The 60,948-nt window shown below is 63.6% G+C and overlaps 2 protein-coding genes across 4 annotated transcripts; both read right to left on the bottom strand.

The window, feature by feature from the left end:
- Positions 1-215: 215 nt before the first annotated feature.
- Positions 216-28,130, bottom strand: SAMM50 (SAMM50 sorting and assembly machinery component). Of its 2 annotated transcripts, XM_070053023.1 has the most exons (16): positions 27,917-28,117; positions 25,816-25,926; positions 24,964-25,065; positions 23,351-23,438; positions 19,214-19,320; positions 18,225-18,355; positions 17,944-18,031; positions 14,758-14,886; positions 14,347-14,418; positions 13,003-13,089; positions 10,184-10,254; positions 7,888-7,955; positions 3,946-4,092; positions 3,259-3,400; positions 1,241-1,399; positions 216-371 (listed from the first exon to the last, which is right to left on the bottom strand). In XM_070053023.1, the coding sequence occupies exons 1-15, from the start codon at positions 27,935-27,937 to the stop codon at positions 1,252-1,254; spliced, it is 1,512 nt and encodes a 503-aa protein (XP_069909124.1). In that variant the 5' UTR covers positions 27,938-28,117; the 3' UTR covers positions 216-371; positions 1,241-1,251. The 2 variants fall into 2 exon arrangements, with proteins under 2 accessions (XP_069909124.1, XP_069909125.1); XM_070053024.1 differs by lacking the exon at positions 1,241-1,399 and having other exon boundaries at positions 27,917-28,130.
- Positions 28,131-31,335: 3,205 nt separating this feature from the next.
- Positions 31,336-46,362, bottom strand: LOC138844455 (1-acylglycerol-3-phosphate O-acyltransferase PNPLA3-like). Of its 2 annotated transcripts, none has more exons than XM_070053026.1 (9): positions 46,095-46,362; positions 42,926-43,158; positions 41,257-41,322; positions 38,534-38,743; positions 37,884-37,944; positions 36,241-36,441; positions 35,253-35,385; positions 33,315-33,419; positions 31,336-32,125 (listed from the first exon to the last, which is right to left on the bottom strand). In XM_070053026.1, the coding sequence occupies exons 1-9, from the start codon at positions 46,279-46,281 to the stop codon at positions 32,074-32,076; spliced, it is 1,248 nt and encodes a 415-aa protein (XP_069909127.1). In that variant the 5' UTR covers positions 46,282-46,362; the 3' UTR covers positions 31,336-32,073. The 2 variants fall into 2 exon arrangements, with proteins under 2 accessions (XP_069909127.1, XP_069909126.1); XM_070053025.1 differs by lacking the exon at positions 46,095-46,362 and adding an exon at positions 45,148-45,959.
- Between the last annotated feature and the right edge of the window lie 14,586 nt (positions 46,363-60,948).

Below are 60,948 nucleotides of genomic sequence, written 5' to 3'. Positions count from 1 at the left end.
GGGAGGGGAGGGCACGTCAGACCCACGCAGGACCGGGGAGGGGAGGGCGGGTCAGACCCTCGCAGGACCGGGGAGGGGAGGGTGGATCAGACCCACGCAGGACCGGGGAGGGGAGAGCGGGTCAGACACACACAGGACCAGGGAGGGGAGGGCGGGTCAGACCCACGCGGGACCAGGGAGGGGAGGGCGGGTCAGACCCACACGGCATCTGAGCGTTTGTGTGAAGAATTTATTGACGCGGTTGCCACAGGGCTGTAGTCCGAGGGCCGCCCCGCGGTTACTCCGAGAAGGTCTGGGCCCGGGGCTGCTCCCGCGGGGGCGCCGGCTACAGGAACCTTATCCCGGCTCCAAACTGGACACCATCGCAGATCCTGGAAAAGAGGGGGAGAGGGCAGGGAGCACGCTGGGACCAGTTCCCGCAATCCGTGTTCCGCCCCGTGCGGCTTGCTCACCGGCAATACAGATGTTATCTACTTGGTTAAAAAGAAGGGGGGGGCGCGAGTCACAGCCTGCGGCCCGCCCCCACCCCGCCCGCGGCTCTGCCAGTGCAGGAGCCTGCTCTCGGGGGCACAGCCCCGCGCCGGCCCTGCCACCCGCAGCTGCGTTAAGGCTCGGCCTCGCAGAATGAGGACACGGAGACACAGCGCCCCCTACAGGCTCTTCTCACCGCCGGCACGGCAGATGGGGGGAGGGGCGGGGGGGGTGCTGGTCCAGACCCCAGGAGGGCCCCAGGGCTCAGGAAGAGGCTGGGCCTGGCCACCCCGCAGACAGGAGAGGGCCTGGGCTCTGACATCGTGAGGGGGACGCTCCACGGGTGGGGTGGGGTCTGCGGACAGACCACTGCGCCCGTTTTACCCGTGTTCAAGACACAGACTCACGGGTGCTGGGGAGCCGGGGCCCTCAGCCAACCCAGCAGCGGTGCTGACATCGGCAGCCTGCAGGACCCACGGTGACCCACACTGACGACCTCGGGGCAAGACCCCAGAAGCAAACTGTCATTTTCAGGTTTAACACACAGGAGGGGCAAAGCGGAAACTGAGTCCGCCCTCCCAGGCACACTGACACCTGGTGGCCACAGGCAGTACTGCACAGGGCCGGAGGCCGGAAGGCGCAGGACCGTCCGCCCCCGCCAGTGGGGTCCCAGGGGCGGGTCCAAAGTGCAGCCAGAAGAGTGGGACTCTCTGGAACCCAGGACAACCACGGCGCGAGGGGCCCCGGCTCCAAGGCCCTCGGCACGTACACGCCTCCCGTTCAAGCAGGATGGCCAAGCAGCTCTGGCGGGACGCACGCTTCCCAGAGGCAACACCAGAGCGCTTCGCCGCAGCTGGGCAGGCGCAGGATGTCTGCCGAGTCCTCTGAGCACGCCTTGCTCCAGAAACCAGGACACATGCTCGCCTCCCTGCACGGCAGACGGGGTGGTGGGAGCCACACGGGGACCCCGAGAAGGGCTGCCCGTGTGGGCGCAGCTGCAGCAGCCGCGGGACAAACCACGGCCCGGCACACGCCCGGCAGAGCCGAGGGCAGCCACACCTCAACGCCGCGGAGGGCTGCTGTCGCTACCGCCCCCTCTGGACAGGGACGCGGAGGCCCGCAGAGGTGGATGTCTCCCCGGGTGACGCGGCTGGGCTCCGCGGCACACGCCTGCAGTCCTGTGACTACGCCCTGGTCAGCTCTGCCATGCGTGGCGGGCAGCCGGGGTGTGGGGAGGGGCCCGTGGGGCCCGGGAGCCCCTGCAGTGTGCAGGCAGGGCAGCGGCGAGCAGGGGCGGGGTCCCCGCAGGGCTGGGGGCCGGGAGCGCCCGGCGGTGAAGCCCAGGAGCTGGCGCACGCGGCTGCTCTCCCAGCAGCGCCGCCCCGCCTCACGCGAGTGTCAGACCGGCAGAGCCCACTGCGGCGTCACGTGTGAGACAGGGCTGACTCAGCACACGCTGGCGGCCACACGGACGTGGACGCGACAGGAGGGAGGCAGCACAGCCGGGAGTGCAGCAAGGAAGGCTCGCCTGACCCGCAGGCTCACGGCCAGGACCGCGCGTGTCTCCCGGAGCGCCCGCGACGGGACCTCACCCACAGTGCACTGGAGTTTGGGGGCGGGGCTCCAGCACAGGCCCCAGGGTGGGGCTGGACCCCACCTGAGACTGGTTTGCTCTAGTCCTCTGCCCTGCCAGGACCAGTGAGACCACGTCAGGACACCCACGGGCCGGGAGGAGACCTAACACTGCGGCCACGCTGGGCGGCTCGTCCAGCCTCCTGCCGACAGCAGCAGCCGGCCCGGGGAGTTGTGTGCAGGTGCCCCGAGCTGCCTGACACACCGTGAGGACGCACGTCTGCGCTCCTTAGAACTCACGCGTGCAGCGTGCTGGCCGCTGGACCAGACGGGACTGACTGCGAGCTCTGACCGCAGTCGCCCTCTACAGCCACGGCTCCCAGCCATCAATTCAACAACCACACGGACCGAGGAAAACTCCGTTAGTTCCCCACACCCCGTGCACCGAGTACAGCGCCGCCTCCACGGGAGGCAATGACGTGCCCGCACCACACCGGGCACCAGCGACCGAGAGGGGCTGAGAGCGGGGGCAGACGCCCCGGGACCCAGAGTGGGTCCCTCTCCCTCTCCCTGGGACCCCGGGACCCAGAGCGGGGGCAGACGTCCCGGGACCCAGAGCGGGGGGCAGACGGTCCCGGGACCCAGAACGGGGGGTAGACGTCCCGGGACCCAGAGTGGGTCCCTCTCCCTCTCCCTCTCCCTGGAACCCCGGGACCCAGAGTGGGGGCAGACGCCCCGGGACCCAGAGCTGGGGGCAGACAGCCCCGGGACGCAGGGCGGGGGCAGACGTCCCGGGACCCAGAGTGGGGGCAGACAGCCCCGGGACCCAGAGCGGGGGGCAGATGCCCGTGGCTGGCCTCCGGACCTGAGCGGGTGTGGATTTCAGTACCTCGCGGGGTCCTGGAACCCACCCCCAGGAGCCCAGGGACGACTGGTTAGCACATCTTTTCCCAACGAAGCGAGGGGAGGAGAGCCGGGCGGCGGGGCCGCCTGCAGCGAGGCCCGGCAGAGCTCTCCGTGGCTGGGCAGCTCCAGCGTTGGGGCTGCGGTGTCAGTCAGAGACAGCGCCTCCCGCCAGCGGCTCGCGAACGCCCCGCTGACCCCATCCCGACCCTAGGGGCTCCGCCCCCTGGGGGACAGCAAGGCTCAGGGTGAGAGGGAGGCGACCGAGCAAGTCCAAAGCGGAGGCGGCGTCGGGCGCGGCCCAGCACGCACCTGTCCCCTCTCTGCACGCCCATGGGGATGCAGTAGTTCAGCTCCAGCCGCGCGATGTTGCCCAGCCGAAGCACGATGCCCGCCCCGTAGGACCAGCGGATGCACTCGGCCAGCTTCCGGATGTGGGCTCTGGGCCCCTCCCCTGAGGAGAGAAGAGCAGGTGTCACCAGCGCCGCCTGCCCGCCCGCCCGCCACAGCCGCTGCAGGAGGTCAGGGGCCCCGCCCGCCCCCTGGGCCCGGCACGTCCCACCACCTGGGAAGCTGGGCTCCACGCTGGCTCAGGGCTGTGTCAGAAGGCCTGGCACCTCCGCCTGGGGCAGCTGTGAGCCCCCCCACCCCACGGAGCCCCCAGTGGCCACAATGAGGGGACAGAGCGCTCGCTGGTGCCCCAAGGCTATGTGTGTGGGTTGCAGTCCCCACCAGGAGGGGTGAGGAGGCGGGCGCTTCCTACTACAGCGCCGAGAACCGGGGCCTCTGGGAGGGACTAGGGCTGGACAAAGCCATCAGCGTGGCGCCCAGGGCTGGTCCGGGGGTTTCACAAACGGCAAGTGAGACCAGAAGCAAGGGCCACGCACACGTGTGCTCCCTGCCTCACGTGGTGCCACCTGACGTCTGCCAGCCAGACGCCGTCACCAGACACGGCCCAGCGACACCGCCCGCCCGGCCCTACGCCGCCCGCCCCCTTACCGTAGTTGAGGTTGCAGAGGTTCCCTGCGTTGAGGAAAAAGTGGGTTCTGAAGAGTTCCCCGAAGCCGCCCTGGCCGGGCCGGAAGGGCAGTGGCGTGTACAGGTGCAGGCCGCCGGCCCAGTACGCCTCGCCCCCCAGGTAGTCGCCTGTCGGAGCAAGAAGACAAGAGGCCCCGATGCACCGCGGGCCAGAGGGCCGCGCCCAGCCCCGGCCCAGCCCAGCCCCGGCCCAGCCTAGCCCCGGGAGCTGTGGACCTTGCGCGGGACCAGCCTTCTCCCCGTGTGACCCTGATGCAACCGAGGAGTGCGCGGCGGGCAGGGCGCAGCGCGGCTCAGGAAGGACAGACGGACCCCATCTGTGCGGGTCACCGGGCCACGCCCACCTGGCCCGAGAGCAGTGTTTCGGCTAGCGCTCAAGGCCACGATGCAGGCACAAAAGCGGAGGTGTGCCTGCCATCTCTGCAGCCGCACAGCGCGACGGCCAGCGCGGCACCCCACACCGCGGCCTGTGCCACGGAGAGCACACGCCCCACTCCTGAGAACGCTCCTACCCACTCCACTTCAACCGAGAGCAGCCGCACACGAACACCAACCCGCACGCTGGGACCGTCTTCAAAACACCATTTAGCAAGCGCCTCAGTGCCCTTTGGCACAGGCGCCAGGCCTGACACCTCCAGGAGCAGCCTCCGCGGCTCCTCGCTCCGGGACGAGTAACAGACGGACGTGGTTCCGGGACACCGCCCTCGCTCCCGGACGCTGCCCCTTCTGATGCAGGGGCACAGCCCGGCGCAGCTCTACCGGCCTCGGGCTTGCCTCTGTGCTGTGGGAATTCCTCATGTCAGAGAGACAGAGACGGTGACGGGTCACCCCCAGATGCTCGCAAGGGCTGGGGCTGAAGCCAGCGGCCAGGAGCTCAACCCAGGCTCCCAGTGAATTCAGCCGACCCTACAGCTCCCAGCTCCTGCGCTGCTGGCAGCTGGGTCAGGAGCCGGAGCTGAGAGTCCAGGGACCGCGGGCGGCAGAGCTGTCACCCCGCGCCCAGTGCCTTCCCGTTTTGTTTCTCTAGAAGCACTCTCACCGCAGGGGAGAGAATCGCGTCGTGCGGATGAGCCACGCGCAGCGCCGTGGGCGATGCACCAGAGCAGCACTCGGTGCAGCGGCGAGACAGCACAGACGCCGGACAGGGGCGCACACGGCCACCCAGGTGCCGGTCCCCATCAAGTTCCAGACCAGGCTGGCGGGAGCAGGACCGGGACAGCGTCCAGAGGACAAAGCCCGAGTGCTCCGAGTGCCGGCGCCCGTGCTGCGGCGCGGCAGGCTGAGCGGCCGCCAGCCCACAACACCGGCGGCCAGTTCTCCAAGTGCTGGCTGCGGCCCCGGCTGCTCCCTGCCCAGGCACCTGGGAAAGCAGCAGCAGACGGCCCACGAGCTCGGATCCCTAACCCCAGCATGGGAGAGCCGGGCGAGTCCTGGCTCCCGGCTTCCACTGTGGCCATCTGAGGAGTGCGCCGGCAGATGGAAGCCCTCTCTCCCCCCGTCTGTAACCCTTGCCTACACATGAACAAATACTCTTAAAGAGAAGAGCCCTCGTGTATCACACACAACAGGGGCCTCCGAAGCTTCTGACTGCGGGGAAGGAGCCGGCCTGACCGGGCTGTGTGCCCTGCTCCGAGGAGGTCCAGAAAGGGCAGGGGACGGGACAGTGAGGTCAGCGGCCGGCAGAGGCACCAGGGATGGCTAAGCGGAGTGGAGCGGATCTGCGGGCAGTGAGGCACCTCTGTGTGCTATCCTGAGAATCCTTCAGGGTTTGTGGAAAATGGGATTTTTTTAAACAGAAATAGTTTGAAATCCATGTATGCGGCGTCCTCAGAGTTCTCGGGGCCGAGTGCTGGGCAGGGCAGTGGGGACGGCCGGGACACCTGCAGGCCGCAGCACAGGGCAGCCTGCGAGTCCGCGCCCCTCAGGTTCCTGCGTCGGCTGATGCAGCCCCTGGGGGCAGCAGGGAGGGCCCAGCACGGGGTCCCTGCACCACACAGGAGACCCCGGCGAGTCCTGGGCTCCCGGCTTCCGTCTGGCTCAGCCACGCTGGGGCGTGAGCCAGTGGATGAGTGTGCTTTGTCTCAGTCTCTCTCTACCTTCCAAATAAACAGGATAAATAAAAATTTAATAATAAAGTTCATGAAAAATGCTTATTATGAAAAAAACCACACACGGATTTCAGAATGTGCCGCACCAAAATAACTCCGCCCCCAGCACTTCTGAGGCGCCCTCAGTGGCAAGAGCATTGTGCCCCCCGCCGCCCACAGAGCGCGCACACACAGGGCCCCTGGGGAGAGCCGCGGACTGGGGCTCCCACGGCGCCGAGTGCACGCGCTTCCCACGCTGTCACGGGCGCTGTGCAGGGTGCCCGACAACTGCCAGCGCCAATCAGTGGATGTAAAGTGCTTTAGAAACAGAGTGTCTTACGGTGTCAGTAACATGACACGTGCGGCCATTGAAAATGATAAAGTGAAAGAAACACTTAGGATTTATGCCAGTGAAACTCGGCGAGGTGCCGCGTGAGACGGGACTGGGCGGCACAGCGCCCTCTCTGGTGGGCGCCTGCAGGGCACTGCCTTCTCCAGTTCTGACAGACGTTCTGTGCCTGCTGCACGCTGATCTGTGTTGAGCTAATTCCATTGCTGTCAAATATGCATGCTACTGTTGTCAGATTTAAACCAGCAAACACATGGTTTTAAAACTTAGGTGTGGGGCCAGCGCTGTGGCGCAGCGGGTAAGGCTGCCGCCTGTGGTGCCGGCACCCTGTATGGGCGCTGGTTCAAGTCCCGGCTGCTCCACTTCCAGCTCTCTGCTATGGCCTAGGAAAGCAGTAGAAGATGGCCCAAGTGCTTAAGCCCCTGAAGCCACATGGGAGGCCCGGAAGAAGCTCCTGGCTCCTGGCTTAGGATGGGTCCAGCTCCAGCTGTTGCAGCCACTTGGGGAGGAAACCAGCAGATGGAAGAACCACCACTACCACCACCCCCCCCCCCCGCCGCCGCCTCTCCTCTCTCTGTGTAACTCTTTCAAATAAATACATAAATCTTTAGAAAATGAAGTTAGATGTGGAGGCCTGCGCTGGGGCACAGGGGGTTAAGCCGCTGCCTACAGCACCCACATCCCACACGGGCTGCTCCATTTCCGATCCAGCTCCCTGCTGATGGCCTGGGATAACAGCAGAGGCTGGCCCAAGTGCTTGTGCCCCTGCACCCCTGTAGGAGTTCCCGATGAAGCTCCTAGTTCTAGTTCTGGCCTGGCCCAGTCCTGGCCACTGTGGCCAACTGGGGAGTGAACCAGCAGATGGAAGTAACTCAAACAAACTGTAACTCTTTCAAACAAATTAATCAATCCTGAACAAAAACACAAGGGAAACCTGGCCATGACCCCGAGGACCCAGACCTGGCTGTGACCCCGAGGACCCAGACCCAGCCCCTGGGTAATGGACAGACCTGACCGTGACCCCAAGGACCCAGACCCGGCCCTGCTGAGGACAGACCTGGCTGTGACCGGATAATGGACAGACTTGGCCGTGACCCCGAGAACCTAGACCCAGCCCCTGGGTGAGGACAGCCCTGGCCGTGACCCCGAGGACCCGGGCCCGGCCCTGCTGAGGACTGACCTGGCCGTGACCCCGAGGACCTAGACCCAGCCCCCGGGTGAGGACAGCCCTGGCTGTGACCCCGAGGACCCGGGCCCGGCCCTGCTGAGGACTGACCTGGCCGTGACCCCGAGGACCTAGACCCAGCCCCTGGGTGAGGACAGCCCTGGCCGTGACCCCGAGGACCTAGACCCAGCCCCTGGGTGAGGACCGACCTGGCCGTGACCCCGAGGACCCGGGCCCGGCCCTGCTGAGGACTGACCTGGCCGTGACCCCGAGGACCCGGGCCGGCCCTGCTGAGGACTGACCTTCGCTCTGTGGGCCGATGCTGTGCATGCTGAACCCGCGGACGCTCGTCGGTCCCCCGAGGTAGAACCTGCGACAGAACGGCAGGTGTCAGACAGCTCACCGCAAGTTCTCACGTCTGGGCTGGATGGCGGCAGCGCCAGTTAGTCACACACGACCACGGGGAACTCCATAAAACCCAGCCTTTGAGTCCAAACTCCTTAACGGGTGCCCAGAGCTTTGGTGCTGCAGGTGACGGCAGACCCGGGGGGGGGGGGGGGGGGGCTGTCCACTCCAGGGCAGGAGCTGCTCCTTGAAAATCGGCGGCTCACACCGCAGCACGAAGTTCAAGGCCGGATGCAGGATGAACCGGGCCGTCCCAACGTGGCAGGAGCAGGGGAACAGCACCAGAAGCAAACAGACCGACGGGAACCACTGCTGCTCTAACTTTTTTGCATTACTGTAATTAGGTTGTAATTTTCAAAAGGTTTTGGTTTCTACTGCTTCCTCCTGTGTTTCCTGAGGCACCGGGACGACCACACTCCTTCGCTGCCCCCAAGTACAGGAAAAGCACAAGGTGAGAACGGCTCAGACGTCCCTTCACTAGGACGCCGGCCAGCGCTCCACTGCGCAGCCCCGGGAAGGAGTTACAACGAGGAGAGAAGCCTGCAGCACCTGCCGGGCTGTGGGGGCCCTGCTGACCGGGAGCGGCGGGGGCTGGGCACGGCACAGAGGGACGGGGAGCCGCTCCTGGTCACCCCACAGCAGCAGCGCCGAGTTCACTCGCTGGGCACCTGAACGTGGAAGTGTACGACGGGCTCTCAGACCTTGAGATCTCTGAGCAGAGCCTTCCTGAATTCCCCTTTGATATCAGAAACAAACAGGAAGCGCCCTTGTCTTCAAAATGACAAGCCTTCACATTCTTGGCAAGAACTCAAACGACGCAGGCAGCACCCAACCCGCCCAGGGCGGTGAGCCCAGCGTGACCTGCGCCCGGCCGGGGCGGCACCTCGGCGGCGGGGCCCGAGCGCAGCACAGCGCTCAGCGTGCGGACACCCGGCTCGTTAGTTCTGCTCATCACTCCTCCTTCAGGTGCTTCTGCTGGAACTTAATCACTTCCCGGCCGGGGGCTGTGGAAGGCACCGCTACATTTTTTGCTATTAATCACATTCCTATGATGGACATCCTCGTACATAAATGTCTGCATTTATTACTTCTGTAAATTAGACTGGCTGAGGGGAAACTGTTCGGTCCCAGAGCTTATAAATTTAAAATTGTTACACTTTGAAACTGTCACCCAAAAAGGCTGAACCAGTCGAAGCTAAAACAGGAGCGGAGCTAACAGCCAGCGCAGGGTGGGAGAGGAGCCGCCAGCCCCAGGACGGCACCTGCATTTCCAAGCAACAAGCATAACCTCCCGCCCGCCAGCGGCTGCCGCCTCCCGGCTTTGCCAGGCTGTGCGCCCGGTAACCACAACCAGGACTCCCTCCCAGGAAAGCAAAAGGAGCGAAGTCTCCACAAAGTTATTCTCGAGTGCTACTTCTGAACCCTGAGACTCCCTGAGAAGCAGCTGGACGGCAGGCCGGCAGGTCCCGCGCACGCAGGCAACGAGACGTCAGCGGCTGCCGACGAAGGACGCAGGACCTGGGGCATGTGAGGGTCCCTCCAGCTTCCTGAGAAGCACACAGAACGGCACCGCGCAGCACACGGCCACAGCGGCACCCGTACAGGCATGCGCACGGCTGCACCGGCACCCAGCGGCCCCAGCGCCCACTACTCAGCACCCAGTAGGACCGAGTGCACCTCCTTAAATGTGTCTGTGTTTGCAATGTGTATCGACTGTATTCTTTCATAAGCAAAAGGGAGCAACACAAGCTTTTCAGTATAATAAAGCTAACAGAAAGCACAACAAATAGGAAAGACGAGAGCTTGGGTATTCTGAAATTAGCTTAAACATAAAAACTAACATTTGAAATACTGCCCCCCTCAATAAGCATACTTGTTTAAAACATCTTGTAAGAGGGGCTGGCGCTGTGGCACCCATCACCCCGCATCCCACATGGGCACCGGTTCAAGTCCCGGCTGCTCCACTCCAGATCCAGCTCCTGCAAATGTGCGCGGGAGCGCGGCGGAGGACGGCGCTTACACGGGAGACCCAGAGTCTGGGCTCCTGGCTTCCGCCCAGACCAGCCTGGCTGTTGCTGCCATCTGGGGAGTGAGTCAGCAGACAGAAAATCTGTGTCTCTGTAACTCTTTAAATAAATAATAATAATAACAACAATAAGCCAGGTGCAGCTCACCCCGCTCGCTGGCACTCACCTGTCAGCGATGCTGGACGGCTTATCCCCGATGGGCACCAGCATCCCCCCCCACAGAGACGCCGAGACGACCTGCGCAGACGCAAACACACAGCTGTTTCCACTGCCTTCGTCCGCGGAGAAGAGGGGCCGCGCGCCGGTGCCCGCGGCCCGCACGGCCGCCTCGGTGCCAGGGCCCGGGGGCGCGGCTTGCGCGGCTGAAGGACGGCACTGTCTGGTGCTGCGTGGAGGCCTTTCCCCGAGCCCTGCCCCCCTAGATCCTGGGAGCGTCTGCCGGCCCCCCTAGATCCTGGGGCGTCTCTGTGGCCCCCAACCCGGCCCCCCTAGATCCCGGGAGCGTCTCTGTGGCCCCCAGCCCGGCCCCCCTAGATCCTGGGAGCATCTGCCGGCCCCCCTAGATCCTGGGGCGTCTCTGTGGCCCCCAGCCCCACCCCCTAGATCCCGGGAGCGTCTCTGTGGCCCCCAGCCCCGCCCCCTAGACCCCGCGCTCCTCCAGAGCAGGAAGTGTGCTCATTCACTGGCAGTCGCGGCACAGCCGGCTGCCGTGCACGGGCTGGGTGGGCGGGCAGAGAGGTGGCAGGTGGATGGCTGGCGGGAAGACAGAGCAAACACAAGGCAAGCACAGGCTGCATGCGCACGGCCGAGGAGCCTCCCTCCATCTGGGTGCTCCGAAAAGGCCTGCGGGAGGGAGGCTGTGCCAGTCTTAAAGGAGGGAGTGGGGGACAAGAGAACAGCTGAGACGAGGAAGCCACAGCCGGCAGAGGGCGGCGTGAGGGCCCGGCACCGCTCAGCCTGCAGCTAGTGAGGAGAGGGCGACAGCTCCGCCCGCGGGCGCTCCCCCTGCAGGCAGGGGCGGCTAGCGAGGAGAGAGGGCTACAGTTCCGCCTGCGGGAGCTCCCCCTGCAGGCAGGGGCGGCTAGCGAGGAGAGAGAGGGCGACAGCTCCGCCCGCGGGCGCTCCCCCTGCAGGCAGGGGCGGCTAGCGAGGAGAGAGAGGGCGACAGCTCCGCCCGCGGGCGCTCCCCCTGCAGGCAGGGGCGGCTAGCGAGGAGAGAGAGGGCGACAGCTCCGCCCGCGGGCGCTCCCCCTGCAGGCAGGGGCGGCTAGCGAGGTGAGAGAGGGCTACAGTTCCGCCTGCGGGAGCTCCCCCTGCAGGCAGGGGCGGCTAGCGAGGGGAGAGAGGGCGACAGCTCCGCCCGCGGGAGCTCCCCCTGCAGGCAGGGGCGGCTAGTGAGGAGAGAGGGCGACAGCTCCGCCCGCGGGAGCTCCCCCTGCAGGCAGGGCCTGACAGGCTCCCAGGGTTTCAGAGGACCCACCTGCCTGCAGTGAGCAGGAGGAGGGCCAGGGGGCAGCAGCGAGCAGGGACAGCAGGGGCTGGGGCGTCGCTGTGCAAGCCGGGGTCCGGGGCCCAGGCAGGGAGGTTTCAGCACGCCGGCTGCTTCAGTCCTGCACAGGCCGGGGCCGAGGCATCCGGAACACTCGATCTGGGGCTGGGCAGTCGGGCGAGCTCCGGGGGCACGGTGGACAGAGGCAGCTGTGGCCACAGTCGGGAGGCCTCCTCAGGACGGGCCGCAGAAGTGGAGAACCAGGGGAACCCGGGGGAACCCAGGCCCTCGGGGCAGCGAAGGCCCAGGAGAGAGACTGAAGGCGGGGAGAACGCAGCCAGGCAGGGCCACAGAAACCGAGAAGGCAGAGCTCGCAGCTGGGCAGCGAGCGGGGCAGCCTGGGGACGGACGACGCGGAAGGGGAGGCAGGCAGCAGGCGCCAGGGGGCGCTGGACCAAGGACTGAACGGGGCAGTAGCGAGCTGTGCTCAAATAAACCGTCTGAGACTGGGGTGCGGGCCACTTCACTAACACTTGCAGCCGGGGCCAGCATCCCATAATACTACACCAGTTCAAGACCTGTCTGCTCCGCTTCCCACCCAGCTTGCCAAGGCGCCTGGGAAAGCAGCGGAGGATGGGCCAATGACTTGGGCCCCTGCCACCCACGGGGGAGACCCGGATGGAGTTCCAGGCTCCTGCCTGTCCCCTGGCCCTGGCCCGGCCCCAGCCACTGCAGCCATTAAAGAATTGTCTGTGTCTCTTCCTCTCTCTAACTCTGCTTTTCACGTAAATAAGTTTCAAAAAAAAAGAAAAAGAAAGAAAGAAAAAGAAAGGAAGGAAGGAAGGAAGGAAGGAAGGAAGAAAGAGAGAGAGAAAGAGAGAGAGAAAGAGAGAGAGAGAGAGAGAGAGAGAGAAGAGAGAGAGAGAGAGAGAGAGAGAGAGAGAAAGAGAGAAAGAGAGAAAGAGAGAAAGAGAGAAAGAGAGAAAGAGAGAAAGAGAGAAAGAGAGAAAGAAAGAAAGAAAGAAAGAAAGAAAGAAAGAAAGAAAGAAAGAAAGAAAGAAAGAAAGAAAGAAATCCCCCGCCCCTCGCTGGCAGGCAGCAGGTGAAGGGCCCAGCCGGGCACTAGAGGACTTGAGGGTCAGCTGGGGCCCTCCCAGCCGGGGCTCCGCCAGCTGCACCACCGCCAGCCCTGATGCCTCGTGTCCTGGGAGGACGAGGGGCCAAGCAGCCTGGATCAGAGGAGAGACCGTCTGCGGAGGCACTGAGCACGCGGACAGAGCAGAGCCGGGGCGAGGGGCACGCCTGTGTCCAGGGGCCATACGCGGCGGCTGGCGTGAGACTCCCACACAGCAACAGCCGCTCGTGCCCGGACTGGGGGGCGTGACCCCTCCTGCTTGTGCACCGCCATGCCGGGCGCCCGCGTGTGCGCCGGGATCTGGGACCTGAGATCAGACGGGCACGCGGCAGCAGCAGCAGCGCCAGCGCCAGGCACTCACCGAGTCGAACACGAGCTGTCTATTCAGCTGCAACTCGAAGTCCTCCTTCAGGAAGCTCACGTCCCCTCCCGTGTAGCCGGCCAGCTCCTGCGGGTGAGGGGCCTCCAGTCAAGGGGGCAAGACAAGCGGCCAGGGACCCCGAGTCCTGTCCAGGGACCCCGAGTCCTACCACTGACTCGTGCTTTGACACACTGCCTTCTAGACGCTGGGTCCTACCCGCGGTGGACAGCACTGGGCCTCACCGCACACCACTGCCCCGCATGGCAGGGCCCGCTCCGTGGTGGACAGCACTGGGCCTGACCACATACCGCACACCACAGCCCCGCATGGCAGGGCCTGCTCCATGGTGGACAGCACTGGGCCTGACCACACACTGCACACCACAGCCCCGCATGGCAGGGCCTGCTCCATGGTGGACAGCACTGGGCCTGACTGCACACCGCACACCACAGCCCCGCACGGCAGGGCCCGCTCCGCGGTGGACAGCACTGGGCCTGACCACACACCACAGCCCCACGCGGCAGGGCCTGCTCCGTGGTGGACAGCACTGGGCCTGACCGCACACCGCACACCACAGCCCCGTGCGGCAGGGCCCGCTCTGTGGTGGACAGCACTGGGCCTGACTGCACACCGCACACCACAGCCCCGCACGGCAGGGCCTGCTCCGCGGTGGATAGCCCTGGGCCTGACCACACACCGCACACCACAGCCCCGCACGGCAGGGCCTGTTCGAGGTGATTGGCCGGGAGGCCCCGTCGGCGCCTGGGCTGAGGACCCAGGCAAGCTTTCACAGCGAGTCCATCCGCATCTCATTTCCAGTTGCTCCTCTACACCGTGCCCAGGTCCCCGGGCTCCTGCCCCGCACGACGGCCAGGGCCAGGGCCAGGGCCAGGGCAGCGCCCACCGGGCTTGCGACAGGGAACGCTGCTCTGCCTGGCCTCGGCCGAGGGAGTGGGTGAACGGGAGAGGGCACGTCTGTCTAGGGCGGGCACCAGGCACACGGCACAGGCTCCCCTCTCCGCCACCACAGCTGGCAGCAACGTGCCGGCCGTCAGCTGACCCCACAGCTGACCAAGGACACCCCCCACTCCGACTCCCGGCTCTCCTGGCCGTGACCAGCCCAGGGTCCCCAGCGCCGCGCCCACCCGGGTTCCGTGACGCCACCAGGCAGCTGTGAGAAGCAGGATGTGAGCCCGGGCTAGGAGGCCCAGCCAGCAACTTCACACTAAGGGAGTGAACGATCCACGCGACGTGACCACTCCGTGACCCCCGGCCCCAGCCTCAGCACCTGTGGAGGGCTTGCCCCCAGGCCCACCAGCCGCAGAGGTCAGAGGTGAAGGCTACCTGGTTCACTTTGAGCAGGGCGCCGCGTCTTGGTAAGATGGACGAGCTCCGGGAGTCGATGACCATTGTGTGCTGAAAGAGACGGGCGCGGGGTGTCCCTTCAAACAGCGCCGCCTGGGCACTGCGGGCGTGGCCCGGGCCAGGGCCGCCACAGTGGGAACCGCTTCACCCTTCACAGCCCGGGGGAGGGCGGCACCGGCACTTCTCTCACACAGGACAGCGACACCCAAGACCAAGCCTTTGGGCTTCTGCAGGACGACCGAGCCCCCTCCTCCCGTGGGCGCTGACCGTGCCCCGGCGCCCGGCCGCCCGCGCTCTCCCGCGTCTCCTCAGCCTCACACGGGGGCAGGCTGCTTCCCCAGGACAGCCTGGCTCTCCGGCAGCTGCAGGCAGAACCCACAAAGCCCTCACCGACAGGGACGACTTCAGCGAGTGTCCACTCTCCTTCCGCACCGCAAACGACGCCGTCCTCGAGAGGCAGCCCAGCTCGCGCCACACGCCCTCCCACTTGACGGTGTGGCTGGTCTTCCACACGGGGAACTGCAGAGGCAGGCGCACGCGTGGGGACGTCGGCACAGCCCACGGTCCCCAGGGCTGCTTTCTAGGATCTGCTTATTTGGGGCCAGTGCTGGGGCACAGCGGGTTAAAGCCCTGGCCTGCAGCATCCGCATCCCATATGGGCACCGGTTACAGTCCCGGCTGCTCCACTTCCGATCCGGCTCTCTGCTGTGGCCTGGGAGAGCAGCAGAAGACGGCCCAGGTCCTCGGGCCCCTGCACCCACGTGGGAGACCCAGAGGAAGCTCCTGGCTTCGGATCAGCTCAGCTTTAGCCACTGCAGCCGTTTGGGGAGTGAACCAGCAGATGGAAGACCCTTTTCTCTCTCTGGCTGTACCTCTCATTGTAACTTCCCTTCAAATAAATAAAATAAATGTTTTTCTTTTTTTAATAAAAAAGCTCTACTTATTTATCTGAAAGGCAGTTGCACATGTGGGTTGGGGAGAGGGGAGCAGAGGGGAAGCGAGAGAGCCCTTCCATCCACTGGGTCACTCCCCAAAATGACCACAATGGCCAGGGCTGGGCCAGGCTAAAGCCAGAAGCCCAGAGCCCCATCCAGATCTCCCGTGTGGGTGCAGGGCCCAAGCACTTGAGCCGTCCTCTGCCGCTTTCCCAGGTGCATTAGCAGGGAGCGGGATCAGAAGTGGAGCAGCCGGGACTCGAACCTGCACTCCCATGGGAAGCTGGCATCACCACACTGGCCCCACCAGCCACGTTCTGGAGTGAGGCATCACCGAGCAGCTAGGTAGGTACCTAAGATGATGCATTTGTGAACGATGGCAGGGTAAAGGAAGCGGGACGGGCGGGGTGGAGGGTGAGGCGGAGGGCAGAGGGCAGAGGGCGGAGGGCAGAGGGCAGAGGGTGGAGGGCAGGGTGGAGGGTGGGGTGGAGGGCGGAGGGCGGGGCGGAGGGCAGAGGGCAGAGGGCAGAGGCTGTGAGCTGAGTCGGGGACTTCCCAGGCCGCCCACGGGGAGCCATCTGGAGGCCGCACCCCGTCTCTGGACAGCCTGTGGTGGCTCTGGGAAGCACTCAGGCCTTCACTCCCGCAGGGAAGCCGGGCAGCGCGGCAGCTCCACGCGCCCCGGAGGGCGCCCCTCCCTGGCATTCTCGGGAGCCCTCCGGCCACGAGGGGTGGGGAGGCCCCGTGGGCACCCACACGGCACCAGGGCCGCGGGGATGTGGGGTCCTCACTCTCCCTCACCGCAGGGCGGCTCTCCACAAGGACACCGGTGCCCTCTGCACCTGGCCGTCACGTCGGCCCACAGCACGGCTCCCTGAGGCAGCCCTCCCCTCTGTGGCCTGAGGACACGCAGGAGCCCAACCCATCCCTCTCCCCCTCCGCTCAGCGCCCTCGACCTCGGGCTGCCAGGGCCTCTGCCCCACGGCCCGCGGTCCTGCCAAGGCCCCTGGCCCAGCAGCTCGGCACTCAGCCTTCACCTCTGCAACCCCGTGTGCATAAACAGATTCCGCTATTCCAGGAACCTGCTCTTTTAAAAAAGCTTAGAAAAGCAGCTGGTGGGAGACCAGGAGGAAGCACCAGGCTCCTGGCTTCGCATCCACCACAGCACCGGCCATAGCAGTCATTTTGGGGGTGAACCAACAGAAGGAAGACCTTTCTCTCTGTCTCTCTCTCACTGTCTAACTCTGCCTGTCAAAAAAATAAAAATAAAAAATTTAAAAACTAAAATTTAAAAAGCTTAGAAAAAAGACAAGGGCGGGGGACACCAGAGAGAGGTGGGAGGAATCTCCCGGTGCCCCTGCACGCTGGCCTCGCTCCAGCCCGGGGAGGGGCAGCGTCTGTCCAGGCATCCTGGCATCCCGCCACAGGCCCACCTGGGCTCTGCCACAGCAGGTGGTGAGGCGCGTTCTTCCAGCGAGGAAAGACTGCCACTTGGTGGAGAGAGCTGGAAGTGCAGCCGCTCACGGCCCTTAACCCGTCTGCCCTGGGCTTTCCTGACCTTGGTCTGCAAGGACTGAACCCGGGCAGCTCCTCTGTCATGAGCTTGCACCGCGCCAGGCTCTGTCAGGGGCGGAGCCGCTGGTCTGAGTCTCCACACAGCCCCACGAGGCCCTGCTCGCATCCCCCTCAACTCACACAGCTCAGGAGATCCGCAAGGGCCAGGGCTGGCAGGGCCTGGGGGAGCAGCGGGGCGGCCTGTCCCCGGGTCCAGGAGGGAGAAGGCACCAGAAGCTTCCTGGGCCCGGCCCCAGCGGCTCTGATTCGGGCAGCTCAAGGAGGCCCCGCGTGTGCATTGTTTCTCCTGCAGGCCTCACTTACTCAAAGGCAGAGGAGAGACAGGGAGAAAGACTTGCCAGCCACCGGCTCACTCCCCAGATGGCCGCAACGGCCAGGCCAAAGCCAGGAGCCAGGCGCTTCATGCCAGTCTCCCATGCCCACGTGGGTGCAGGGCCCAAGCACTTGGGCCATCCTCTGCTGCTGCCCCAGGCGCATTAGCAGGGAGCTGGATTGGAAGTGGAGCAGCCGGGACCCGAACCGGCGCCCACGTGGGATGCGGCACTGTTGGCAGAGGCTGATCCCGCTGTGCCACTGCGGCAGCCAGAGAGCTCATGTGTACAAGTCACAGGTGAGGCCGACGCTGCTGTCTGAGCACACGTGGGGGCGCAGAGCTCCAGGCGCTCCCTCCTCAACAACCCTAAACGGGAGGGGAGGGGCAGGGAGAGCGCAGAGCAAGGGAGAGGCCCGCAGCCGAACCCTGAGAGGACACTGATCCCCGGCTGCCCTTAGCCACGTCGGTCGAGGTGCTGTTCAAGTGACAGGACGGTGACACCGTCTGAGCCTGAGGCACGTGGGCTGGCATCGGGCTGTGCGGAAGGACAAACACGGACAGGCACAGGGCGGACGACGCCAGCGTGGACGCCCGGCAGCCTGCACCCGGCTGCAGAGGGGGCGCCCAGCCAGGGGCGGCTGCTGGGAGGGCAAAGGGCTTGGGCTCTCCCACCCCCTCCCGCTCACTCTGGAGCCAGGAGCAGGCGCTTTGCTTGCGCCCACGTCCACAGAGCGCGGCCGAAAGCCCACTCACGCTGTACTCGGCGGAGGCTCCTCTGTCCGTCTCCCGCAGCGAGCTCCAGGGGAACTGCCCGGTGACTTTATACAAGTTCACAGAGAAGCTAGGAGGCAACGGAGAGAGGGTCACAGGCTGAACAGAGCGAAGTCACAGCTGTACATGAGGGCCTGGCCGGGAGCAGAGCCCAGCAGGCGGCGCTGCGGGAGCGGGGGCGGAGCCGGCAGGTGCCCCGCACAGCAGGCCGGCTCCTGAACCCCTCCACGCGCCAGGGTACTCGGGTCTGCTGGGCTCCCTACTTTCTGTCGAAGTTTCCAGGCTGTGGTTTGAAGAAGGACAGGCCGTATGAAGTTTCCTTTGTTCCGTAGGAAAACTGGAACGTCACCTTTTCCGCACGCCCTAGGAGATTCGGGAGCTTAAGGCCAAGAACCTAGGAAGAAGAAAAAACCCCAGTGGCCCGACTGCAGGAAGGGCGCGGCTCTCCACCTCGGGGCAGCCGGAGACTCCGTGACCCAGTACCGACTGCAGCCCAGAGAGCCGCCCCTCCTGCTCACAGCGCCTCCCCTCCTGGCACGCCCGTGCGAGCACACGCCCCCTACACACGGAGCCGACCGGTGCCAGCCACACGCAGACCCTGCCAACTGGGCCGCTCTAGGCAGTGAGCCCTGCAGCCCTGCAGGAAGGGACCCGAGCGAGAGGTTCCCCGCTACTCCAACCACTGACGCTAAATAACGCATCAGACCCGCAACAACCCTAACTCCAGCAGGCTCGAGACACGGTGCCGGGACGGGAAGTTCTGAGGCTGCCTCAGCTCCCAGGACGCAGGGCGCCACCTGCGGGCCCAGCGCAGGGAGTCACCTGCAGGCCCGGCACACAGCGCCACCTGCAGGCCCAACGTGGAGCACCACATACAGGCCCAGCACACAGCGCCACCTGCGGGTCCAGCACACAGCGCCACCTACAGGCCCAGCGCACAGCGCCACCTGCAGGCCCAGCACACAGTGCCACCTACAGGCCCAAAGTGGAGCACCACATACAGGCCCAGAGCACAGCGCCACCTGCGGGCCCAGCACACAGCGCCACCTGCAGGCCCAGCCAGCACACAGCGCCACCTGCAGGCCCAGCACACAGCGCCACCTGCAGGCCCAGCGCAGGGCGCCACCTGCAGGCCCAGCACACAGCGCCACCTGCAGGCCCAGAGCACAGCGCCACCTGCAGGCCCAGCACACAGCGCCACCTGCAGGCCCAGCGCAGGGCGCCACCTGCAGGAGGGCAGAGCAGTCCGTACCATGCTGCCTTCGTTGTTCCCCACCATGGTGTTGTAGCTGCCCGTCAGCCTCCTTAACTCGGTCACCTCGAAGGTGACGTCCAAGCCGTTGGGAAGGGCGTCATCGCCTACGTGAACAGAAAAAGGGAAGCAGTGAGACAGCCAGAACGTCTCCTACTGGTCCCGCTGTGGAAGCGGAAAAATCAAACAAGGTTCACTCTCTCTGCAGGCTTCTCTGGAGGATGCACCGTCCCCCACAGAATCAGAACACACCCCCACCCTCAGCCTCCTTCTACCCCCTCAGAACCCCCCAGAATCAGAGCACCCCCCAGAATCAGAGCACCCCCAGAATCAGAGCTCCCCCCAGAATCAGAGCACCCCCAGAATCAGAGCACCCCCAGAATCAGAGCTCCCCCCCAGAATCAGAGCACCCCCAGAATCAGAGCACCCCCAGAATCAGAGCACCCTCCAGAATCGGAGCACCCCCCCAGAATCGGAGCACCCCCAGAATCAGAGCACCCTCCAGAATTGGAGCACCCCCCCAGAATCAGAGCACCCCCCCAGAATCAGAGCACCCCCAGAATCAGAGCACCCCCAGAATCAGAGCACCCTCCAGAATCGGAGCACCCCCCCAGAATCGGAGCACCCCCCCAGAATCAGAGCACCCCCAGAATCAGAGCTCCCCCCAGAATCAGAGCACCCCCCCAGAATCAGAGCACCCCCAGAATCAGAGCACCCCCAGAATCAGAGCTCCCCCCAGAATCAGAGCACCCTCCAGAATCGGAGCTCCCCCCAGAATCAGAGCTCCCCCCAGAATCAGAGCACCCTCCACACTCAAACAGCCTCCTTCTACCCCTCTCAGAACCCCCCCAGAATCAGAGCACCCCCAGAATCAGAGCACCCTCCACACTCAAACAGCCTCCTTCTATCCCCCCAGAATCGGAGCACCCCCCCCAGAATCGGAGCACCCCCCCCAGCAGCCCCTCTGGCTTCCACGCAGTGTCTGTGAGCAGCTCTGTGCACAGGGTGCGAGGTCTATAACAGCCTGTATGTGCACACGCCAGCTACGAGGAGGAGGCTGTGCACACTTGCCAGGCGCGGGGTGGTTCCGAGTCGTGTTCTGAACGGTTACTACTTGAAAGGCGCATAAGGGGAAGGGGACCACCTCCCACTGCAGGGAGCCGGAAGGGAAGCAGCGCAGCCAGGACTGGAACGGGCGCCTCTGGTAACGAGTCCCGGTGTCCCGGGGCACCTCCACCTGCTGGCCACAACACCGGCCTCTTGACTGACTTCAGATGCAGCATCGGTGGCCGGCGCTGTGGCAGCGGGTTACGCTGACGCCTGCAGGGCCAGCGTCCCACATGGGCATTCCCGGCTGCTCCACTCCCGATCCAGCTCCCTGCTAACGACCTAGGAAAGCGGTGGAGGACGCCCACGTGCCTGGGCCCCTGCACCCACGTGGGAGCCCTGGAGGAAGCTCCCGGCTGTGGCTGGCCCAGCCCTGGCCCTTGCAGTCACTGGGGAGTGAACAAGCTATGGAAGACCTCTACCCCCCCCCCCCAGTGTTAGGTGTGCAGAACGCAAAGGCAGAGAGCAAGGGGAGCTCCCATGAGGCTCTCCCTCCCCACCCCGACTGTTCCTCACGTGCTGTTAACCCCTCACATTCTGCCCCACATCTGCTCAGCCATGAACCAAAATCGCAGCTTCCTGCTCACGCGAGCCCCCGGCTTCCAGGGGCCGCTCTCGGCACGGACGGCGCAGACGGGACAGCACCCGGGCAGCACACGCAAGCTCGCTCCGTGAAGCCCTTCTAGGAGATTCCGAGGTGCGGCCGGCGTGGAGCCACTGCCGAGGCGGAGCAGCTGAGCTCGTCCACGGCCCTGTCTGCGACCGGGAGAGCAGAGCGAGAACCAAATGCCACCAGCAAACGCCGCGGCGAGAAGCACCGGAGTGGCTCAGGCCTGGGCGCAGGATTGCACCCGGGGCGGGACTCACGCCTCGCCACGCCTCGCTTCCGCCAGCTGAAAACGCTGTAGAAACGACGGCGGTGCTGCCTCGGCAGGCGTCTGAGGGGTAAGGCCGGGCACGCTCACTGCGGTGCCACTCAGGTGCGGGCCCTCCTGCTCCCCAGGGTGCGGCGCCCCCCCACCTCTGCTCCCCTTTGCCAGCCAGCGGGGCCCAGGCTGAGCCACACAGCAGATTCACCGGCAGGGCCCCGACGCCCAAGTCCGTGCCCCAGGCTCCCAGCGGGCGCCGCGCTGCCGGTCGGGACCACACTGAGAACTGGTCTGCTCCTCCTGATCCCTCACTGTAACCGAGGTGGCCTCCAGCCTCCCCGGCACGTGCATGGTCACGTGACAGGTCCCGGCCAATGGGGTGAGGGAGTGCTGAGCACAACACCCGGGACAGGTGGCCGCAGGGTGCTGTGCCCTGTCCATCTTCCTGCCCCCCCCCCCCATCGCCCCGAGGCTGGAGCAAGGCCGCGCGCTCAGCCATCGGGGACCCGGGGAAGACAAAGGGCGGACACCCAGGCAAAACCACGCCATCGGGGTGACCTCAGGGACGCAGCTACCCCGTAGCCCCAGCTCACGAGCTGCGCGCTGCCCCCTGGGCCTCGGCTGCGGGCGCGTGGCTCTTCCTTCCTGTCTCCTTCCCACAGCGCCCTGGCTGTCTGCACGCGCCTTCAGCGCTTCACCTGGTCTTCTCAAAGCAGCGCCCAGCCGAACCCTGCAGAGCTGCACCCCGCCTCGTCTGTCTGCGCCCCTCATCACCTCCTCCCTGACCTCGCGTCCCTCCCTCACCCCTGCACCTGCAGCGCTGCCCCAGCCCACAAGCCACTCTGCGGCCCTGGGCCTGGTAAGCGCCAGCCCTCCCCGCTCCCACACCAACCCAGGCGCAGCTCACAGGTCAGCCCTCCGGGAAAATCCCCCTGCTCCCGTTCTCTGCCCAGCCAGGAGGCCCATCCCCCCTCAGCTCCTTTTAACAGGGGAGGTGACCACTCCCTTCTACCCCCACCCGGACGCTCCCCTCAAAGCACTGGGCCTGGCTTGCAGCTGCAGCTCCCCTGCTGTCCGCACAGGGTCAGGTATACAGCAGGTGCTCACTAATGACCGAATGAACACTGACCAGTCAGGGGACGTGTCCGTGTCACTCAGCGCACGAGAACGTGAACACAAGCCAAGACAGGACTCTTGATTCCCTTCTTTCAAGCCACACTTTTTAAACATTTTATTTATTTAATTTTTATTTATTTATTTATTTTAAGATTTTGTTTTATTTTCTTAAAAGATTTTTATTTATTTGAGAGATAGAGTTAGAGAGAGAAAAGTCCTATCCTTCCACTGGTTCACTCCCCAAATGGCCACAACGGCCAGAGCTGGGCAGATCTGAAGCCAGGAGCCAGGAGCTTCTTCCAGTCTCCCACATGGGTGCAGGGACCCAAACACTGGGGCCATCTCTACCACCTTCCCCGGCCACAGCAGAGGGCTGGGTCAGGAAAGGAGCAGCTGGGACTCGACCCGGTGCCCATATGGGATGCCGGCACTGCAGGCGGAGGCCAGCCCACTACGCCCCAGCACCGCCCAGGCCACACATCTAGACGGTGTCTAGCGAGACCCTGTGCAGCGCCGGATTGGCACGGTTGAGTGCGGCCTGGCTCCCTCCACGAGGGCCTCTCTGGGCAGCACAGTGCGGTCAGGGGCTTGCACACCAGCACCCGCCCCGGGTCCTGGCGCAGCCGTTTGGCACAGAGGTTAGCACACTGCTTCGGACGCCACATCCCACACAGAGCGCCCGGCTCGGCTCCTGCTCCTGATGCCAGTTCCTGCGGATGCTCCCTGGGGGGCAGCAGGTGATGGCTCAACGCGGGGGTCCCTGCCACCCACAGAGCTTCCGGCTTCAGCCAGCCCAGCCCGGGACGTCGGGGGCATTTGGGGGTGTCCCTGCCACCCACAGAGCTTCCGGCTTCAGCCAGCCCAGCCCGGGACGTCAGGGGCGTTTGGGGGTGTCTCCCTCTCACTCTTCCCAATAAACAGTCAAAAGATAAGGAGTCCAGGTCCCTCCCCGAGACCTGGTCACCAAGCCCGTGCGCCGGATGCACCGTCAGGGCTGGGACCGGGAGGACGGACGGAGGACTCGCGGACCGCCGCACACACATACCTTGACACGTGTCAATCAAAACATCCACCTGCCGAAAAATCCCCAGGCGGAGCAGCTTCTCGCGGGCTTCGTGTGATTTCCGCATCACCTGAGGGGGAGGGAAGCAGACGCTGCGTCTTCCTACGACACAGCACACAGACGGGGCCCAGTGACCAGGCGGGTGGTCACCGCTCGGCACCAAGCCGCTGACCAGAGGCTGCAGCAGCCAGGCCGGCTGTGGAGCGAGCGGGAGCCCCACGGGGACGACCACGCGCCTCCTGAGAAGCGCGACACCGACCCGGGCACGAGGGCCGCACGGGCACGGCCCTCACTGCAGGGGGCGCCGACAGCGGCGACGGCGGTGCCACGGAGCGGGGCCGTGAGCTCGCCTCGCTGCGTCCCTGCCCCGTCCCACTGTCCCTACCCACGGTTCCCCTTTGTTCCTCTCCTCACTGCCAGCGGCGGTCCTCTCTGAGGGCAGGGGGAGGGAGGGGGAGGCCTGTGTGACGGGGCAGTGTAGTCTCCCTGCGGGGACACAGGACCAGACCTCCCCAGGGGGTCAGTGCGTGGGTGCGGCCCAGGCTGTGAGGCTGGAGAGGAAGACAGACGCAGGGCCAGAGGACGCTGTCGCCGACCATAGCAGTCACAAGAGACAGCTGTCAGAACCTGAGCTCTGGGCCGAGCCGGGGGCCGGAGGTCAGCGCCATCAGAGCAGCCCCGCGTCACACGAGGAGAGGCCAGCGCAGACGTCCACGCAGGGCACCTCACAGACGTGACGGAGGCCCACACAGCAGGGCGAGCACAGCTGGCACAGGGGCGCACGCTGCTGCACAGAGCCCCGCGATCCGCACCAGGGAGGACGCAGCGGGAGAGCCCCGAGGATGGGGTCAGTGTCTCCAGGCCGTGCCTGTCCATGCGCGCAGCCTCTGGACGGAGGCGGGGACACCCGCAGCCCTGCCCCCTGCACTGGACGGGCGCCGGCCGCAGGAGGACAGGCGCACCCTCAATCCCAGTAAACTCTGTGGCATTTGAGTGTTCCTGCTTTTCCCACATTAATCTTATAAAAATACAGAGTTCGAGTGGGATGGTCAGAGTGCCCAAGCCGCTCCAAGGACAAATCACCAAGCGCAGGAAGAGCCAGCGTGGGCCCGGCCACAGGATTGCTGGCAACCTCCACCTAGGCCCGCTCAGCAGGTCAGAGGTCAGAGGGACCAGAGAGGAGAGGAGAAAGGGAAGAAAACGGGGGAGGGACAGAGGCGGGCCCCACCCAAAGGGTCCAGGGAGTCAGAAAGAACACAGGAGGACGCCAGCACCGTGGCCCAGTGGGTAAGGCTGCTGTCTGTGACGCCAGCATCCCATACGGGCACCCGTTCATGTCCTGGCTGCTCCACTTCCCATCCAGCTCCCTGCTAAAGCACCTGGGAAAGCAGTGGAAGACGCCCAAGTGTGTGGGCCCCTGCACCCACGTGGGAGCCCTGGAAGAAGCTCCTGGCTCCCGGCTTCTGTCTGGCCTGGCTCCAGCCACTGCAGCCACTTGGGGACTGAACCAGCAGATGGAAGATCTCTGTCTTTCTCACTCTGTAATGCTGCCTTTCAAATAAAATAAGTAAATCTTTAAAAAAAATCATACTTACTTCAATAAGGTTTTTAGCCTTAAAAACATCTCCAATTTCACAAATGATGATATCGTCCTTCGTCCTCCCAAGTCCATCAAAATGAACGTGTTGCACCACCACCTATGCGACACGAGGACAGCGATTACCATGACCGGCTCAAGCCGAGACGGGGCCGCGCCCCTGGGACAGCGTCGGAAGCGACTTCCCGGGCTTTCTCGCGTCTGACAACCCCACCTCCTACTCTGCACCTCATTCTCCGCTTTCAGACTTTCTCAGAAGCCTGGCCCTTGGACTCACGCCTTCCTAGCCCACACGTTCTTGTAGATCTACCAGGTCTCCCCAGCCAGGCGGCCGGGACGGCCCAGGCGGCCACACAGGCTCCCTGAGCAGCAAGCAGGCCGCAGGTGGCCGCCGGCCGGGACCCCGGAGTCAGCGGCCGTCAGCCGGCTCGAGGTCGCGGGTGCATGTCCCACAGCACGGTGCCCGCCGACTGCAGGACGCCCCTGCTCTCCGGAAGTAAGCTCCTCGCCAGTGGAGAGGCGTGTGCCCCACGTCTCAAGGGCAGACGTTGAGGAGGAGTTTCCTGTGAGACCCAGGGGCTTTCCCCAGGAGCAGAGGTCAGAAACACAATCGTAAGCATTTTCGTTTGTCCTCGAACGCTTCTGGGTTTTGTAATGACACAAACACGACAACGGATCTGCCTGAGCGCTCGCCAAGGCGGGGCCTCTCTGGAACTAGACGCGGCACCGGCACCGTGGGGACAAACGCTCGGCTGCAAGGACACCGTGACAGGTGTGCTCACGCCCCAGCGGCTGACGGAGTGAGCGCTCCCAGGGAGGCCCACAGCGAGCCCTGCAACAGAAAACTCACGTCTTTGTTCTCAAGGATTTCCTGTTTGGCTTCAGGTTCAACCTCAACGAATTCCGCTTCTTCTCCTAGTGCTCCAAAATCCGGCCCACTGGACGGGAGGGGCTCCAAACTCTGGGGGGGGGGGGGAAGCAGAGGTCAGGGAGCAGGAACCAGCCAGCCAGTCAGCCAGCCAACCAGCCAGCCAGCCAGGTAACCAGCCAGCCAGCCAGCCAACCAGGTAACCAGCCAGCCAACCAGGTAACCAGCCAGCCAGCCAGCCAACCAGGTAACCAGCCAACCAGGTAACCAGCCTACCAACCAACCAGCCAGCCAACTAGCCAGCCAACTAGCCAGCCAGCCACCCAGCCAACCAGGTAACCAGCCAGCCAACCAGGTAACCAGCCAGCCAGCCAGCCAACCAGGTAACCAGCCAACCAGGTAACCAGCCTACCAACCAACCAGCCAGCCAACTAGCCAGCCAGCCAGCCAACCAGCATACCAGGTAACCAGCCTACCAACCAGCCAACTAGCCAGCCAGCCAGGCAACCAGGTAACCAGCCAACCAGCCAACCAGGTAACCAGCCAACCAGCCAGCCAACCAACCAACCAACCAACCAACCAGCTAGCCAACCAACCAATCAGCCAATCAGCTTGCTTTCCTGTTGTTATGCACAGTATCCTAATTTTTAGAACTAAAATTCGTATTAGGGTAGCTATAGGGGCCAGCGCTGTGGTGTAATGGGTAAAGCCACCACCTGCAGTGCTGGCATCCCATCTGGGTGCTGGTTTGAGTCCTGGCTGCTCCACTTCCAATCCAGCTCCCTGCTATGGCCTGGGAAAGCAGTGGAAGATGGCCCAAGTGCTTGGGCCCCTGCACCCACGTGGGAGACCCGGAGGAAGCTCCTGGCTCCTGGCTTCAGATCGGCACAGCTCCAGCCGTTGCGGACAAATGGGGAGTGAACCAGCGGATGGAAGACTCTCTCTCTCTCTCTCTCTCTGTAACTCTACCTCTCAAATAAATAAATAAAATCGCTGGTGTGGGTGGGGGCATGCCAGGCACACAGTAGGCCATCAGCTGAGCACACGCACGTTCACTTCAAGACGCCACCAGGGACGCAAACTGCGCAAGACGCGGCGTCCACTGTAACGCCCAGGACTCAGAACCTGACAGCCCGAGACGAAACCGCAAAGGGAGCTGAGAAGAGGCAGAAAGCGTGGGCCGCAGCCACAGGCCAGGGAGCGGGATCTTGCGGGAGGTGGCTGAGAGCCCAGAGCTGCAGGCGGTGGGGGGGCGGGGGGCGCAGGGGGCGCCCGGCGCCGCGGCCCGCTCCGAGGGGCTTGGGGGACGCGCCCTGGTGTTGGGCAGCAAGGCCCCAGGACACTAGGCCTGTGCTGACCTGCTGGAAGCCAACCGGCCGCGCACCAAGGCCCCGTGGGTGGCGGGCTGGGTCCCAGCACCCCCTGGGGCTCTAACTGGGTGACCTTGGACCAGGAGCGCCTCCTGCGGCCCTCCGTGGCGACTCCGTTCCGGGACGGCGGGCGGCCAAGCAGCGGGCACGCTCCGGGCGCCCGGGGCAGCGCACCGGGACACGAGTTCCTGCACCAAGGCCCCCAGCGCCACCCAGCGCGCACCGCGGAGCCCACGCCGGTTTCCCGTCTGGGCTGCCAGGCCACCAGGAGAGCGCAGAGGGCCCCACGCACCCCCACCCCAAAGCCTGGGCCCTCCGGCCCACCCACCCGCCCGCAGACCCCGCGCACCGACGGCTTTCCGCCTCCCCACGGCCTGGCCCGCAACGGCCCCGCACGACTCCCACCCCGGCCGCGGCGAGAGAGGCGGCAGGAGGCCAAGCGCAGGGCGGCGGACGGGACACCCGGCCCGGCCGAGGGCGCGTCCGCCCCGCCGGGGTCACCGCGGAGGCTCGCCCAGCGACCTTCGGCCAGTCGCGTCCTCCGCTGGGCACCGCGCTCCCTGCCCCGTCCCCGCCCCGCGGAACCTCGGCGGCCACCCGCACCCGGCTCGGCGCCCCCTCGCCGCGAAGCCCGGCCGCAGCCCCGGGAGCGTCTCCCGCCCGTCCGGCCGCCCACAGCGGTCAGGCAGTCCGCGGGCGGCTGCGCCTCTTACCCGGGCGTGCACCGTCCCCATGGCTCCCTCTCCAGCTGTCGCCTCGCACGGCCGCCCGGGCTCGATCCACGCTCGGCTTCTGAGGGCCGAGGGCGACTCAGCGGTGGCCGAGCCGCGGGTCAGGGCGCGTCCCACAAGGCCCTGGACGCGGGGCACAGGGCGCTGCCATGATGCCCCGCCTTTTTCCCCGCCCCCTGGCTCACTGCGTCTTCGCTCATTGGTCCGTGTGGCCCGTGACCCGGAAGTTCACACGGACGCAGTGCTGCCGGGAAGGGGCGCTTGCGCGGAGTTCCCGGGCGCTCGGAGCGTGGGTCCGCGTGAGAGCTCGCGGGCGCCTGGCAGAGGGGAGGCGAACCGGTGGGTGCCCTGGGGCTCCACACGGGTCCGTCTCCGCCCTCCTGGCACCCCTTTCGAGGGGGCGCCGTGCAGGTGAAGCCCGGCCCGCGGCCTCCCCGGTCGGGTCCGTGGACACCGGCGCTGCCCGGCCCAGGCTGGCGCCCCAGCTCCCCGGTTGCGGGGACCCTGCGAGTCGCCGGCACCCCCAGAGGCCCGGTTTCGTGGATGTCAAAATGAAGATGAGGGGTGTCTTTGCTTCCCGGGGGGCCCCGTGGGTGGTCACTTAGTACGCAATGGATAAGTGACCGTTAGTGATAGTGGTCACTTAGTGATTAGTGATAATGGATAAGTGACAATGGATAGCTGACCCTTGCGGCCAGCTGCCTCCAGGAAGCAGGAGGGAAGGCGGCTCTGGAATTCAGAGGGAAGCTATGGCGAGAAGCAGATTAAAAAAAAATTTTTTTTTTGAGTTATTTTATTTGAAAGGCAGGGGACAGAAAAAGAGATATTCCATCTGCTGGTTCACTCCCCAAACGGCTGCAGGAGCCAGGGCTGGGCCAGGCCGAAGCCGGGAACCCGGGATTCCGTCCAGGTCTCCCCCGTGGGTGCAGGGCCCTGCGCACTTGGGCCATGATCTGCGGCCTCCCAGTACGTTAGCAGGAGCTGGATCAGAAGGGAAGCAGCCGGCCCCACTGCTCTGCTGGGTGGGGGCGTCCAAGGTGGCACCCCCCCCCCCCGTCCTGGGTCCCCTTGCTCCTTCTGCCCCGGACGCCGATCCGTGGCTGTGCTGCCCAGCAGTGTCTGGCCTTCAACATCCGCCCACCCCCAGCACCGTTGCCCTGTGTGTTTTGGAGGCCTTGGGCCCATCCGGTTTAGGAGCCCCTCATTAAAATAAAGAGGAACTGTTTGCATAGGTGTATCCAAAGTTTCTAAGCCTGGAAAGCTGGTCCAGCCTGGGGAGGGGGCAGGGCTGGGCCCAGGCAAGGAGGCTTCCGGGCCTGGGCCGCCAGCTGGGACAGGAACTGGGCTGCAGATTGACCGGGTCACAAGTCGCGGCCTCTCACAAGGCCACGTCGTCCACTAGAAAATCCTGGGACATTGGCCAGTGCCGCGGCTCACTAGGCTAATCCTCCACCTTGCGGCGCCGGCACACCGGGTTCTAGTCCCGGTCGGGGCGCCGGATTCTGTCCCGGTTGCCCCTCTTCCAGGCCAGCTCTCTGCTGTGGCCCGGGAGTGCAGTGGAGGATGGCCCAGGTGCTTGGGCCCTGCACCCCATGGGAGACCAGGAGAAGCACCTGGCTCCTGCCATTGGATCAGTGCAGTGCGCCGGCTGTGGCGGCCATTGGAGGGTGAACCAACGGCAAAAGGAAGACCTTTCTCTCTGTCTCTCTCTCTCTCTCACTGTCCACTCTGCCTGTCAAAAAAAAAAAAAAAAAATCCTGGGACAGAAACGTGAAAACTCGGGCGCTTCTGCCCAACATTTAAAGATCTCGGATTGCAGATTTGTCCCAGTCCTATTCAGTTGTCATTTCAGAGTAGCGGGCCCCGGGCAGACGTCGGCTTAGCCCCGTCCAGCGGCTCCGAGGAGCGACTGCGGGAGGATCTGCCGGCACTCGGGCAGGAACATGTAAGAGAAATGGCCGCGCCTGCCTCCACACCTGTGCCTCAGGTGCGCCCCCCACCTCTGCTGTTTCTCATCACCCAGGCAACGCCTCCTGAACCCCTCCCCGCATTGTCAAACGACCCCCGCCTGGGCGTCTCCCCTCAGAACTGTGCCCACGTGCAGTACTGGATGTCAGAGCGGCTGTCTCCAGCAGTTGGTGTGGAGCAGGGCTATGAGTGTGCATGTGCAGTGTGTAAGGGGCAGTGTGTGTGTGCAGTGAGCGTGTAAGGGGCAGTGAGTGTGCAGTGAGCGTGTGTGTGCTGTGTGTAAGGGGCAGTGTGTGTGCAGCAGTGAGTGTATGTAGTGAGCATGTGTGTGTAGTGAGAGTGTACGGGGAAGTGTGTGCGCAGTGAGTGTGTAAGGGGCAGTGAGTGTGCAGTGAGCGTGTAAGGGGCAGTGTGTGTGTGCAGCAGTGCGTGTGCACGCACACTGGAGCCTCAGGGGACAGGCAGTGACACGGCAGCTACCGCACCACCGTTGTTCCCACGACTGTTTTACTTCTCGGGCTGCTCTGTGTTGCCGATTGCCATGGTGAGCGACACGCGTCCCTTTCAGTATCAAAAACAACACAGTAAACGCGATTTCTAAAACGCTGCTTCCTGTCTCGTGTCCTTCCAAGGAGCCCAGCGCCGCTCCCAACACCGCAGCTGCCCGAGGGCCCTGCCTGGCCGGTGCCTCCAGGCGGCCACAGTGAGGTGGCTTCACCCGCGCCCCCGGCCCAGACGCGGCCTCTGCCTCCCGGGGCTGGGCTCGGCGGCTGCCTGCCTCCTGGGAGGCCTTGCTCACTCTCAGGACCTCCAGCCTGTGGCTCTGGGGGCCTGGGCCGCCTGCCCCTACCCACTGACTGGGTCCGTACAACCCTCCCCCTGTGGAATGGGACAGGTGTTGGCATGCGGTTGAACCTGGCTTCCGACGCCTGACTCCAGCCCCTGCTGCTGAGACCCTGGGAGGCAGCAGTGAGGGGCTTCCTGTTCACGCTGCTCATCCGGGGAAGGACCTTCGTGCAGCTGTGTCAGGGCTCCACTGCGAAGGGGACCAGCCTGGACGAGGTGCTGGCCTGAACTGCTGCTCCTCCCGCTGCAGGTGGCCCAGGACCTGGGGAGGCTGCCCACTGCCTGGCCAGCACCCGGAGTGTGAGCATCGTTAACCTCCCACACACACGGCAGACAACACACACGTGCCCCCTGGTCATGGGCACACTGACAAGTTACCCCACTGGGAGCTGGCGGGCTCCCTGCCGAGTGCTCCCGGGTGCTAGGCTGGGGGACACAGTACGGAGAGAACGCAAGAGAAAGAGAACCCGGCTGGAGCTTGCAGAAAAGGAGCCAAGTTCAAGTCCAGGGCTGCGGAGGAAGAAGGGAAGTGAACCCAGCTCTGTGCTCGGCTGCACCGGCGGGTCGGGGCGGCCATGCACTGTAGAGGCTTTCAAAGGTGGGTTTATTGATTATTAACTCCCAGATTGACAGAACACACGACCCAACAAAAGACGAAATCCCCTTACGCTTATGATATGAACTCTTTGCGAAATATCTCAGCTAAGCCAGAAACGTGTGCTGGGAATGTCCTGAGCTACTGTCGTCTAAGAGCACCTGACAGGTGGGGTGCCCTCCTGGGACCGACCGTGCCTCCCCAGTGCCCGGACGGCTTCCCGCAGGGGGAGGGGGACGCGTGGCCCCTGTCATCCTTCCAGCCCGCGAGATGGCACAGAGGCCAGGCCAGACCCCAATCACCGGCCACTCTGGCCACCCCCACTGGGAGTGTCCACCCCTCAGCGGGCTCTGAAGGCCATCCTGGGGCCCCGCCACAGCCAGCAGCGCTAATGCTGCCATCACGCTGGGTTTCCCTAAGCAGTGGACCAGCACCGACACCGTAAGCGGCCGGCTAGCTTTCCCTGAGACCAAGTCCATCGCCCTGGGTTCAGTAAACCACGGGCTTCCCGCCCGAAACTGTGGGCAGAGTAGCTGCACACAGTTCCCAGACCTGCCTCCTCCGCTGACCCGAGTCTCATCCCGTGGGAAAGTAGGGAGACGGCGCCGTGCCCAGCAGGTCTCTGCTCCCCGAGCAGCTCAGCTGCACCCGAGGACGGAGGGCCGGCAGCCCCGGCTTCGGTCCCCACTGGCGCGGGCATCCAGGTGCAGGGGCACAGGGGCCCAGCGAGTCATGTTCTGGCCTGCAGGGCGGCGTGCTGGCCACTCCTCTGCCTTTGGGATCTGCAACAAAGAAAGCAAGCTAGCGCCGCAGCCAGTGCCCGGCCCACACTGCTGGCCGCGGAGCCCACTGCCCTGCACACCCTGGGCGCCGGAGCTGGCCCAGCCCAGAGCCACGGCTTGCTCCGGCCCTCGGCGCTGAGCTGGGCTGATGGCGCCATCCTGTTCCTCCAAGCCCAGGGCCCTCCCAGCCACTGGACGTGCACAGGCGTTGCCCATCGCCAAGTCCCTGACAGCGTCCATCGGCTCCCTCGTGTAAACCAGCTCGCCTGCCAGGGTCGCCACCTCTGCCTGGAGCCGCTCTGTCCACCAGGCCCCAGGCTGCTGCCCCATGGAGCTTGCAACCGACACCTCCCGCTATCCTGGGAGCCCAGGGCAGCTGATGGCCCCACAGGGTCTGCTGAGGCCCAGACCCCACGTCCTTCTGCTGCAGAGCCTGCTGCCAGCCCGGGCCATGGCCACAGTCACACGGCCACATGGCCACGTGGCCACGCTCCCAACGCACAGCGGATCCTTCCACTCCTAATCCTTCCACATCTGCCCACAGTAACACCACGCAGCCGAGGCCCCTCTCCCGAGGGCCTGCTACGTGCCAGGTGCCACGTGCTGTGCCACAGGCTCCCACAAGCTTCCCAGAAGCCCGACAGAAGCACGAGGTGCACCCCATCGAACAGGGAGGAGACCGAGGCCCGTGGTCTTCAGGACGAGGCCCGATCCTTGCACCGGAGTGAGGGCCTCTGGCTCTGGGCCGCATTCAGAGGCAGCAGCACCTCCCAGAATGCACTGCCAGCCCCCCCTCGCGGCTGCGATCGCCACTCCAGGGTGGGAGGCAGGGGATCTGCACTAAAGGCACCCCCGTCCTGCCCTGACCGGGCCTACTCCTCCCTTGTCACAGCCACTCTCACGTCCCACCCCTCCCATGCTGTCTGGCTCCTGACCTCCGCCCTCACCCCTGCCCATGCTTCCTGGTCGAGCTCTCTCCTCCTTCCAGCAGGGGGCACCAGTGGCCACACTCGACGGGGTGGGGGGCTCCCCAGCAGGTGCCCTGGGCCCTTTGGGGGGCTCGGCCGCCTCCCACAGAGCAGAGCCCACCACTCGGGGAATGCCCAGGTGTTCCTAGGACACTGCGGGAAGTCCTTCCGGAGGAGAGGGGCGCCCACCTGGCTCACACACCTGCAACCCGGGCGCTTACCTGGAGGCAGGGAGCAGACACGAGGTCAAGCGGGCAAACATCTGGGACACCAGCCACTGCAGCCACTGGACGTCGTCGGGGAGGTCGGGGAGCCACAGCACCAGTCTGCAGAACACCCCACCACCACCACATGTGCTTGTGCGCGTACACACTCACCACGCAGGTGCACATGGCCACACACGTGTGCTCGGCGTGTCGGCATGAGGGCGAGCCCAGCACAGCGTGAACCTGGCGCGGCTGTCACAGAGGGACGCTGCCCGTGTCGCCCCGTGTCACCCCGCGTCCTGCACGGACGCGCTCCCGGGAGGTGGACACTGCCAGTTTGGGTGAGCCGAGAGTAACAGCTCACAGAAGACGAACCCAGAGGTGAAGAGGCAAAGAGATGGAGAATCAGGAAAGAGGGAGAGAGGGAGACAGACAGGAACCCAACCCAGGAGGTCAAACACCTCACGAGGGCCCCGAGAGCAGGAGGAGCCATGGACGTCACACTGGGAGGCCACGCCCCAGGGCTGGCGAGTGAGTGAAAGGGACTCGCGCCCAGGCCCAGCCGTGTCCAGCCCAGGTCCCCGGCATCTGCAGAGAAAGCAGAACGCGGCCAGCGCCGGACCCGGTTCACAACCCAGGACGGAGCCGCGTCTCCACACCCCGGGAGGAAGCGACGTGCCCCCTGCAGGCCACCGCAGCCGTGCCACAGCCGGACGCCATGTGGACAGGCCCGCGGGCTGGCGCTCACACAGCCACCGTGTGCACGTCCCCAGGAAGCCACTCGAGACTCCGAGAAGCAGGAAGGTGGGAGGCCCAGGAAAGACGAGAGCAGCAGGACCCACCCCGACGCAGTGAGCATGGAGACCCCAGGCAGGGTCGGGGCCAGGACCTCCCGAGGATCCCGTGGGTCAGCGCGTGCTCTCTCTCAGCGTCCCAGAGCCCGAATCCAGTCCCCTCCCTCACAAACACGGAACCTGGCACCGGGCCGCCAAGTCCCAAGGGCTCTGTGGCACCTGGGCGCCTGTGCCTCCTCGTGCCGCCAGGCTGCTGGTTCCGCTTCCCTGACCCCCGTTCTCGGCTTCTCTTAGCTCTGGTCTTGTTTACGGTCAGATCAGGACAAGGCCGTTTCTCACCAAGTGCCTCCCGTTTCTCAGTAACCCACCGGGCGTCCTAACCGCAAATCACACCCAAGACCACTGCAGCTCAGAGAGGTCGGGCCACTGGCCTGAGGTCGCACAGCTTAGAAACCGCAGGCCCCGCTGGTCGGTCACCTAGCTGTGGCTCTCAGTACTGAGGTCAGAGAAGAGGAAGCAATGGCCTCACTCGCTGGCTGGCAGCCTCCTCCAGGAGGCGCCCTTCACGCCCAGGGCCTGGCAGCCTCCTCTCACGCCCTGTGCCAGGGCCAGGGAGCTGCGGCACAGAGGGGCAGACTCCACTGTCCGGGGTCACACGGCTGGGATGGGACCGGGGGCGTCTGAGTGCGGCTGAGCTGCTGACCGCTCTGCCTGGCGTCGGCGAGTTCTGGGGACGCCCACTCTGCCCTCCTGCCGGCTGACAGTGGTCTTAAGGAACCAAGTCTGGAACCAGAGATGGGACTGCCCTACGCTCTACCACGCTCGTGTGCTCGGAAAGACAAACCGGCTCCAGGGGCAGCAAGGACCCCGCTTCCGGACCGCCCAACTACTCAGCTCCGTGGCCCAGAGCCGCGACCCCCACCTCTCCAGGCCTCCGTCTCCCCAGCCACCCAAGGCCAGCGCCAGCTCCTAAGTCCCCAGGGGTTCCGGAGCTCCCACAGAGAGACAGATCAGGACAGGAGAGCAACTTCCGGGCCACTGCCTGGGGGCTGAGCTGCACCCGCTGTGTGAGGCGCCCCCACTGCCCTCCCACCGCCAAGGGCCTGGAACCCAGCGGAGCCGAGAGGAGGAGGCAGAGCAGAGCGGCGGGGAGGCTCACCCCCGCACGGCGGCGATGGCGGACTCCACGGGCAGGGTGCAGGGCAGCATTGCGTAGGACACGACCCTCACGGGCAGCAGGTTGCAGATCTGGCTCAGGTACCCACCTCTGTCTTTAATCGTTTCGTTCAGAACTGAAAGAGGCGACATGGAGACAGCCCTCCCACCTGCGCCAAGAACCCATCCTTCACCCCAGCCGGCCTGGGACTCTGCAGCCCCTGCCCCTCGCCCAGGTCCCGCCCCCTCTTCCTGGTCCCGCCCCCTCTTCCTGAGGTCTCCAATCCCATCAGCTGGGCAGCTGCAGCTCGTGGGGCATCCATAGCTCAAGTTCAAGGACCTGTGTCTGGTCCACCTTTGAATTTCTGCAGCTGCCCGACTCAGACGCTGGTCTGTGGGCTGGTCGGTCTGTCCGACACTGTCCCCCGTCAGCTGGATGCCTTGCCAACGGCAGTAACCTTCCAGTCTCGGGGCCGGGAGGCACTGCAGGTGGCCACACCTCCCGTGTCCTCAGGGGGTGGGCGGGACAAGGACCTCTCTGGGGCCTTGCGGAGGAGGACACTGACCCAATCAGCACAGTCCCCACCTGCTGACATCATCACCACAGAGGGTGGGGCTTGACCTTCGGAATTTTGGGTCCACTCATTAGTGGACGGCACACTGGAATACTGCACCACTCAAGAGACGGGGTCGGGGGACGGGGAAGGAGGCCTGGGGACAGGCGGGCAGGTGAAACCAGCAGGCATGGCCCAAGTCCCCAAGGTAGGACCCCAGACCCCGCACAAAACCACAACCCCCCAGGGAGGCAGAGCGGGAAGGCGGGGGAGGGGCCCGTGGCGGGGGCGGGGCTCACTGCAGTCTGTGCACCTTGGTCAGGACCCTGCGGAAGGGAGGCCTGGCAGGGGGAAGGGGGGGGTGGGAGGCGGAGGCAGCCCGGGCCGTGTGGCTGGGAGCTGGTGTCCCCGCCCGCCCCCTCCCGGGCGAGCTGGCACCTGCGGTGAGCCTGGGCGACATGGTCTGCAGCACGCCGTCGTCCCAGGGCAGGATGCTGGCACGCAGGTGCTGCAGCAGCTCGTCCCCCTCGGGCCCGGGGGACGGCTCCCGGCTGGTGCCCTCCCCGCGCGGCGCGTGGGCCTCCGGTGCCCGCTCTGCGGGGGGCAGGCTCAGACAGCGCTGGGGCCTGCTACAGATGCCTGCGGGGAATCAGACACAGCCCGTCACGCGCAGGTGGGAAGCAGGGGTCAGCGCGTCCCCCTCCGCCCCCAGCAGCGAGGTGGCCAGCACCGGGGGACACCGCAGGCCGTCACTGTCTCAACAGCACCCTGCAGCAGGGGCCTCGCCCGAAGCCGCGCAGCTGTGAGCCGGGCTCCTGGCTCCACCTCTCGCCAGCTGTGCGCCCACCTCCACATCTGGGTTCACTGAGGGCCTGGCCCCACCCAGCTGCTGAGCCGGAGCTGGGCCTTCATCGTGAGTCTTCCTCTTCCCACATCCCGCATCGGTCATTGGGTCCCCCCCCTTTTTTTTAAAGACTATTTTATTTATTTGGAAGTCGAATGAGAGCGCACGAGCCTTCCATCCGCTGGTTCACTCCCAGTGGCCACAGTGGCCAGGGCTGGGCCAGCCAAACCCAGGAGCTCTATGCGGGTCTCCGCCATGTGTGCAGGGCCCGAGCACTTGCCCATCTTCTGCTGCTTTTCCGGGCCAGCAGCAGGGAGCCGGGTCAGAAGTGGAGCAGCCGGGACTCGAACCGGCACCCAGATGGGACGCCGGCAGTGCAGCCGGCGGCAGCTTCACCCACTGTGCCACAGCACCGGCCCCCTGGGGCCCTTCTAATCGTCTCCTTCTCACTCCCTGGCCGCCTCCCGGGCCTCCGGGCCGCCGGTCTCACTGTCTCTGCTCTGCCACTGCAGGGGCCGCCCAAGCTCTCTGCTCACCCCCACGCCTGATCCAGGACCCTCAGTGGCTCCCTACCCCCACCACGCCCACAGGCCCGGCTGCCCATCCGTGCCCCTGGCCACTGATCCTGCCCGCTCTTCTCCACCCAGCTTGGTACCCCCGCCCCAGGTCGCCTCCACAGCTGTGGCTTGCAGGCTGCACCTCCGAGGGCCCCGTGCCTGGTGCCCGGCGTGGATTCGCACCCTCCAGGCTCTACTTCCCCAGGCCTGGGCGAGCCCCGGGTCCTCCCGTGAGCGTGCCCCCCGCCCTTCTTCCTCTCGCTGCTCCCCCGAGACCGGCAAGGGTCGCGTTCTGGACTCACTGCAGCGTCCCCAGCACACAGCCAGTTGTGTGGCACCCAGAAGGGCGGAAGGGACACCTTTGAGTAGAGAAGTGTGCACCTGTCCTTCTAAACGCACTGTCTCCTTGGCCTTGGCCAGGCCAGTTCAGAGCACCCACACGCCAGCCTAGGAGCTCCCAACACGTCCACTATTCGGTTCATCTCAACACTTCCGCGGCCCGAGGCCCCGGGCCAGGACGTGAAGGCAGGAACCGGCCCAGCAAGGAGGACAGACCAGTGCAGCCAGCGTGGCCCGCACCGCGTGGGAGACGGCGACTGCACAGGCTGCCAGGAGGCACACACAGCTCCCGTTCTCCACGAAGCTACCCCCGGCTCGGGGACCCGCAGGCCCTGCCGTACCGTTCTCTTCCAGGAACCTGAGCGCGTCCAAGTACCCGCGAACGCATATCTCTCCCAGCACCTGCAAACAAACCAGCAGCAGCGGTCACGAAGCCGCCACCCCGACACCTCTGCACACACAGACGCAGCTAAACACCCTCCCGGCTTCCAGCGCGCCCGAGCCCGGCACAGCTGCCTCAGGCTGAGCCCAGGGTGCCCCTCTGGGAGCTTCCCTGGGGATGGGGCTGTGGCGTCACCGCCCATGGGGACACAGCGGGCGCCCCAGCTCCACCACGGTGCTAGTTTCTCTGGGCTTCCGCGGTCCTGGCTCGAGCCTGCACCTAGCAAAGGTCAAGGCCGTTCGCGCTGTCACTGGGACACCACGGCTGCCTCCTCTCTCCAGCTGTGCACGTGCCCACAGGACGCCCGGCCTGGACCTTTCTCCCGGAAGCTAAGCTGCGGGTGTGCACCGTGTGCTCCAGTGGGAAGGCGTTGGTGTGAGTCCCCCCCCCCCCACCGTCCCTCCCCGGGACTCTGCCAGCAGGGAGGCCATCATTGCCAAGCTGTGCGTGGGGCGCTCCAGCAACGGCCAGGTCTGCTCTGTCGGTCTGCGGGGCGAGCAGCTGGAGCGCCAGGCAGGCCGGAGGGCCCCTCCCCCACCGTCCACTCACCTTGACGTCCGGGGGGAAGATCGCGCAGGTCATGAGGTAGACGTTGCCCAGGCAGAGGCGCAGGCTGAGGTTGGTGACGTTCACGTGCAGGAAGTTGGTGGACTTGACTTTGGGACAGATGTCATGCTCCCCGTAGAAGGGGGACACCGTGATGGTCGTCCTGGCGTCGATGCAGGGGACGTTGTCACTCGCCCCTCCGTCCATGTATCGCTTAAGGAAGGGAGGACAGGGCGGCACTGCCTGGAGGAAGCCGGGCCGGCAGCCAGGGCAGGACACCTGCTCTGAAGTCAGCCTTGCACCACTTCCCTCCTGGGGCGTGTTGGGTCAGGCCAGGCTCTGCGCTGGCACTCAGGGTTGCTGGGCACTGCCGCACAGGGCGCCCACTGCGTGACAGGGCCTGGCCATGCGGCACCGCAGACTGAAGTCCAGCCTGTGTTCTGCTGGCCAGGTGGGTGCCCGTAGGTGCGCGGGCAAGGTGACGACTGAGCAGGATGTGCACAGAGACGGCCCTGGGTCAAATCCAGACCCCGCCCCCGCTGCTGCTTGGGAAACCTGGGCTAAGATACTTAACCTGTGAGCCGGCCTCCTTCAACTTCTTGAAAATTAGCACCTTGGCCGGCGCCGCGGCTCACTAGGCTAATCCTCCGCCTTGCGGCGCCGGCACCCCAGGTTCTAGTCCCGGTAGGGGTGCTGGATTCTGTCCCGGTTGTCCCTCTTCCAGGCCAGCTCTCTGCTGTGGCCAGGGAGTGCAGTGGAGGATGGCCCAAGTGCTTGGGCCCTGCACCCCATGGGAGACCAGGAGAAGCACCTGGCTACTGCCATCGGATCAGCGCGGTGCGCCGACCGCAGCGCGCTGGCGGCGGCGACAATTGGAGGGTGAACCAACGGCAAAGGTGGACCTTTCTCTCTGTCTCTCTCTCTCACTGTCCCCTCTGCCTGCCAAAAAAAAAAAAATGAGCACCTTGAGGGAATAAGTCAGAGTTACAGAGAGGGGGATAGAGAGAGGGAGAGGGAGAGAGGGAGAGGGAGAGAGGGAGAGGGAGAGAGAGAGGTCTTCCACCCACTGGTTTCCTCCCCAAGTGGCTGCAACAGCCGGAGCTGGGCCAGGTCGAAGCCAGGAGCCAGAGCTTCTTCCCGGTCTCCCACTCGGGTGCAGAGGCCCAAGCACTTGGGCCATCTTCCACTGCTTCTCCAGGCCACAGCAGAGAGCTGGATGGGAAGTGGAGCATCCGGGTCTTGAACTGGTGCCCATATGGGATGCCGGCACTGCAGGCGGTGGCTTTACCCGCTATGCCACAGCACCGGCCCTCTTTGAGGGACTTTTGAGATGGAAACAAAACAATGAACGTGGGACCAGCGCTGTGGCACAGCAGGTTAAGACACTGCCTGTGACACCAGCACCCCACAGGGCACCGGTCTGAGTCCCGGCTGCTCCACTTCCGATCCAGCTCCCTGCTGTGGCCTGGGAAAGCAGCGGAGGACGCCCAAGTGCCTGCACCCCTGCACCCACGTGGGAGGCTCAGAGAAAGCTCCCGGCTCCTGGCTTTGGCCTGGCTCAGCGCTGGCCACTGCAACTATTTAGGGAGTGAACCAGCAGAGGGAAGCTCCCGCTCTCTGCCCACCTGGAACTCTGCCTTTCAAATAAATAAATAAATAAATAAATGGGGGGGGGGGAGAGGTGTGCAAAGCGGCCCGGCTATCACCAGTACAGTGGGGATGCAGATCTCGATTTGCCTGGGGTGACCACCGACTGCTGAGGGCTCCTCTAATCAGGGCTGGCAGAGGGCCTGGCAGAGCGGCTCTGGGCAACGAAGCATTGCCACGCAAGGACGGCGCTGCGGCGTCACGCAAACCACGAGCGCCTCTGTGCTGTCCTCCCGCACCAAGCCACGGCAGCTCACGCCACGGCAGCTCACGCCACGGCAGCTCACGCCACGGCAGCTCAGCACCGCGACCGGCGGGGGCACAGGGTTCTTGGGCCGTGGGACGTGAGCAGGCTCTCCGGCCTCCATCCTCCAGACACCAGGGCACACCCTCGGGGTCCCCCATGTGTGCCAGCAAGCCCTGGGCAGAGCCAGCACCTCACGCCTCAGTTCCACGCCCCTGCCCTTGCCACCCCAGACAGCGTGGCGGGCACACAGATCTGCTGAATGCGGTCGAACCCCAGCGCTGTGTGGCCACACCATGGGCTGCAGAGGACCCAGCAGGACCCAGCAGGGACTGAGACCCTGAGCCAGGAGAAAAGCCAGAATCGAGCCAGGGCTGTGAACTCTCGCGGGTCCCTCTGCTGGGTGCCGGGGAAGATGTGACGCCCACAGGAACCATGGGCATGACGGGGCAGGGGACAATGTCAGAATCCTCGGAGCCCAGACTCGCTGGTGTCGGGCCAGCCTTGCAGCTGGGTGGCAGGAGCCGGCGACGGTGCTCGGGAAAGGCAGGACACGTCCTACCTCCCCTGAGAACAGCCCGGCCTCACGAGGGGAGACTGGGAGGTGCTCCAGGGGGATTCGGGGCAGACCGAGCGAGCCGGCCGCTTCACCTGCCCACAGCGAGCTCACGACCTGCCCAGGGGTAAACCTGGCCGCCCGGGCAGCCCGGGAGTGGGCCCAGCTGAGGATTCTCTGTCTGAGAGGCCGAGAGGCACGAGGCGTGGGGCGTGGTGCTGGGTGCCCCGGCCGAATACAGGAGAGCGCCCCCCAGCCCAGCCCCGCTGCCACACGTACCTCACCCCTGAAGGCAGGAGGGATGACGCCAGAGTAGAAGGGGATGAAGCAGGAACAGAGCAGGGCCTGCAAGAGGCAAGGCTGTGAGGCCGGGGCCGGGCGCGCTCCCTCCCCTGGGCCTCCGCGGCCCTGCTCACAGCACAACCCCCCAGTGCCCACTGAGCGGGGAACCAACGCGGCACCGGTACTTCAGGTCCTGTCTGCAGGGGTCTTCAACAAATTCATAAAAACCCAAGGCAGAAAAACCCAGCCCGTGGACCCCCGCAAGCTTCAACGATCTGACCCTACCCCCATGGGACCACGCGGGGTCCCTGCAAACAGGACCCAGAGGGGTCCACTCGCGGCCACAAGGGGTGAGCTTGGTGCTTCTCCCCGCCTCCCCTGGAATCCCTGTGGGGCTGGTGGGCCACAGACACTCACACAGACACGCAGACACACACACACAGACAGACACACACACAGACAGACACACACACAGACACACACAGAGACACACATACAGACACAGAGACACAGACACACACAGACACACACACAGACACACAGACACAACACAGACACACACACAGACACACAGAGACAGACACACACACAGACACACACAGAGACACACACAGAGACACACACAGAGACACACACAGACAGACACAGACACACATATAGACACAGAGACACAGACACACACAGAGACACACACACAGACAGACAGACACACACAGACACACACACACAGAGACAGACACACACACAGACACACACACACACACACAGACACACATACAGACACAGAGACACAGACACACACAGAGACACACCCAGAGACACACATACAGACACACACAGAGACACACACACAGAGACACACAGACACAGACACACATACAGACACACACACAGACACACACACACACATACAGACACAGACACACACAGAGACACACAGACACAACACAGACACACACACACAGACACACAGAGACAGACACACACACAGACACACACAGAGACACACACAGACACACACAAACACAGACACACACACAGACACACACAGAGACACATAGAGACACACACACAGAGACAGAGACACACAGAGACACCCAAAGACAGACACACACACATACACACACAGAGACACACACAAACACAGACACACACAGAGACACACACAGACACACACGCACACACACACACCCCCTCCTCTGCGAGGCCTGAGAGTCTAAGCCTCTAACAAGCTCCTGGGACCACACTGCTGCAGCTGGGACGGACAGTCCGGCTACTGAGAAGAACCTTCCAGAAACAAGGCGAGCAGAGACTGACGCCGGCTGCGGAGCCGCGGGCCCTGCTCACCAGGTGGCTGCCTCGCAGGGACCTGTGCTCAGCAAGATGAAGTCATTGTGCCAGACGCCCCCTGGGAACACCAGCCACCTGACATCCCAAAGCCGCTCCCTGCGCTACGCTGAGAACAGACGCGAACGAGACCCCGGAAGCGAGCTGGTCCCGGGGCACGGAGGGTGCAGAGGGGAGGGACACACAGGGTCGGATGCGGGAGCCTACGCTGGGGGAGCGTGGGGTTGTTTGTAGAACCGCCTGGGACCAGATCTCTGAGCGCACAGAGCTGCGCGTCCCCGGGGCTTCCCGTCAGCGCCCGGACAGGCAGGCTACTCACGTCCACGACCTCCTCCTTGGAGTGGAAGTCGGACACCAGCACGTTCTCCCCGTCCGACACCCTGGTGAGCGAGATGCTCACTCTGCCCGAGACGATCCGGTGCACGTTGGCCGGCAGGTAGAGCTGCAGTTGGTTTCGGAGGGACCTGCCCAGGTTGAAGGAAGGATGCAGGACGCCAATGTTCCGGCGCCTGGCCTCCCGGGCCATGTCCATGAGGACCTGCAGAGTCTTGTCTGCGGGCAGGAGAGAGACAGGAGAGCAGGTACTGCAGGGGGCCCGGAACCCCGCCTGGCAGCCAGGAAGCTGCCGACGCTCTACCGGACCTGTGCCGACCTGCTCCCCACATACGGACACCGAGTCCCTGACAGGTGGCTGGTCTGAATGAAGATGTGTGAAATACGGGGCTGGCGTTGCAGGGCTGTGGGGGAAGCCACCAGGGCGCCGGAATCCCATGTAAGTGCCGGTTCAAGTCCCACCTACCCCACTTCTGATCCAGCTCCCTCCAAATGTGCCTGGGACAGCAGTGGGGAATGGCACAAGCACTTAGACCCCCGCCACTCATGTGGGAGACTGGGATGGAGCTCCAGGCACCTGGCTTCAGCCTGGCCCAAGTCCACCCATTGTGGCCATTTGGGGAGCGAACCAGTGGATAGAAGATCTCTCTCCCTTTCTCTCTCTCTCCCTCCCTCCCGCTCTCCCTCCTTCCCTCTCTCCCTCCCCTTCTCTAACTCTGTTTTTCAAATAAATAAGTAAATCTTTACACAGAAAAGAATCAGCAGAGGACGCCCCTGAGACTCCTCATTTAAAAAAAAAATAAGACCTGGCTGGCATTGTGGCATAGTGAGTAAAGCCACTGCCTTCAATCAATGCTGTCATCCCATATGGGCACCGGTTCAAGTCCCAGCCTCTCCACTACCAATCCAGCTCCCTGCTAATGGCCTGCAAAAACCAGCAGAAGATGGTCCAAGTGCTTGGGCTCCTGCCACCACCTTGGGCTCCTGAGAGACCTGGAAGAAGCTCCTGGCTGCTGGCTTTGGCCTGGCCCATCCCTGGCTCTTGCAGACATTTGGGGAGCAAACCAGTGGCTGGAAAACCTCTTTTTCTCTGTCTCCCTCTCTCTGTGACTCTGACTTTCAAATAAATAAATAAATCTTTTAAAAGTGGGAGATACATACTGGATTTCAAAGGCTCAGTATGTATGAAATCTCTTGTTCATAATGCTTTCTATTAGATCAATGCATAAACTGTAACATTTTGGATAGAGAAGGCTCAGAGATATCAATTTCTCCTGTGTCTGGGTTTTTTTTTTTTTTTTACAGTGTAATCCGCACATGTAGAATAACACAAGTGGGCTGGCCCCGTGGCTCACTAGGCTAATCCTCCGCCTGCAGTGCCGGCACACGGGGTTCTAGTACCCGTCGGGGCGCTGGATTCTGTCCCGGTTGCTCCTCTTCCAGGCCAGCTCTCTGCTGTGGCCAGGGAGTGCAGTGGAGGATGGCCCAAGTGCTTGGGCCCTGCACCCCATGGGAGACCAGGAGAAGTACCTGGCTCCTGGCTTCAGATCAGTGTGGTGCGCCAGCTGCGGCGGCCATTGGGGGGTGAACCAGCGGAAAAGGAAGACCTTTCTCTCTGTCTCTCTATCACTGTCCACTCTGCCTGTCAAAAAAAAAAAAAAAAAAAAAAAGAATGACACACACGGCTTGTGCATTTCTCTGGTAGCACAGCCGCCCATTTCCTGGGCCCAGGTGAGCCCTCCCCCCCACCATGCCCCCACCAAAGCAGAGGCCAGGATCACAGCAGCACCAGCTTCGGCACAGGTCATCCGGACCCTGTAGGACCCCACAGAAGGAACCTGGACCTGTGTTTGAATCCTCTGTCCACCTCTCGCCAACAGAGACCACAGTAAGCCACCTCACCACCTGTTCAACGTAGGACAAGATTCACCCGACATCCGGGGACACAGAGGATCAGGTACAATTCCGTGTGTAAGGGATTCGACCAAGGCAAGTCCTAGTAAATAACTCGTGCCCCTCTGGAGCCTGACTAGGGGGCCGGCACCGACCTCCCACCCAGCCTGCTCCCCTCTGCCCTGGCGTGAAGGACCACCCCTCCCAGCCCAAGCCCCCGCCAGATACGAATCCTGGGACGCACGCAGTCGGACAGACCCTGGCCCAACCTGATCCATCTAGGACTTGCTTCACGAGTCCCCGCTGTTCCCTCACCTCCGCTAAGCCTAGCCGGAACGGATGGACGTGCGTGCAGCTGGAGGCCTCTGTCCGTCTCTCCTGACACAGACCTGGGCTCGGAAGCCTGGGAAACGCCGCTCGGAGCTCCCTGGGAGGCAGGGGCGCAAGCAGGACCTTGGGTCCCAAACAGGGGCTGACAAAAGGGCATTTTCTTCCCACGTGGGGACAGCTCCATGATGCCACCTGCCCCAGGCACTGCCCCCGGCTCAGAACCCACCGCCTGCGGCACACTGGCAACCCGGAAGGATGCCACACCCTAGGAGTTGGGTCTTGGCAAGACACAAAGCCCCTGTGTCCCTCTGGCCAGCACGCCAAGGGACACACGGACTCCACCCCACAGCATCTCACTTCCAGCGGCCCTGCACCAGGCCGCTAAAGGAGAGGGAAGAGTGAGAGAGAGAGAGAGATGAGGGCGTGATGTCCAGGGGTCCACTCCAGCCCCCCAGGAAGTCTCCCCAACACGGGGGAGGGAAGGAGACACTTTCCCATCCCACTCCTCTCCCCAGCGCTATGCCGAACCAGCTGGAGGACCCCAGGTCACCCCCGAGAGGCTACGCAGAGCCCAGAGGGGCAGTGGCTCCTGTCCCTGGGTCTCCTAGGTGGGACACGGGCCAGGGTCTCCCTGTACTCAGACCCCCAACACGCCCACCACCCCCACCACCCGCAAACAGGCTCTTGTATAGCTCTGCCTGTGGGTCGCCCAGGGCAAGCCCGACTCCCAGTCCCAGGAGGACTCCCTTGGTGCCCGGGCGCTGGGGCAGATGGCCCCGGGCTCCGGAAGCCTCCAAGTCCCCCGGGTCCCAGTGGGCGCCCACGCCCAGACCAGCAGCGCCTCGGGCGTGTGCCCTGCCCGCGAGCAGCCGGGCCTGGGGCGGGCCCCTGCAGGACGTACCCCGCGACCCCCGGGGGTCCCCCGCACGCACCCAGCGGCATCCCACAGAGGAAAGTGACACAGTGCAGCGCCCCGGCGGAGCAGCCCAAGAACATGCGCGCGTCTCGGAGGAGGTGCGGGGCGTGCTCGCTCAGGCAGTGGGTAGCCCCGACGTGATAGGAGGCCAGGAAGCCGCAGCCCGCGAAGGATAGGCTCCAGCCGTGCTCCGGGTTGTACATGGCGGCGCGGGGCCGCGCGGGACGGGGATGCGAGGGACCCCAGCACCCCGCACCCGTTCTGGCTCTGAGCAGGCAACCGAGCGGCCGCTCAGATACCCTGCGTGACGTCACTGGGCCCGCCCCCGCCGATGCAAATAAACCGACCGCTGGCCAATGGGCGGGACGCTCCTCTCCCTCCTTTCCTCCCTTCAGGGGGCGGGGCGAGAGGCGGGGCCGGCGCAGGGCGCAGCCCGGGAGCGCCGCGGACCCGGGAGAGCGCGCCGCAAACTCCCGGTGGCGCCGGCTCTTCACCTCTTTGCCCTCCAATCCCGGGCTGAGGCCGCAGGCGGTGCCCACCGAGGTCCTCGCATGCCCCCGACGCGTTCCCGTTTCCTCGTGCGGGCGCGTCTTTGCCGGCTTTTCTTGCGTGATGCTTTTCAGTTCCGGCCGAGGGCGAGGGACTTTTCACGGAAGGGCCGGGACCTGAAGTGGTTCCCGTTTCAGAGTCTCATTCCTAAATGGAAATGGCGAATGACAGGTGCTGGGGTGGCGACGACGGGCCCCGGGGGGCCGAGGCTGCTTCGACACAGTAAGCGCCCCCCTGGGCGGCTTGAGCTCGCTGCTCAGGGCGCTGGAGGCTGGAAGTCCCGGTCCCGGTGCTGCAGGTTCCCGGTGACACTGGTGAGGCTGCCTCACCCGTGGACCTCCGGGCCTCCCCGGGCCTCGTGTAAACGCGTCCTAGCCCCCTGCACCAAGGCTGCACGTCTTGTGCAACCTCCGTTGCCATCGCCCGCGGGGGTGCTTGGGATTTCAGCCTGTGAGTGGGGGGACCCGAGCTTCCAGGCCTCAGGCTGCCCTCAGTGGGCGCTTGGCGAGCACCGGGCACTGGCCAGGGCTTCTGCTCTGCAGCCGTTGGAGGTGGGTCAGATGTTCGCCCAGAGCTCTGCCGTGGAGGGCCCGGGTCAGCTGAGCCATCCTGCCCTCCTCCTTGCTGCCGAGTGGACAGGACAGCTCTCTCCTTTTCCCACCAGGCCCACGTGGGCTCTGGAGCCAGGCCTCCCTTCCCTTCCCCGAATCCTGTGCAAATCCACCTGTGGAGTTGCTGTCGGGATCCTTACGCCACCTGGACAGGTCAAGCCTGGAGCGCGGCCACCTCAGGGCCTGCTCACAGCCAGGCTGTCTCCTCTCCCCGCAGCTAATCCCAGGGCGGAAGCGCTCCAGGGCCTTAGCAAACACCTGGGCTACCACCTCCACACAGAGAAATTTTGTCCAGTGACACCTGCCTGGCACAGGGAGGGGCCGGGCCCCAGGTCCCAGGGGCAGTTGGGAGAGCCGCAGCCAGACCGCGGTTCTGTTTGTCCCCTCCCCGCCATGCTGGCCTTGCTGGGGTGCAGTGGGACATTGTCTACAGTCCCAGCACACACTCAGGGCCGGGGGCTCCAGCCTCCTGCTGCCCCCACCGCGTCAGATGGCCACTCGCAGCACTGACAGCAGGAGGGCTGGACCCCGCACAGGAGTTTGAGGCGGTGTTCAGGCCCCAGGTGAGTCACCCTGCCACCAGCCTCAGGCGCTAGTCCTCTCTTCCAGGCTGCTGACTTGCGCACGTGTAACCCTGATGTGGGCGTGGGTGTGTTCTGCAGGGGGCGCTCCCAAACCTCAGAGACAAGGGGAGGAAGGGGCCGGGCAAGGGTCTCTCGGTCCAGCTCCTCACCCAGCATCCCGCGAGGCGGGCAGCCACGTGAGGGTGGTCGTGGGGGCAAATGCGGTGGGCGGGCAGCATCCCGCACCGGGCCTGGCCGTCTCAGCCTCTGCCGGGGTCCCCACCTCTGTCTGACACACGCTCTGTCTCTGTCTGTCTCTCGTGCCCGCGCTCCTGCGCGTGGCCTTTTGCAAGGAGGATCTGGCCCCGCGTAGCCAGTGCTCTACACGGCAAACCTCTGCCCTCGTGCACCAGCCAGGCCCTGGCTAAGTTCTCCTCGATCTCTCCGCCTGTTCCCTGCCAGAAGCAGCGAGTGACTCTGCCCGTGGTGCCCTGCTGTCACCAGGCACGTCGGACCTTCACTGCTCTGCGGAATAGGGAGGACTGGAAGGCGGGGCCCCTAGGAAAGAAGACAAATACAAATGAAGGGGTCGGGGCGGGGGGCGTGGAGGCGACTGAGCTTGGACAGGGAAGGGTCACTTCCAGGAGGGGACGCATGGCCTTGCAGTGGCTCTGCGTGGTCTCACGGGGGTGACGCAGTGTGGGACAGATGGGCAGAGCTGGACGTGCGGGCTGGGGACATTTTCCTTATCAGAGATTCCCGCGGCTGTGGAGTGTATTCACAGGTCTGGCCGAAAGCTGTGAAGTAAGTTCCTCTGATAGCCCCTCTTGCCCAAGGTCTCCTAATAAAACCCTCATGGCTCCGGGCTGGGCAGACGCCCTCCCCAGGGCCTGGCCCTCGCCTAGCTAGCACCTGGGAGGCAAGACTCAGGCTGCACACGGAGTCCTTGCAGGAGGTGACTGGGAGTGGGGGTGGGGCGCGGGGCTGTAGGGAGGACACAGAGAGGCAAAAGGCAGGCAGGGCGAGTGTAGCCAAGGAGCGGAATGGTGGCCCCCGGCGCTGGGGCCCCGCCAACCCAGTGGGCAGATGCAGCAAGGAGTCCCCAGGTTTCTGCTGTCCAGCGAGAGGGGGTTCCAGCGTTTGCAGACGTGGTGATGGAGGGAGAGAAAGGGGTGTGATGTGGCCCAGGCACAGGAGTGGGGGAAGGAGTGAGGGCTCACCCAGCGCTGTGGGCAGTGGACAAGCCGTGGGCCGGCAGTCGGGGACAACGCTGGTGCGGGGGTCTCTGCTTGGGCATGAGGACGGTGTGAAAGGGAGAACCCTGATGATCCCACCCAACTCCCGGGCTCCATGGAGCCTCCCACACTTCCCGCGGAAGCCCCGAGCTTCCTCTTCCCACGTGTTTCCATATCAGGTCCGCCTCACCTGTCTGTCGTGCACAGACAACGCAGCTGGGCAGGGGAGGACGCCCGGCCAGCGTGCAGACGGCCGGGGAGGGGTCCTGGGACGGGGTGGGGTGGGGCTGGAATGGGACGTGGCAGTGGAGCGGAGAGCGGTGGTGCCAGGGGAGAGACCGACCTGGGGCAGGTGGGGGTGCGTGGGTGGAGGCCAGGGCCACGGAGCTCACAGGACCGAGAGGCTGGGTGTGGGTGCTGAAGCCTCCATGGCCGGGGCCAAGGCAGGGAGCCAGGGGAGAGGCCACTGCAGAATGATGACCGCTGCAGGTGTGGGTGTGGCGGGGGGCTGAAGGAGGGCAGTGCGGGCAGGGGTGAGGAGGGGGACATGCCACAGGAGCCGGCTCTGGTGGAGAGGAGCAGAGCGCAGCCCGAGGACTGGGCATCAGGGCAGCTACTGACCAAGCCTGGAGAGCCAGGCGGGGGGGGGGGGGCATGGCGGGGGGGGGATGGCAGGAGTGGGGTAGGGGTGGGGGCACCGCAGCAGCTCGGCAAGGAGGTGAGGCAGGCGAGGACGGCCCTTGCAGGGGCAGAGCCCAGGGAGCCCCTGCCCACAGCTTGATGTCCGGCTCAGGGGCGGGGCCTGAGGCAGGTGCGGCAGCAAATGGGGCCGGGATCTCTCCACCCTGGTGTGTTCTCTGCCTCCTCACAGAGCAGCTGGGATGCGCAGAGCCCTGGGCCCCTCGCAGGACTGTCCCCCGCCCTCCTCGGCCCTGGCCACTCTGGTCTCCGCGCCGTGTTGCAGCTCTGAGGCAGCGGGGGCATCCCCACCTTTCCCAGGTGGGGCCAGAGTGGAGTGGCATGAAATGGCCGCGGGGAGGCCCACGCCGGGCACTGAGATGTCCACGTGAGGCCTCTCCTCTGGCTGCCTGTCTCAGGGACTCCGTCTGGCCCTGTTTTGAGATGAGGCTTCCCACAGAGCCTTTGTGGGCATCATGTGACCCACGGAGAGGCCCACCCACACGGGCCTCTGTCCTCTCCATCCCCATGCCTTCACCACCACCTGCAGACGGCCATGCCCACCTTCTCAGGGCTGAGGGCAGCCTCAGCCCTGCGCCATCAGACTCTCTGGACTGAGCCCCACACCATCAGACACTCTGGCCTCAGCCCCACGCCATCAGACACTCTGGCTTGAGCCCCATGCCATCAGACACTCTGGCCTGAGCCCTGTACCATCAGACACTCTGGCCTGAGCCCCACGCCATCAGACACTCTGGCCTGAGCCCTACACCATCAGACACTCTGGCCTGAGTCCTATGCCATCAGACACTCTGGCCTGAGTCCTATGCCATCAGACACTCTGGCCTGAGCCCCGCGCCATCAGACACTCTGGCCTGATCCCTGTACCATCAGACACTCTGGCCTGAGCCCTGTACCATCAGAAACTCTGGCCTGAGCCCCACGCCATCAGACACTCTGGCCTCAGCCCTACACCATCAGACACTCCGTGAGCTGAGGTGGGCTTGGTGCAGAGGTCTCAGGGGCTCTGGGCAGGACTGCACTGCTCTTGCTGGGCACGAGTGGGCGTGAGAACCCACAGCAGGGCCCGAGGTCAGTGGGCTGCCGGGAGCCCAGCACACAGGCCTGCAGGGAGGAGGAGGCGTGTCAGCAGCACGGACACCTGCCACCCCCCCCCAACAGGACCCGTGAGCCCCTGCTGGGCTCAGTGCAGAGCGGGGCCCAGCCGTCGCCAGGCCACTCGGATGCACTGTGTGTCCTTCCTGCCTCGGGCTCCCCAGTTGTAGAGGGAGACGAGGATGCGATCTCTGACGTCACGGCGCAGCCACCCACGCACAGAGGACCAGGAGCCCGTGCCTGAGACGTTCGACTGACAGCCCCGCTCCCTGAGCTGCCGCGTGCACAGTCAGCTTTGCTTGGCTCCTCTCGGTTTTGAAGGTCGGACTCACGTGCAAACAGAGCAGGGTCGTTCTTAAACAGCTGCTTCTTAAAAAACAAAGGGTTTAGGGAGCCAGCGCTGTGGCTTTGTGGGTAAAGCCGCTGCCTACAGCACCCGTATCCTATATGGGTGCCAGTTCAAGTCCCTGCTGCTCCACTTCGGATCCAGCTCTCTGCTGTGGCCTGGGAAAGCAGTAGAAGATGGCCCAAGGCCTTGGGCCCTGCACCTGTGTGGGAGGAAGCACCTGGCTCCTGGCTTTGGATCGGCCAGCAGCTCTGGCCATTGCTTTCAATTAGGGAGTGAACCAGGGGATGGAAGATCTCTCTCTCTCTCTCTCTCTCTCTCTCTGCCTCTCCTTCTCTCTCTGTGTAACTCTTTCAAATAAATAAATAAATCTTTAAAAAAAAATGAAGGGCTTGGGCTGGCCTTGTGGTGCAGGTGGTCAAGCCATTGCCAACAATGCCAACATCCGGGTCAGAGCACAGGTTCGAGTCCCGGCTGCTCCACTTCCAAACCCACTCCCTGCTAATGTGCCTGGGGAAGTGGCGAGGACAGCCCAGGTGCTTGGGCCCCTGCACCCACGTGGGGGCCCCAGTGGAGCTCCTGGCTCCTGGGCCAGCCCTGCTGCTGTGGCCGTTTGTGCAGTGAACCAGCCGATGGCAGATCTCTCTCTCTCTGTCACTCTGCCTCTCAAGTTAGTAAGTAAGTAAGTAAACACATCTTTAGAAGGCTATGGAGGACTCGGGCAGGCGTGTGGCCGCGCCCACATCAGACTGCCCAGGGTCGAGCCCTGGCTCCACTCCCGGCTCCAGTTTCCTGCGGCCCCAGCTCCTGGCGGGCAGCCCTGGAGCTCCAGGACCGGGACCTGTGCCACCCACTGGTGCTCCTGGCTCCCGGCTGCAGCCTGGCCCAGCCCCGGGCACTGCAGACATTCGGGGAGTGAACTGAGGATGGGACCTTGTCCACGTCTGTCTGTGTCTGTGTTTGTGTGCGTTTTTCTGTGTGTGGTTATGTGTGCCTGTGTGTGTGTCTGTGCGTGTCCATTTCTCTGTGTGTGGTTATGTATGTGTGTGTCTATGCATGTGTGTGTGTCTGTGTGTGTGAGCGTCCGTTTCTCTGTGGTTATGTGTGTCTGTGTGTGTGTGCATCTATGTGTGAGTGTGTCTCTGTGTCTGTGCATATGGGTGTGCCTGTTTTTCTGTGTGTTTAGGTGTGTCTGTGCATGTGAATGTCTGTTTCTCTATGTGTGGTTATGTGTGTCTGCGTGTGTGTGTCTCCGTTTCTGTGTGTAGTTGTTTGTGTGTCTATGCATGTGTCTGTGCGTGTTTGTGTGTGATTATGTGTGTCTGTGCATGTGTGCATCTATGTGTGCCTGTGTCTGTCTCTGTGTGTGCATCCGTTTCTCTGTGTGTGGTTATGTGTGTCTGTGACTGTGTCTGTCTCCGTGCGTGTCCGTGTCCATTTATCTGTGGTTATCTGTGTCTGTGCGTGTGTCCATGTCTGTGTGTGGTTGTGTGTGTCTGTGACTGTCTCCGTCTCCGTGTGTGTGTCCATGTCTGTTTCTCTGTGTGTGGTTGTGTGTGTCTGTGACTGTGTCTCTGTCTCTCTGTGTGTGTTCGAGTCTGAGTGTGGTTATGTGTGTCTGTGACTGTGTCTCCGTCTCCGTGTGTGTGTCCATGTCTGTTTCTCTGTGTGTGGTTATGTGTGTCTGTGACTGTGTCTCCGTCTCTGTGTGTCCGTGTCTGTGCGTCTGTGTCTCCGTCTCCGTGTGTCCATGTCTGTGCGTCTGTGTGTGGTTGTGTGTGTCTGTGACTGTGTCTCCGTCTCTGTGTGTCCGTGTCTGTGCATCTGTGTGTGGTTATGTGTGTCTGTGACTGTGTCTCCGTGTGTCCGTGTCTGTGCGTCTGTGTGTGGTTGTGTGTGTCTGTGACTGTGTCTCCGTGTGTCCGTGTCTGTGCGTCTGTGTGTGGTTGTGTGTGTCTGTGACTGTGTCTCCATGCGTGTGTCCGTGTCTGTGCATCTGTGTGTGGTTGCGTGTGTCTGTGACTGTGTCTCCATCTCCGTGTGTCCGTGTCTGTGTGTCTGTGTGTGGTTGCGTGTGTCTGTGACTGTGTCTCCGTCTCTGTGTGTCTGTGTCTATGCGTCTGTGTGTGCGCCTGCAGCAGCCACAGCCCAGCTCTCCGAGGCCCCGAGTGGAGGAGCCGCTGCCCGCTGTGGGGCACGGAGGCACAGCTGGGAAGAAGCTGGAGGCTCCCAGGAGGAGGGACAGGGCCCCCCCTTCGCCAGGCCACAAGCACCGCCACACAGGGCCCACCTGGACAGGATGTCCGCAGAGGCACCACTTCCCACAATAGCCCTGAGGTGGGGAGGCCGTGCCCATCAGCCGGAGAGGCGGGCAGGGCTGGCCTGCTGCGCGCCAGGGGTGCTCCCGGGGTGCCCTGCCTGGGCTCCTGAATGGTGACCTGGCACTTGGGGCACAGAACGGAGCCACACCGCCCGCGGCTCCCAGCGGTGCGACCTTGGGCAGGCGACGGCCCCTCTGGGCCCCACGGTGAAGGGCAGCAAATCCCAGCCCCTGACCTTCCAGAGGTGCTGAGAGATGAAGCCAGCTGGCGATGGGGAAGCTCCTAAGCTCCCCGTGCCTCTACTCTCCCGTCTGTAGAATGGGGTAGCAGGAGGGCTACTCCACAGGCTGGCTGAGAGCCGTGGAGGAATCGGCCTGGATGGAGCCCGGCCAGAGGTGCCTGGACCCAGGGCGCACCGGCTCCGTGTCAGAGGTCAAACCGCCCCACCCCCACCCCGCCCGGCCCCTCCTCCTTTCCAGCGGGATCCACCGCTGTGTCAGTCAAAGCCGTCTGTCACACGTGTGTACACAGGCTGCCCCCGGCCTGGTGGAGGCCCCAGGTGCCCCACCTCCTCCTGGAAGCCTTCCCTGACCACGCATAGAGCAGCCCCCGCCCTGTTCCTCCCTGTGTCTGCACTGCTCGCTGTCTGACTCCACTCCATTTCGGTCGGGCCCGCGAGGATGGACATCTGTGGGACAGGGGTCTGTCTGGTCTCCGCTGAGTGCCCCAAACCCAGAGCAGCCCCGAGCGGGGCTCCCAGGCCTCGTGCGCCCTCAGTCTCCCCGAAGGCTGGCTTCTGTCTCACACCCACCCAGGGCTGAACGCGGCTGCCCCCAGCTCCCCCCACAGTGCTGTCCCTGGCACTGTGGCCTTGCTGCCGCCATCCTGGCATCTGGGACGTGGCGGGCTGGAGGAGCCCTGGCCAGACTGGGGCAGCCCTGGAGCTGGCTGCCAGTGGAGACGTGGGCCGGTCAGAGGAGGTGAGACTGGTGGGGGTTCAAGGGGTCAGGAGACATTCTGGACTTGGACGTGGATGGGTGGGGTCAGGAGCTGTCACTCAGGCTGCAGGTGTCGGCTCTGCCAGGGTAGGGGGCTGCGTGGACGCCTGTCGAGGTGGCTTGGGGCTGCCTGAGTCACTGTCACAGCCCTTCGTCCACCTGAGGACTTGCTCCACAGCCTGCCCAGACGCTTGGCCCAGGGCCCCAGGGCAAACCCGGGCGGTGGGCACTGGGTGTGGGTGTGGGTGTGGGGGCAGAATCCTCCCTCTCGGGGGCGGAGGCAGTGAACGCCGTAGCAGCGTGAACTTCACCCTGCCGTTCCCTGTCCGTGCCTCAGTTTCCCCCCTGTTGATGGCGGCTGATCCGAGACCCCCCGGGAGTCTTGCCTGCCCTTTACTCCTTGGCTGGGACCTGAAGATGACTCCAGCGCCCGGCCTGAGTCCTGTCGCTCCCTCCCCCGCAAGGAGCCCCGGCCCCCAGTGCTGCTCTCGCTCCGCCCCAGCAGGGCCCTCACCCCAGCCGCAGGCGCCCTGTGTCTGTGAGCCTGGAAGCCCCCGTTGAACGAGGACCTCCTGGAGGAAGCACCCGCACCTCGCTCCACGGCCCCCCCCCCCCCAGACATGGCTGCTCAGGCCCTGCTCCCTGGGTGGCACGGCGCTCCCAGCTCTGCCCTCAGGAAACCCGGCCAGGGGGTCCCTCCGGGAGTGGGGCCACGTGACAACCTCCCCACTCCTCCCTGCCTCAGTGCAGGTGCTCAGCTGCTCCCTCCTCCCCCGTCCCCTCTCAGCCCGGGAGCCCTCCCTGGCCTCCGAGGCCCAGCTACAATGTTGCTTTTCTCTGCAGCCTGTTCCCCACAGAACACCAGGCCCCTGAGCCCGGTGCTGCCCTGAACTCTTGCTGGCTCTGCCTTCCCCCAGCATCCTGCACGGCTCCCTAGTGGACGCTGGGCTCCCAGGGGACAGCCACCGCTCACTCCTCCCGAGACTTCCGCCTGGGAAGAAGCACCTGCCAGGAGCCGCCAGTCTCTCTCCCGAGGCTCCCCAGCGTGACGGCCACCGGCCCCGGGAGCCGGAGCGCTGAGCTGGCCGCTGCGCCTGCGGAGCTGTGTTGTATTTGCACCGCTTTTTACTTCTTTAATGAACCGTGTAAAGGTTACTTGTGGTTTCTGACATGATGGTGGGGGGAGAGACGGATCGTCCATGCCCTCGGCCAGGGCTGGGTCAGGCTGAAGCCAGGAGCTTCAGGTCTCTGACGTGGAGCAGGGCCCCAGCACTCAGGCCATCCTGCGCTGCTCTCCCAGTGCCTCAGCAGGGAGCTGGGTCAGAAGGGACGGGGCTGGAGCTTGAACTGACGCGCTGATACGAGACGCGGGCGTCACAGGCGGCTTAACCTGCTGCACCACAACGTCACCCAAGGTCTGCCTTTTTTTTTTTTTTTAATGAGTATCCCCAGGGCGGCCGTTTTAGAAACATTAGTCCTTGGGCTGTCCTTGAGCTCCCTGCACTCGCCTCTCCCGCGCACCTGCTGGCTGGGGCTCTGCCCCCCTTTCCCCACTGCCTCCCCCCCGTCTCTGTGTCCTGGGGCTCTCGTTCATGTGCACTTGCTCATTTTCATGTGCTGGAAGGCAGAGCCACACTCAGATCCACTCCCTGGTTCTGCCCCCAAGTGCTCTTCACAGCAGGGCTGGCGGGGCTGGGGTGCGGCTAGAACTCAGTCCAGGTCTTCTCCGTGGGTGGCAGGGGCCCAAGTTCTTGGGACATCACCTGCTGCCAGCCAAATAACTAAAGGCAAAGAAGTAAATCAATGAAAATCCAAGGTGAGAGCAAAAGCCGCCCAGGTAGAGGATGGAGGAGGGGTGGGCGCAGGCTTTGTGAACGGGGACCGGGCACGGGGGTGACTGGAGACCCCCGGAGTCACATGACGAGGCTTTCTGCCAGGCCGATGCCATTCTGGGTGCCACTCACAGACGCCGAGGGCTCGAAAGTGAGGGAGGTGAGAGCATCGCTGGGTCCATCCCTGGGCGTGGGGGTTCCGGTGCTGGGTCTGGCACCTGGCGGGGACACCAGCCGGCATCCGGAACGGGCTCAGAGGACCCAGCCGGATGTGAGCTGAAACACAGAGGCGCAGGGATCTGCTCACGACTTCCCCAGGAAGGGGGAGCAAGTTCCGGGGCCCCAGAGGCTGACCTGGAACCAGCAGCAGCAGGTGCGGGGGCGGGTCTACTGGCCAGCCCTGCCCCATGGTGGAGAGGGCTCCCTCCCAGTAGATTCCCAGCCGCCAAGGCCTGAGGGGGTCAGGTTCCTTCCCAGGGCAGGGTCCTGCCTACACTGGAGGTGGCCCAGGGTCACCTGCCCCCAGGTGGCTGAGTCAGTGATGGCCCAGGGTCACCTGCCCCCAGGTGGCTGAGTCAGGGCACACTCACGGTATCTGAAGCAAGGGCCTGTGATTGGCAAAGCCGTGTGGGAAGACCGGGCTGGCCTGTCTCACCCAGGCCAGTCAGTGCCCACATGGGCCAGCTGAGCCCACTCGCAGGGCAGGGGAAGGGTGAGTGTGCACCGGATGGAAGCAGCTTCCTCTGCCTCCTCCCCTGGACTTCTCCCAGGACCGTGTGGAGGCGTGGACTCCCCGCAAGGGGCTCGCATGAGGTGGGAGACTGAGATTAGGCCGTGGGCTCCTCCGCACCGACTGCGGCAGAGGTGGCGTGAGCGTGCCCGCTTGATGGGCGAGGCTTCTACGCCGGCTCAGTGGAGTCCCCCGAGGCCTGCTTAGGACAGGAAGGGCTGCAGCGAGGGCTGGAACGGGCAGCTTGGATCACCACAAACCCGGTCACAAGAACCCCCAGGGACTGGCGCTGGGGGCAGGGGGTGAAGCGGCTGATTGTGACGCCGCCCACCCTTCGGATCGACGCAGCACTGGCCACAGCGGCCATTTGGGGGGTGAACCAACAGAAGGAAGACCTTTCTCTGTCTCCGTTCGACCCAGCCATCCCACTCCTTGGAATTTACCCAAAGGAATTTAAATTGGCAAACAAAAAAGCGGTCTGCAGCCTAATGTTTATTGCAGCTCAATTCACAATAGCTAAGACCTGGAACCAACCTAAATGCCCATCAACGGTAGACTGGATAAAGAAATTATGGGATATGTACTCTTTAGAATACTATACCGCAGTAAGAAACAACGAAATCCAGTCATTTGCAACAAAATGGAGGAATCTGGAACACATCATGCTGAGTGAAGTAAGCCAGTCCCAAAGGAACAAATACCATATGTTCTCCCTGATCGGTGACAACTGACTGAACACCAAACAGGAAACCTGTTGAAGTGGAATGGACACTATGAGAAACGGTGACTTGATCAGCATAGCCCTGACTGTTAATGAACAACTTAATACATTATCCCTCTTAGTAGTTTTTTTGTCTGTTCTACTTAATATGACTGGTTTAATTCTGTAATTAATACACAGTTATTCTTAAGTGTTGAAATTTAACTGAAATGTGATCCCTGTTAAACATAAGAGTAGGAATAAGAGAGGGAAGAGATATATAATTTGGGACATGCTCAAGCTGACTTGCCCCAAATGGTAGAGTTAGAAACATACCAGGGGACTCCAATTTAATCCCATCAAGGTGGCATGTACCAATGCCATCTCACTAGTCCAAGTGATCAATTTCAGTTCGCAATTGATCATAATGAAAGGACTAAGAGTCAAAGGGAGCACATAAGCAAGTCTAGTACCTGCTAACACTAACCGATAGAATAAATAAAGGGGAAAGTGATCCAACATGGGAAGTGAGATACTCAGCAGACTCATAGAATGGCAGATGCCCTAAATAGCACTCTGGCCTCAGCATCAGCCCTAAAGGCATTCAGATCTGGCTGAAAAGCCCATGAGAGTATTTCAGGCATGGAAAGCCAAGACACTCTGGCAAAAGATCTCTGTGAGTGAGATCTCAGTGGAAAGAACAGGTCTTCAAAGAAGGAGGTACCTTTCTCTGAAGGGAGGAGAGAACCTCCACTTTGACTATGACCTTGTCTAAACAAGATAAGAGTCGGAGAACTCAAGGGGCTTCCATAGCCTTGGAAACTCATGACTGGAGCATAGGGAGACTACTGATGCCATAGACAGGAGTGTCAATTGGTAAAGTCAACAACAGGAGTCACTGTGCACTTACTCCTCATGTAGGATCTCTGTCCTTAATGTGCTGTGCATTGAGATTTAATGCTATAACGAGTACTCAAATAATATATTTCACTTTGTGTTTCTATGGGGGTGCAAACTGTTGAAATCTTTACTTAATGCATACTAAACTGATCCTCTGTAAAAAAAAAAAAGAAAAGAAAAGAAAAGAAACTATCAACTCCCAACTTGACTCTCACTGGGATTAAACATGACAATAGGTCTGATCTGATTTCATCATCATTAAAAAAAATCATCTATTATTTTTCACTTTATGTTTCTGTGTGGGAGCAAACTGTTGAAATCCTTACTTAATGTATGCTAAGCTGATCTTCTGTATATTAAGATAATCGAAAATGAATCTTGATGTGAATGGAAGGGGAGAGGGAGTGGGAAAGGGGAGGGTTGTGGGTGGGAGGGACGGTATGGGGGGAAGCCATAGTAATCCATTATTCGTACTTTGGAAACGTATATTCATTAAATAAAAGTTAAAAAAAAAAAGTTTAATGTGGCATCCGGCTGCTCCACTTCCAATCCAGCTCCCTGCTAATGCGCCTGGGGCAGCAGCAGAGGATGGTCCAAGTGCTTGGGCCCTGCACCCACGTGGGCATGGGAGACTGGCAAGAAGCGCCTGGCTCCTGGCTTTGGCCTGGCCGTTGCGGCCATCTGGGGAGTGAGCCGGTGGCTGGCAAGTCTCTCCCTGTCTCTCCCTGCCTGTGAGTAAGTGAGGCCTACAGGAGAAACAATGCACACGCGGGGCCTCCTTGAGCTGCCCGAATCAGAGCCGCTGGGGCCGGGCCCAGGAAGCTTCTGGTGCCTTCTCCCTCCTGGACCCGGGGACAGGCCGCCCCGCTGCTCCCCCAGCCCTGCCAGCCCTGGCCCTTGCAGATCTCCTGAGCTGTGTGAGTTGAGGGGGATGCGAGCAGGGCCTCGTGGGGCTGTGTGGAGACTCAGACCAGCGGCTCCGCCCCTGACAGAGCCTGGCCCGGTGCGAGCTCTTGACAGAGGAGCTGCCCGGGTTCAGTCCTTGCAGACCAAGGTCAGGAAAGCCCAGGGCAGACGGGTTAAGGGCCGTGAGCGGCTGCACTTCCAGCTCTCTCCACCAAGTGGCAGTCTTTCCTCGCTGGAAGAATGCGCCTCACCACCTGCTGTGGCAGAGCCCAGGTGGGCCTGTGGCGGGATGCCAGGACGCCTGGGCAGACGCTGCTGCCTCCCCGGGCTAGAGCGAGGCCAGCGTGCAGGGGTACCGGGAGCTTCCTCCCACCTCTCTCTGGTGTCCCCCGCCCTTGTCTTTTTTCTAAGCTTTTTAAATTTTTAAATTTTTAAATTGTTTTTAAATGTTTTATTTTTATTTATTTATTTATTTTTTTTTTTGACAGGCAGAGTTAGTGAGAGAGAGACAGAGGAGGAAGAGTCACCGCAGCTGGCGCCCAGCGTGGGGCACACAGGGCTGAGGCAAGCGGTTTGCCGGGGTGAGTGTAACCCTCAGGCATGGGTAACGCAACTTTAGCCAAGAATGACCCAGCCCTGAAAGTCCTAAGGCGTATGCTCAGGTCCAGAGGCTTGGAACTCGGATAGCTCGGCGCTGCTGACGTGGGAGACCATCGTCTCCATCGGCCCTTGGGTGCCCAGCGCTAACCTCTTTTCCTGGACCGCATGGGCGAGGGTTGAGAAATTAGCCACAGAGAGAAACATCTGGGGATCGCCCTCCGCTGGGGTTCTTCCCTACCATCCCGCTCTCAAAGCCTCCCGTCACCCGGAGGGCCTGCTCCCCCCTGTAAGGGAAAGGCGGTGAAGCCTCCTCCCTAGCCTGCAGCGAGCTGATAAGCATTCTCCCGACTACAGGCAGACCATAAGGGCCTCTACAGGCAGACCATAAGGGCCTCGTGTGGGAGCCGTAGGTCCTGTCCGCCCCGGGAGGCCGGGCTGGATCAGGTGTCCACCACAGATGAGCAGCGCAGGGAGGGGGAAGCCTGGGCTGACTTTGGCGAACAGTGAGCCGCTCTGAGCCTGACGAAGGCAGGGGCAGGGGAGGCGGGCGTGGATGTGCCTACAGCCGCAGCTCCCCTCCCCCCCCCCCAAGGTCTCAGGGACAAACAGAGCTTCCTGCCTCCTATGTCCCGCATGTGGCGGCTGAGGCGAGGATGGGCGTCAATTCCCCTCATGCAGCTGCAAGGGAGGACCTCAAGTCTCAAGTCGTGGGTGATCCTGGAGGGGACCCGGCGTGTGCATTGGATCATCCCCCTCCCTTTCCCTCGGGCGGGAGGGGGTGATTC

Source organism: Oryctolagus cuniculus, chromosome 11, assembly GCF_964237555.1.
Source record: "Oryctolagus cuniculus chromosome 11, mOryCun1.1, whole genome shotgun sequence".
Lineage (NCBI taxonomy): Eukaryota > Metazoa > Chordata > Mammalia > Lagomorpha > Leporidae > Oryctolagus > Oryctolagus cuniculus.
The sequence above is the reverse complement of the archived record's forward strand: the minus strand, read 5'-3'. Positions and strand labels throughout refer to the sequence as shown.

Coding starts and splice junctions, on each gene's coding strand:
- SAMM50 (XM_070053023.1), bottom strand. CDS start 27,937: ATGGGGACGGTGCACGCCCGG. Junction 25,927..27,916: donor TGGGGACGGTGCACGCCCGG/GTAAGAGGCGCA, acceptor CCCCCCCCCCAG/AGTTTGGAGCCCCTCCCGTC. Junction 23,439..24,963: donor AGGCTAAAAACCTTATTGAA/GTAAGTATGATT, acceptor CCTCCCCCTCAG/GTGATGCGGAAATCACACGA.
- LOC138844455 (XM_070053025.1), bottom strand. CDS start 45,346: ATGGAGCTGTCCCCACGTGGGAAGAAAATGCCCTTTTGTCAGCCCCTG. Junction 38,744..41,256: donor CTCCTGCCTTCAGGGGTGAG/GTACGTGTGGCA, acceptor CCCTTCCTTAAG/CGATACATGGACGGAGGGGC. Junction 32,126..33,314: donor TGTCTGCTCCCTGCCTCCAG/GTAAGCGCCCGG, acceptor TCTTTGTTGCAG/ATCCCAAAGGCAGAGGAGTG.